Source organism: Anastrepha obliqua, chromosome 3 (assembly GCF_027943255.1).
Source record: "Anastrepha obliqua isolate idAnaObli1 chromosome 3, idAnaObli1_1.0, whole genome shotgun sequence".
In the NCBI taxonomy this organism is placed as follows: Eukaryota; Metazoa; Arthropoda; class Insecta; order Diptera; family Tephritidae; genus Anastrepha; species Anastrepha obliqua.
Window position 1 is genome coordinate 34,228,636 of NC_072894.1, and position 72,089 is coordinate 34,300,724.

Consider the following 72,089-nt stretch of genomic DNA (forward strand, 5'->3'; position numbering starts at 1 on the left):
ATTTTTGAATTTACTTCTTATTACATTCAGGCCTACAAATAGACCAATTTTCGGAAAAATGTACGGCAATGTTCAATATACTTGCAGCACTGGACATGAAATCTTTTTTGAAACTTCAGCAACCATAAAAAATATAAAAACATTTTTCCCCGTTTTTCAATTATTATACTTATACATGACCCTTTCGTTGATTACCCATATCACATTAAAAACGCCAACGAGTGTCAGTTGTTTAGCGTGAAGGCCTATCTTTAGAATGCATTGCCTCCCACTAACGTCAAAAATTCAGCACAGCGATAGTCTGCTTCGCAATCAAAGCATTTCACATTTACATTTGGGCAAAAACTGCCACAAATAGGTGACAACAGAGCAACGAATTTTCGTGAAATTTCCATAAAACCTGGAAAGCCCGCTACTGAAACTTTTAATTTATTGCAAGAATTATATGAGAATGATTTTTTATCCCATACGCGTGTTGTTGGTTGGTTTAGACGTTTCTTCGAGAAGGCGTTCCCATTCCGGTCGCCTTTCCACATTTTAACAGGAGGAAAATATTAAAAAAAGGAGTTACTTGACTTACTCTGACCGATCTGAAGGTCAATATTTCGACGTTAATATGCTTGCTTAACTTCGGCAAAGAATTAACGAACAATAACACGAAGTGTGAAAGTCAAGTTAAGGTTTTTTCACCAAGAAAATGCATCAGCTCACTGAACCTTGCCTTTTAAGAAGTTTCGAGGGGCAACTCCCGGTGTTAGAACATCCGCTTTATTTGTGGCATTTTATACCGTTCGCTTTCTAGCGGTTTCCTAATTGGAAATTCGTATCAAAAAAGGTCAGTTAAAGCTATGCAAGAGAAAGCAACATGCATCCGAGGATAGCTGACAGAATAGCTGACAGAAAAGCTGGCAGAAAAGCTACTACATCAATGAAACTATGTTGCAAAGAGAGAAGGTTAGGTTAGATTAGATTTTCGTGGTCGTCGGCTTAGAGTAGCCAAGTAACTACCACTGTGTAACACGGCAACCTTACCGCTTATTTTTCATGGATAGGTTTCAAGAATAGGTTTTATTCTAACACCGGATAGTTCCGTGAGAGAGTCAAAATGGTATTTTGCCAACCCCGGTGCTCTACTCCTAGCTAAGGCTGGAGAGATGTTCTCTCTTGAAAGGTTGAGCAATTCTCCCCATCTTTTCTTATTTATTTGCGGCCAAATTAGCCTGATTGTAACACAATATTTTCTTCTTCCCACGATCTATTAGCCTCCTGGAGAATATTATTCTTTATCCTTAAATGCGAGTTGCCATAGGAATCCCGATATTGCTTCTGTTTTCAAGCAGTGGAAGATTAGTACCCTTTCTGGCTAACTATCCGCCCTGCAATTTCCTTCAATATCGCTATGCCCCGGAACCCATATAAGGCTGATCTTGAAGGCGGTGCTAATATCATTTCCAGGCATTTCTGAAAAACCTTTGATTTATAATTGCCTCCGAAAATATATTTATCATAGTTTTTGTTACGGCCAGTGTACACAGTTACCTCCTTTATGGCTAAGACTTCTACTTGGTATATGCTTTAGTAGTCCGGTATCCGGGCAGATAATTGAAAATTCTTTTGAAAGAACTCCATAGCCTACTTTATTCTCTAGCTTAGATACATCCATGTAAAAATTGATTTGCCCTCTTTTCCATGGTCACTGAGCTTGCGATTTTCTTCTTTGAAGAGCCCGTCAAAGGTGGGTTTTGGGAAAAAGTAGTCAATTTTTTTAAATATAGAAGCGTGGCTAAATCGCCGGGTCTTTCAAAGAGAGGGAAGAGGTTTGTTTACAATATTTAAAAGGATTATTAAAAAAATAAACTAAATAATTGGCGCAAACACTTCTGTTAGGTGTTTGGTCCAGCTCCTCCTCGTCTTCATGTTGTCACACAAATGTGATAATACTTACGAAAAAAATAATTTTTCAACGTCAGTCCTGTAACATATTAACAACTCCTCGTATATACCAAGCTAATAAATGGTCTTTCAAAAGTGACGCCTCGATGTCGGTAGTGAATAATTCCTATACGGGACCTTTTTTATGTCATCCTTGACATTAGTCAAGTAGACCGATGTATTATACAATTTTAGTCGATAAAACAACGCGTTAGAATTTTTGAAATTTATTATAAAAATGACTGATCTGTAAGAACAACATATCGTGAAATGCGGGATTTTTTTGGTGGAAATAATTGACCGAATGAGTCGACAGTTCAAAGGTTGGTGAAAAAGTTTCAAGCAACTGGTTCGGTTGAGGATAAAAAAGATAGATCAAAAAACTGAACGTTCTATTGAGAATATCATCATTGATATCTCGACACTCTCAACAATTAGGCATTCATGAATTGACTGTTTGGTGAGTTTTACTTGTCGACCTGCTCGAGGTGGACATTCAAATGGTGTAATTTTTCACAAATATAATAATTATTGAGGTATTCTAGTGTAGAGACATGCATTTCGCCCGGTTATTGAAACGCTGTTTATCATCTATTTTTTATTATTATTAATTATTTCATTAAAACCTGACCCAATACAAAAAATTAAAATTGGCAGAATTATGCGCAGTCAAAGTAGGAGGTCCAAAAAAAAGCGGGTCTCCATAATTCCAACCCTCGGGGTGATCTGAAAAATAAAAACTAAACGGATTCTTAATTATTACAGATGTCACTATCGAATTAGCCTTAGAAAAGTTAAACACAATTCCGATTTTTTTTTAAATTACTAAATGAAAAGTTATAGTTTCGAGCTACGGGCATCCGATGAAGTAATATATAATATAAAGAACATCCTCCCTAAATTTTACGTAAATCGGCGCATTAGAACTCGAGATATCCTTACCGCCAGGTCGAAAAAAGTAGTTTTGAGAAAAACGCGTTCAAAGTTTTCAGGCATGAAAATGCTGATGCCATGTCACCAAAAAGGCTATAACTCATGAAATAGTAGGAATTTTAATAAATGCTCTTAATGGCATATCCTTAAATGTCTAAACTTTGAAAACAAAAAATGTTGATTTTTTTCAAAATTCTACACTAGAAGAGCCTTAAGAACCGTATTTTGATAAAAAATGGTGAAACCTGAAAGAATTGCAATTTTTACCAGTTTTATTTCAAAGCAACACTTTGGCACATCTTTTGAAGGACCCTTTATTTACACATACTACGCTCACGGCGATGATTGACTGCTTGGTTGGCTTTGATAAGTCCGGCATTTCTACCAGGCCTTTGCGTATTCATGCGTTGGGTATAGAGATTAGCCTGCTATAATATAAAATATCCGGTTGTAAGCGCCTCATTTGCCAAGGAATTTCTGCTCCAAAGCACACTTATATAAATATATTTTAAATTTATATTATTTTATCGCAAATAAAAATGTCATTTGTATTCAATGAAAGTGATTACAACACCTCAATAAAGAATATAAATTTGTCTCCACTTCAGATTCTATCTAGGCCTCACAGCCCACTGATAAAGATGCTTGCGATTAGATGTATCGGCAGTCATACAAATTTGTACAATTCGAAATCAAAGAATCAAATAGTCTGCGCCAATGAAGGTGTTGTGATTTTTATTGCACCGAAAAATATTAAAACATTGAAAGATAACAAACAAGAGGGTACAGTAAATATGACTATCGGAACATTCAAGCTTGTAAATTAGTGTGTCCGTGCGCATGTTTTTGAGTAGACGTGTATTTTCGCACAGAATGCCTCAACTCACTATAAAAGCTAACTGCAGCAGGTAGCAGTTTTCAATAGGTAGTTAGATTTCATTAACGAGTGTTAAAATGTTATTTAAACTGTTTGTGGCAGTAGCTTTGTGCTGCACCGCTGTGCTTGGCGAGCTCACCAGCTACGAAGGGTGAGTAGGATTGTGAATTGTGGATCGAATAAGGATAAACAAAAATATTTGCTTTTACAATAGCTATAAGATCTACGAAATTACTGCGCAAAATGCTGTTCAACAGGAACTTCTGCAGCAATTAGCCGAGAATGAGGCCTACGATTTCTTCACCCTACCACGCATGTTGGGACTTTCTGCACGTGTGATGATTTCACCGGAAGATCAGTTAGCGTTTGAGCAAACTCTGCAGTCATCTGAAGTGAAATATGAAGTCATTAATGAAAACTTCGGTGAAACTGTTGCTACAGAACGTATGCAAAACAACTTTTTCCGCAATCTACGCAGTTCCTCATCGCGCAGCATTTCATTCACTGCCTACCAGCGTTACGCTAGCATCGAAGCTTATCTCGATCAATTAGCTGAAGACTACCCAAGCAGAGTTTCACTTAAGACCATTGGTAAGTCGTATGAAGGACGCATCTTGCGCACCATAACAATCACCAATGGCGATGGGATTGTCAACAAGAAAGTAATTCTGCTCGACGCTGGTATTCATGCACGTGAATGGATCGCTCCCGCTGGAGCTTTGTATGTTATCCAACAGCTGGTGGAGAACTTTGCTGAAAATTCGCACTTATTACAAGACTACGATTGGGTTATTCTACCTGTTGTGAACCCCGATGGTTATGAATATACACACACCAATACACGCTTGTGGCGTAAAACACGCCAGCCAATAACTACATCATGTACGGGCACCGATGGCAATCGTAACTTTGACTACCATTGGGGTGAAGTGGGCGCTTCCAGTTTGTCCTGTGCCGATACCTATAAGGGCAAGACCGCCTTTTCCGAGCCCGAGACTAAAGCTCTGCGCGATCTTATGCTCACATTGACCGGACGCGCAAAATTCTACCTCACTCTACACTCGTACGGCAACTATTTGCTCTACCCATGGGGCTGGACATCGTAAGTATACAATGAAATACAGTTTTTTTATCTTTTACATTCAAAATCAATTTTAGTGATCTTCCCGACACCTGGGCTGACATTGATGCCATTGCTCAAGCCGGTGCAAATGCTATCAAGGCAGCTACTGGAACCGAGTACACAGTGGGCAGCTCCACGAATGTCCTGTATGCTGCTGCTGGTGGTAGTGATGATTATGCCTTTGCTGTGGCTGAAATTCCAATTTCAATAACCATGGAATTACCTTCTGCTGGTAATGCTTTCGATCCAGCACCAGCGAAGATCCTCGAATTGGTTTCCGAAACCTGGGTCGGTATTAAGGCTATGGCGGAAAAATTGGTGGAAACCTATTAAAATGCTGTATTATACAGATTTGTTCAACTGAATGGAATGGAAAAATGGTGCAGAGTAATTTGCTTGTAAATATATAATTTTATTCATTTATGTAGAACAAAGAGGTTGTGGTCGAAAATCTATTTTTAAAGGGAGCACTCCTTCATAAATGATAGAATAACATATAATTTCTGAAGAAGCTGTCTAGATGAGAATTTTCATAATTTTTGTTTAATATAGAAATTGAAGATTCGAGTTTTCTTTGAAGTAAAAAAAAATCAGCAAATTTTCATACTTTTTATTCAGAATTTTCAGAAAAGTTTCGGGTGTGCAATTTTATAGCAATTTTTTTTTTTTTTTGTTGGGACAACTAGCCCGTACAGCACTCAGAGAACATTCAGTCCATTGTACTGCACTCGGCTTCCCTTTTTAATTTTCTTTAAGTCTAACCAACCTCAGAAGAAATCTGAGTAGATCTTGTGGTACCAAGAAGCCAAGGTGGTCGCTTCTTAGCACATCAGTACCATAGACCTTAAGCGAAGGTCGTGCAGACGCAATGAAAGTGGTTGGCCGTCTCATTCTCCTTCCCAGATGCTGGGCAGATTTCACTGACTGAGATGCCTGCCTTTTCCATGTGCTTCGCCCATAGAAAGTGGCTCGTCATCAGTCCAACCAGCTACCTATAGTCCTTTCTTCAACAGTCCTAACATCAGTTGTGTCCATCTGCAGCCTCTCTCAACTTGCCAAGCTCGCCTGTGAGTTGAGGTAACTCATTTGCTAAGCGTGGCTTTGATGGCTGCAGAAGAGAGTGAAGTTTCAAGTAACTCAAAAATCGCGTTGTGTTTTATTATTATTATTTTTTTTTTTTTTTTGTTGCTGCCAGTCTTGTGAATTTTCTTCATATAACAATGATGAGCCAGTGCTCCATTCACAATCGCGCCCAACTTATTGGCGGTGTTTCACGCTTTTTACTGTCCATAGTAAGCGAGTTGAAGATCTTTTTCGTAATTCTGCCTAATTTGAGAAGTTTCTTGTGAGCAAAATAACTTTTATTAGCTGCTTCTAGTCTATCATTCATGCCGATTAGGGAGTCTGCAGCCTGCTAAGGTTTACACCCAGGTATTTAAAACTTTCCACCTTGTGAAAAATATATGGGCCGACCTACAGGTCGCCATAGCGTATGGCACTTAAAGACATAGAGAGGCATTTTTTATCATCGACATTTAACAGCTCCAGTGTACAGTCAGCAAGTGCGCATTGGTTTCTCACAACGATAGCAAGTTCATCAGCATAGCCGCAGATCTAAACGCTTTTCATGAAAATGGTAGCTCAAGGGCTGATTAGAAATGTGTCTCCTTGTTTCACACCTGTGACAACAGGAAATGAGTCTGAAGTTTTTCCCTGTCTCACCGCCTTAGATGTTGTTCCTGCCAGAGTCATTGATACCAAAGATTCGAGTTTCTTTAACACTGCTTGCCGACGAAGTATTAAAGGCATTTTGTTTCTATCGATGATATCAAAAGCTTTTTTAAAGTCCACAAATAGGTAGTAAATGTTAAGATCGTGTTCATATGGTACGCTAGACAGGGCTAGTCCCCACTACAACACCTGCACAACGAGGCACAGATGCTCCCTGTGAAGGAGCACAACAAACTTCTCAGCAAGCAGTTTTTGCTAGGGTGATACCGCAGGTCTCACGCGTGTAGACACCTGCTTCAACCTGAGCCTCCTCCCAGGCACGTCAGGAGGTGTCTCCCACGCCGATGAGATCCAAGACAAAACAAATCGACAATTAATGAACCGGACAGTATTTAGAGAGACACTAAATGACATTCATCAGAAAACACTTACCACCTTCTTAAGCTCCCAACCCCCGAGTAATGTTATCGGAGTTCAACCACCTTCCATTGCAGTTAAACAGCTCGAGGTACCCCGAGAGACCCGAGAGACCCGCGTTACCTTGGCACCCCCCTCGACACTAACAACTTTCTTACATTCCCCATTAAACCCACTCACCTAACACCCCTCTCCCTCTGGATGCAACCTTTCGAAACAGCAAGTTTCCTGGGCCGACCGTTAGATGAGCTAGACGAAGATGACCGATGATCTACATAATACAGGGTTAAGTATGCTACTACAACGACAACAACTGTGTTCACACGATTTTTCAAAAATTTAGCACATTACAAGGCAGTAGGATTACAAAATATTGCCACCGGATTATTTCTCTCGACGAATAAACTAGTGAATACTTTATAGGCCGAGTTTAAAAGAGAGATGCCTCTGAAATTGTTGCAATGGACATTTGATGGACATGGAAGGAAACAATCAACACCGCCAGAAATAATTTTCTAAAATCAATACAAATTTTGAATCAGTTGTACTTGGACTTTTATATGAAACACTGAGCGTTTTTTCATTAGTCTGTCATGTCTGTCACTGATAAATATTTTATTTACATTTTATTGAGAGCCGAGACAAATATAGTCAACTTGAATTGCGCTGAAATTTGATCGATTAAAATTTCCATTAAGAAGTGAAATTTTTTTAATTCATATTGAAGAAATTGTGAAGATCTGTTAGGTAAGTACTAGAATGAGGTGCTTGAGATCAATGAACTTTGGAAGAAAAAACGACACTATCTTCGAAACAAAAACATTGATTTTTCATGCCTTAAGATCCGATTGTACATGCCGAAGAATGTTAAATGATCAAACCTGCATTGGGCAATAATAAAATAGTCCTACTACTATAAAGGATGGTTAAATTTCAAGGGCCGATGTTGAATGTGAACCACACCTAAACGTCAACGACACCGTTGGACTTCTTTCTTTGGGGTTATTTGAAAGAAAAGGTGTACATCAGCAACAATTCAAGAGCTAAAGGATGAGATAATTCGGCACATTAACGGCATAGAACCTCAATTATGCCTCAGCGTCATCGAAACTTTGGACCATCGGATGGAGGTGTGCCGCCGAGGACGCGGCGGCCATTTGACCAATATTTTCTTCTATACGTAATTGAGCCATACTAATAGTATCATAATAAAGAGAAATGGCAATAATTTCTTAAAAAAATTGTATTTTATTCAAAACCAACACCGGCCCTTTAAATTTAACCACCCTTTACTAAAAAAAATTGCCGGTTAGTAAAAGTTTGGCGAGCTTGTATTACTGGTACTAGAGCGGGATGCTTGAGGCCAATGAGGATTGGAACAAGAAAACTTGTCTCCATATGACAAAAAAATATATATGCCGCACTTTATATATATACATATATACATAAGACTCACTTTAAGACTCGAAAATATCAAAAAAAAATTTAAAAAATCGACCCCACATAAAACAAAAAAAAACTTTTCTTTGAAAATTACCTAAATAATTACCCAAAATACATAAAGCTTAACGAAATTTTTTTATGTGCAGCCTCCATGAATTTTGATAATTTAGTAAGGCGTGTTTACAGTTGTCTATTCAGGCAGAAAATCTTCTTGACCGATTCGTCATCGTCTTAAACCCCTTCAGCTTCTGGTTACATTGGATACCTGACCACCAAGAGATCGAAAACAATGAAATCATTAACAATCTGAAAAGAAAAAGATCGGCAAATATATAATATTTATGGCACCATAACTATTATGTAGCCTTAACTGGCCTTAAGATAAACTCAGATCGGAAACGGGTTCACCCAGACTGGAGAAACTTCTTAGTTATCCATTCAGCAGAAAGATCATTAAATCTTTAGACAGAATTAGAGTTATCTACTGAGACAGACTGCCGATCTGGTTGATTGGATGTCAGAGCGTATTCTGCCCAAATGGTCAAACAGGCATTGACACGGTTTTACGCCTCTTTGGTTGAATCTTTAGAAACTAGAATATTTTATTGCTAACAAAGAAGTTCACTTGGCCAAACAAGTTTTCCGCGTGCTATAAGAATAAAAATAAATTTCAGGCCGCAAAATCTTCTTCGTTCACCCAAATTGCTGTGTATTTATCCGTATATGATAATACATAGTATACAGAGGTTGAGTAGAGGCTGTTGAGTCCTAGTAAAACAGTCCCAGAAGCTTGTCCAGGCATTACTTAATCCAACTTGCGTCTACTCCGATCAATGACACATGTCCTGGATGTGTAGCACTTCCGCCATTGTGAATAGGCCAAAAATACGCGAGCATTTCTATACAACGCAATTAATTCTATGCCAATGCATTTACCTTCAGCTAATCAACCCACATTATCAACCGCCGTTTACAACTATGAAGTTTAAGGCCATAAACTTCAACACGTCAACACTGAATATATTATTGGATTAGTATAAACAATAAGACGATTAAAATTCTAAAGTATTTCATACATGTTTCGAATTCGGAAAAACCCTATTTATTTTGACTGCCGCCCTCCATCGCTGCATAAATTATGAACGCGCATTCTTGCCGATTGGATATTTCACTGTCACTTTCTTTGCCAAGGCACGTATGCCCGCCCAGGCTTCCCTCACCAAACGATCAATGTCAGACGCTGGCGGCTCAAAACCACTACTGCCACCAGCCGGCAATTCCATGGTGTACGATAAAGCAAAACCATCATTGAAAGCGTAATCATCGCTGCCGCCCGCCCCTTCTCCGTACAACGCAGTCGTTTGACCCACAGCATATTCAGTGCCACTGTACTCGCGTATCGCTTCCGCACCAACTAAAGCCACTTCGTGTAAATCCTCCCAAGTGTCTGGTAATTCACTGAAATTCGCCAAAAATATAATCAGAAAAGTAAAGATAAAATAAATTTCAAACTTTTTGTACTCACGGTCCCCAACCCCAAGGATAGAAAAACGCGTTGCCATATGAATGCACGGTCAAATAAAGAATACCACGATCACGCAAAGTATGCATAATATCACGCACTACCATCGTCTCGGGCTCCGAGAATGCGCGTGGTCCAGCATAAATATTTGAAAAAGGATCCGAGGAGGCGCCCTTTCCCATCCAATGGAAGTCAAAATTACGATTCGGATCGGTTCCATAACAAACTGTGCCATTCACTTCAACAGGCTGACGTGTTTTACGCCAAAGCCTTGTCTCACTTGACAGTTGCGTGTATTCGTAACCATCCGGATTTACTACCGGTAATATGACAAAATCATAGTTGGTTAGAAGTTCGGCATGATCTGCGAAATTTTCAACCAACTCTCCAATTGAAAACAAAACTGTCGCCGGTGATAACCACTCACAAGCATGAAATCCACCATCAATGAAGATCACATTCTTGCCGGCACGTCCATCGCCATTCGTAATGGTAATTGACTTCAGCACTCGTCCTTCATATGATTTACCAACAACTTTGACAAATACACGTGATGGGTAACGACTTGCCAAATCATCCAAGTATGCATTAATTTCGTCATGGGAATAATAACGTTCGGTGCCAAGGCGACCAGTGCCGTTGTATGGTTTCAACTGGCGGAGTATGCGATGCTCCAACACTTCAGCGTCGATAGCGCGCCCGAAATTTAAGATTTGTAACTCAAATGGTATTTGTTGGTGTTGCAGTAGCGCTTTAAAGCTATTCTCGTGTTCGGATGAAACGAGGACTCTTGCTGGGTGGTTTAAGGTGCGGCTTAGGGAAAGAAATTCATATTTATCCCCATCCGTTTTGGCAAGTAGGCGAAGTGCCTCTAGTTGGTCAAACGTATTTGGTTTAACTTCATACACTTTATATCTGTAAAAATATTTATTTATGTATATGAATTAGTAGCTTCATACCCGAAACTGTGATTCCGATCTTACCCTTCATATCTGCCAGCTCTTGTGAGTGCAAATACTCCGCACAAAATCACTAACAGTTGCAAAGTTTTCTCCCACATTTCCATGGCCTAACTGGGCAAGCTCCAATAATTGTTTGAAGGTATGAATATATGGGCTAATACAATATAACGATCGTCTAGAAATATTTATTGCAACAGATACTACTTCAAGCTTATCAATGCAATCAGACAATGCAATTAATCATTTCCAGTTTATCTTGAGAACCAATTCGTCTATCAGACAAAAGTATGTCCTCTAGTATAATTAGTGCATAGATTATAGTTACAGGGCATACACATTTTTCTATAAGTTAATTTTTATAAACTTAGGATAAAATTAAGAACATTTGGACAAAACATGCCCGTTTTAGGTTTTACAAACACTTGCCATTCCTTTGACTTTCAATAACAAATGCGATGCATTTAAGAACTTGCAAAATTTTTAAGAAATCTCAGTTACATGTATGCTTATATAAAAACATACAATAGTATTCGTGTAGACTTAAAAAATTCTAAATAATATTCTGCATTTACTAAAAGTACGTCGCGAGCATTGCAATATTTTGCGTTTAACGTCAAAACAGGTAACAAAGGCGTAACAAACTTTGACTGTGGTTTTTTACATTAGAATTATGGGTTGGCGTAAATTTAAAATTGTCGTTCCTTCTTATGTGCTTGTACTTTTGTGCTTGTTGAGTACCAAATAAACGATCTTAAACATATCTAAGCTAAAAAATTATTTTGCGTTACGTCACTTTTGTAGAACTTCTTTGCCATTCTCAAAAGACTGAACGAATTGTTTGTGCTGTGGGCCAGTCAGCAAGTATTGTTACTGATAAACAGCGCCGGGGCCACATTTTTAGCAAAGTTAAAAATCCGTGAACATTGTAATTATCATGAACAGCATCTATCTTTAACTTAGTAATTTGTCATCGCTTAACCCTTAAATGTGCGTTGTTATTTATATGCAACGAACTGAAAACTCGCGTTTACGAACTATTCACCTTAGCCTGAATATACCTATTTTCAGTTTAATACATCTATTTTAACAGCTAAAACACTTATCCTCCTTATGTTGCCATTTTCACGCAGTTAAATGATAGCAGCAATAAAAAGTGAGTAAGTTTTAACCTCAATTTTCGCAAATGATGATAAAACCATATTTTTGCAGGTGCTTCGTAACAAAATAATAATTTATTGCAAATTTCAAATATAAACTAACCTTTTGAAGTATTTTCTTATTGTTTTTCATTGTTGTCCTTACCACTTTTTCGCCTAAATAATACTCGAAAAATGGTCAAATGTCCTTTCTATGTATTACTATTAGTGTACTAAATAGGTTCTTTAATAAAAAATATATTTTTCTTTCTTGCATTCAAAATATTTTTTTTTTTCATGCATAATCGATAATCGTGCATTAAATAAAGGGTGTTTTTTTAGAGGTTAGGTTTTCAAGATGAAATAAAACGTATATAATTTAATGTTATGGCCAAGAATTTAGCTTTATTATAAAGATAAGGGTTTGCCATTATGTTTTAAAAATGATTTCGGGCAAGTGGCCGCCGCGGCTGGCTCGAATAAATTCCAGCCGAGAGGCCCAATTTTCGACCACATTTTGGAGCAATTGGGGCCGTATGTCAGCAATAACGCGCCGAATATTCTCTTCCAAGACGTCAATCGTCTCGGGCTTATCTGCGTAGACAAGCGACGTCACATAGCCCCACAAGAAATAGTCCAGCGGTGTTATATCGCACGATCCTGGAGGCCACGCCACAGGTCCACGGCGCGAGATAATGTGCTCACCAAAAGTTTCCTTCAATAAATCGATTGTTGCGTTGGCTGTATGGCATGTAGCGCCGTCTTGTTGGAACCAAAGGTCGTCCACATCAACATCGTCCAATTCAGGCACGAAAAAGTTGTTGTTGTTGTTGTTAACAGCATAGGTAGCCCTGTCAGTGTAGGCATATCTTCGTTCGTCTTTGTCTAGCTCATCTAGGGGTAGGCCCAGGAAACATGCTGTTTCGGCAGGTTGGGTCCAGAGGGAGAGAGGGGTTAGATGAGTCGGTTTAAGGGGGCATGTGAAGAGGTGGTTAGTGTCGTGCAGGGTACCTTCGCATGCCGGACATGTGTTTGGTATGTCGGGGTCGATTCTGGATATGTAGGAGTTTAACCTGCTACAGTATCCAGAACGTAGTTGTGCCAGTGTTACACGGGTCTCACGGGGAAGCTGGAGCTCTTCATCTGCAATGGGTGGTGGTTGGACTCCGATTACGGCATTCACAGGACGAGAGTTCAAGAAGGTGGTAACGGTCTCCCGGTGAATGTCGTTTATAGACTGTCTAAATACTGTCCGGTCCAGTAGGTTACGGTCAGTCCTGTCCTGGATTTCGCCAGCGTAGTCTAGGAGGTGTCTCCTGACGTGCCTGGGAGGCGGCTCGGGCTCAAGCAGGTGTCTGCAGGGATGAGACCTACGGTAACATCCGAGCAAGAACTGCTTACTGAGCAGTTTGTTGTGCTCCACAACTGGGAGCATTTGTGCCTCGTTATGAAGGTGTTGGATGGGTGACATCAGGAGGCACCCGGTCGCTGTCCGAATGGCGGTATTTTGACAGGTCTGTAGCTTTGTCCACTGCGAATCACTAGTTCCAGGCGACCAGACAGGCACAGCATAGTTAAGAACCGGTCGGCCAATTGCCTTAAATGTCGAAAGCAACAGTTCTTTGTCTTTGCCCCAAGTGCTGCCGGCCAGCGATTTGAGGACCTTGTTGCGATTTTGGACTTTTGTGGTAATTGCGGTTGTATGCGCAGAGAAGGAGAGCAAGCTGTCAAAGGTTACACCCAAAATTTTGGAGTTATTTACCGTCGGAATTGGTGTATCATCGACTTTTACCTTATGGGACAGCTTGACCTCCTTTGTCCAGGTAGTAAAGAGGGTCGCCGTGGACTTGGTGGGGGAAAGTTGGAGATTCCTCGCAGTGAAAAAGCGAGAAAGGTCGGTGAGGTAGTTGTTCACTTTGGAACCCAGGCCATCGATGTCATTGCCCGACGCCATGATCGTGCAGTCGTCAGCGTATGAGATCAGGGAAACTCCCGCTGGTGGTTGGGGGAGCTTCGAGATGTAGAAATTGAACAGCAAGGGAGAAAGGACACCACCCTGCGGTACACCTTGCTTAATCTTTCTCTGCTTTGACGTTTGATCTCGAAATATCACTGACGAGTGCCGACCGCTCAGATAGTTCGCGGACCACCTCTTCAGCCCTGGCAGGAGTGTCGACTGATAAATGTCATCTAGTAGCGTGGAATGGCTAACTGTATCGAAAGCCTTTTTCAAGTCCAACGGTACTAGGACAGTCCTCTCGCAGGGGCGGTTTTGGTTAAGCCCGCGATTTATCTGGGCGTTTATGGCGGTGAGTGCAGTGGTGGTGCTGTGCACTCGTCGGAAACCGTGCTGATGTGGGGCTGGGGCCAGGTGTTTCGTGTAGAGTGGGAGTAGGAGGACTTCAAGTGTCTTCACTACTGGAGAAAGGAGAGTTATCGGCCGATAAGACTCCCCTTGGTTGGCACGAAAAAGTCATTAATCATGGCTCTATAGCGCTCTCCATTGACTGTAACATTATGGCCGGCTTCATTTTTAAAGAAATATGGACCAATGATTCCCTCTGCCCAAAGAGCACACCAAACAGTGACTTTTTGAGGATGTAACGGCGTCTCAGCAATGGCTTGTGGATTATGTTCACTCCAAATGCGACAATTTTGCTTATTGACATACCCATTCAACCAAAAGTGAGCTTCATCGCTGAACAAAATTTTCTTGTGAAAATCGGGATCGGTGGCCATCTCGTTTTGGCCCCAAATTTGCACGATGTGCAAACGTTGTTCAGGTGTAAGTCTATTCATTATGAAATAGCAAATCAAACTGAGCATAAATCAAGTGACAGCTGTCAAAAAGACCATCTACGAAAAAAGTAGTTCCAACTTGAAAACCTAACCTCTAAAAAAACACCCTTTATATGAGAGGGTAAATGTTTGAAGTGGTATTCAAGGGAGTTAAGTGCTCGGTTGTTCAATAAGTTTTGCAGTCCGGAAAGAAAAACACAATTTTATTGTTTGAAATGCAGTTTATTATTCAGTATAGTCTTCCAGAATATCAAAACACTTTTGAAGTCAACATTACTAAAGTTATTCACGAGATACCGACCGAGGTCCTCCAGCGAGTCATTCAAAATTGGTGTTTACGGATGGAAGAATTACGGCGCAGATGCGGCCAACATTTGAAAGGTATTCTATTTAAAAAGTAAATGTCTACACAAAAATTATAAAGATTGCCCAGTCAATTTGAACTTTCGTCGTTTTATTTCAATTTAAAATCCCATACCTCTAAATTCATCACTCTTTATAGTAGTTTCATGGAGAAATATATCTCTGTTTATAACACTGACCAACACTGGTTACTCAACACGAATAAACACTAATAGTTTTAAAAGAGAATGCATCCAGAATCAACATGGCTGCAAGACAGCATTAGTCCAAAGGTTCTAAATTTTTTGTACATAGATTTTTCGGGTAACATTGCAAATAGTTTATCAAAAATATGATAGACAAAATGACGTCGAATATAATTTCTGCCCTCAGATTTAACTAGATTTTTTTTTGATAGTACATTTTAATCCTCTGCCTCTTACTTTAATGGGTCCTTTTAACGCATTCTCAGAGTATGTGTCATGAAATTTCAATAAAAAAGGCTGTTAAAGAGTTAAACTTTTAAGCAGACACTTTTACTAGGTGTCACCGAAGACGAATAACTCGAACGGGTTAAGATGAATGAGCGAAAGCCAAAAACGGAGCATTTGAAGACAGTTCCCCAAATAGGCAATTGCCTTACAATAGATTTTCCAAAATACGGTGTAGTGTTAAAATTAGCTAGGATTGACTTCATAGACTTGGAAAAAAATTCAAAACCTATTTACATATCCATCAAGCACTCCAGTTAGACCTCACATTTTGCAATATAAAAACCACATACGAACTTAATTCTATGCCAATGCATTTACCTTCAATTAATCAACCCACATTATCAACTACCGTTTATAACTGTGAAGTTTAAGGCCATAAACTTCGGCCATAACAACTGAATAAATTTATTGCCGCTATATTCTGCGCTCAATAGTGCAACAAAATTAGGTCGCTACAATTAAAGTATTCTATATATATATAGTAGGTATATCATCGTTCTCGGTCGTTGTGTAATAACAAATCCGCTTTTCACTCTAATGGATATTTCACTGTCACTTTCTCAAACAAAGCGCGAATTCCCACCCAGGTTTCCCTCACCAAACGATCAATGTCAGACGCTGGCGGCTCAAAACCACTACTACCACCAGCCGGCAATTCCATGGTGTACGATAAAGTAAAACCATCATTGAAAGCGTAATCATCACTAGCACCAGCCGCTTCGCCGTAGAGTGCAGTCGATGCACCCACAACGTACTCAGTGCCACTGTACTCGCGTATCGCTTCCGCACCAACTAAAGCCACTTCGTGTAAATCCTCCCAAGTGTCTGGTAATTCACTGAAATACCCAAAAATGTCATGAAGAGACTACTGATTAAATAAATTTCAAAGTTTTTTTGTTCACTCACGGTCCCCAACCCCAAGGATAGAATAACGCGTTGCCATATGAATGCACAGTCAAATATAGAATACCACGATCACGCAACGTATGCATAATATCACGCACTACCATCGTCTCGGGCTCCGAAAATGCGCGTGGTCCAGCATAAATATCTGAGCAAGGGTTCGAAGAAGACCCTTTTTCCATCCAATGGAAATCAAAATTACGATTCGGATCGGTTCCATAACAAACTGTGCCATTCACTTCAACAGGTTGACGTGTTTTACGCCAAAGCCTTGTCTCACTGGACAGTTGCGTGTACTCATAACCATCCGGATTTACCACCGGTAATATGACACAATCGTAGTTGATTAGAAGTTCGGCATGATCTGCGAAATTTTCAACCAACTCTCCAATTGAAAACACAACTGTTGCCGGTGATATCCATTCGCGTGCATGAAATCCACCATCAATGAAGATCACATTCTTGCCCGCACGTCCATCGCCATTCGTAATGGTAATTGACTTCAGCACTCGTCCTTCATATGATTTACCAACAATTTTGACAAATACACGTGATGGGTAACGACTTGCCAAGTCATCCAAGTATGCATTAATTTCGTCATGGGAATAATAACGTTCGGTGCCAAGGCGACCAGTGCCGGTGTATGGTTTCAACTGGCGGAGTATGCGGTTCTCCAACACTTCAGCATCGATGGCGCGTCCGAAATTGAAGTTTTGTAACTCAAATGGTATTTGTTGGTGTTGCAGTAGCGCTTTAAAGCTATTCTCGTGTTCGGATGAAACGAGGACTCTGGCTGGGTGGTTTGAGGTGCGGCTTAGGGAAAGAAATTCATATTTGTCCCCATCCGTTTTGGCAAGTAGGCGAAGTGCCTCTAGTTGGTCAAACGTATTTGGTTTAACTTCATACACTTTATATCTGTAAAAATATTTATTTATGTATATGAATTAGTAGCTTCATACCCCAAACTGTGATTCCGATCTTACCCTTCATATCTGCCAGCTCTTGTGAGTGCAAATACTCCGCACAAAATCACTAACAGTTGCAAAGTTTTCTCCCACATTTTCATGGCCTAACTGGGCAAGCTCCACGAAGTGACTGAAGCCATGAATAAATGCACTGCTATAGGGAACGTCTCGTCACAGCTGATAATTTCACTTCCACTTGGAGTGTGAATATTTATCGTTCCTCGAATTGCTTGGTCTTTGGTGCAACAAAGCATTGTCGATTTATCTTCAGAACAAATCGTAAAAACTCCGTTGCTCTACCAGTAACACATATTTGATATCATAAATAGCTTTGCGGGTAATAAGGTCGTAAATATTTAATAGTTTTTCATCTAATCTCACTCTTCGATAAGGCGATAAGCAGTTGCTGTTTAATTGATATTACTAAGTAATTAATGGAGTAATTGACAAAACTAAGAAAAATGTGGTGTTAGTCAGTGTATTATGACAGTAATAGTTTCGTAACGTTTCATATTGCTGTATCTAATAAGACTACACAACTTATTCAGATTTTTGGAGCCGCCATATAATCCTAAACGTTGACTGTAAATAGATCTTATAATCCAGTACAACTAAGTTTATCTGTAAGGTGAAATAATTTTTGTGAAACATTTGAGTTCCCTAAAATCCCAATAAATGCTTTTTCAGGGATACGAGGGCGATTCAATTAGTACTTTCAGGAATACGAGGGCGATTCAATAAGTCGCTGATGACAAGCGTTCGTGAGGGAAGTTGGACGATGGTAAAACAAATTTCAGAGTTTGATAGGTTAGTTAGGATTTGGCTAAGATATAAAAGATATTTTCGCTAAGATGGAAAAAGAGCAGTATCGTTCGATAATTCGCTTTTTGGTTTTGGATGGGGAAAAAACGCGACGAGATAAAAGCAAAGTTGGATGCTGTCTATGGGGACGCTTCGCCCTATGTGACCACGTCCGTTTTTGATGAGGAGCGACAAGGACGCCCTACAGCCGTTATTACCGAGGAAATGGCCACGGATCAGTGCAAAGGCCATATTTGTTATTAGGCAACTGCAATATCAATGCGTCGACCGATTTGTGTACATGGGTAGTAAAATTACAAATAAGAGTGGCGCAGACGAAAACGTTACTAGCCGAATTGCTAAGGCCAAAGCCGTGTTTAGTATGCTCAGTCAAAAAACTAAGCTGTGCATATTCAACTCTAACATGAAGACAGTGTATAACATAAACTGGAAAACAGGAAATATGCATTATATCGCATCGACCTTCTCCAAATATACTTTGGCCCGCGACCTCTGCTCCTGGCGGGTTCCGGTCTTTCCCGTGCAGCTAAGGTAGCAGAATCTTTCGACAAATTTCACCGAGCACCCGTCAGTCATTATATGTCTTGCTGTATTGTTGTTGACTCCATAGCCTTCATCTTGACGATGTTGATCTCCAATCCGGCAGTGCCTGCCAGCGTTACTTGTCTGCTCGCCTTGGCTTGCATATCTGAGAGTTTTGTGAGAGAAGGGGCAGATATCAATAGCGAAGTCCAGGTGCCCAAAATATCTGGTTTACTCCATACGATGCCTTTTTTTCTACAGAGTCGATTAGCTCATGACGTCGTCTAGGGACAACAGGGGACAACTTTGCCTTACGCCTGCGTTATCGGTGAATGGGTCGCTGATGTTGTCGTTGTGAAGGACCGCCAGTTCGGAGCTCTCATAAAGCGTTCTGATGAAGCAGATTATCATATTAGCGGGAACTCCCTTTCTACTCAACGCCAACCATATTGGGTATCGTTTGATTGTGTCGATTGTCTTCTTAAAGTCAACGAATAGCATATAAAGCGGGGAGCGCCACCCAACTGATTGTTCTACTATGATGCGAAGCATATTCAGCTTGTTCGTCTCTTAAAGAGTGTTCGATACATTAGAGTCTGGTTTGTATAATCGTGGCTAACATTTTATAGATGGCATTGAGCAGGGTTATTCCTCGCCAGTTGTCGTAGGCACGCAAATCGCCAATGTTCCGTACGGCGAACATCGGAAAGAAAATCATATTAAATAATAAGAGTCAGTTCTAGGAGATATGTTAGATGCCTCTACACTCAGAAAAAGTCACTGATTAGAGTGCATTTATTATCGGCCTTTAATATTAGCGGTATCAGATGATGGTATCATCAAACTTTTTATAGCCTAGCGTGAATGGCATCTGACAAACATGCCAGTATGGAATGCTCGAGAAATATTGAATTTAAAGGAAACAAGTTTGCGAGATTCATTTTCAATTACTGCACTTACATTTTATTTTGAAATTTCCTTCAGTTTCATTATAAAACAACGATTTCCATATATTTTTAGATTAGTTTACATTTTTTTCTATTTCTATTTTTCTATTTTCATATTTTCTAACTAAACTGCAGCAACGTTTGTATCGAAATCAACAAGCAGTGCTAATGAAAGATACCAGCGCTGTAACAATAACACCTCTGTTAGTTGAACATTGTTGTGAGCTTAGCAGTGCCATAATAAACTAACTATAAAAATAATGTTGTGTAACAGCGCACTGAATGAGCTTTTAACAGTTAAAGGGCTTTTAATCCAACAGCTACCGAATCTAACTTGATGCTGGCACTGAAAATGAGACATTCCCGGTGCATACAGAATATATAGACGATTTTCCGACCCAAGTCCACACTTGCAAATTATCCCTGTGCTCTGTTAATAATCATGAATGTCTCCGCTATGTACTCCAGTTCTGGTGTATATGTAAACCTTTAAAATAACATTGCATTGCCGTTACTATCGGTGCATTATCTTTTCGTTTATTTAACAATTTTATTGTTATTTAAACTTTATGTAAATATATCTGTCTAATATGTAGATAAACTCGTGACAGGGATTTTTGTAGCTGTTAAAGTACATACATACAATTTTTCCATTTTAATTTTTCTACTTAATAGCCAATTTTTTTACAAGAAGGTGAATATAGGACTAAGTACTTCAACTATAATTCTGGCAAAACTGTCAAAATTACAAAAAAAATTATTTCTAACAGCAGTCAACCATCAAAAAAGCCAATAAGCACATCGGCAGGAATCATCGTTAGCACGAAACCGTCAGGCAGTATTTTCAATGTGATTTTGTCTAAACACTCCAGTTCTTTTGAGAGGTGGTCCCTTCAAAATCTGAAGAACTTTCGCAAAAGACATATTGAATGGTCTCTTCCTCATCTTTAAAGCTTCCACAGATATCGTTTCGAAGTTCATTTTCAGTAGTTTTGCTTATATGTCATTTACATAGACCTAGGTTTACAAGCCATCACAATGTTACCGGTGTTATACCAGCTCAATTTCTTCTTTATAGTCACAATTTCTGCAAAAGTCATTGTGAGGCACAGCTATTCTACTGGCTAGAGTGTCAATAGTGCAGTGACCCGTTATAACATTTGTGAGGACGCTGGGAGTGCATCTGTTGAGTCCCAGCATACATTTTGTTCTTTTAAGATTCAGTTTCGCCCAGAGCGCTTTGATCACCCTGCAGTTAGTAGTCACTTCTATTGGTACTACGCTCAAATCAATCGCAGTTCGTAATGCTTATATCCTCTACCACTTGCTGAAGATCAACCTCAGAGCCTTTCCTTGCACACTCATTCGCTCTTTCATTTTCCCTCCATTCCAGAGTGGCCGAATAACGAACAAAGTGTGGTGTTGTGTTGTTAAATGAGCGAGAGCAGCATTCTGCATTCTTAAACACATCTTGAATTGATTCTAGTTGAGACCACTGCCTTGATCGTTGCTGGACAAAAATTGTAAGGTTTGCTGGAAGTAAATCTATCAGTCTAATCGTTTTTGCCGCTCCGTCTATGCTTGGAAGACGCTACACCAGACTGGGAGTCTAAATGAGCAATTTAAAGGCAATTGTTCCGAGTAAACTCCTGATCCAGTGACATTGTCCATCTTTGTGGCGTCACTATAAATATGGTGACCACTATCATCTGATATGACTCTGGTTTGCGAATCATTTCTGTCGGGTATTCGTATTTTATAGTGTTTTGTTCAGATCTATCTTGTGAACCAGGTAGTCTGTTTTCAATGCGTCAAAATGGGTCTGATGATCGTTAGCACTAAAAAAATATCAGAAATTTGATATGCTCCAATGAAATTCTTCGCAAGTAGGGGTAGATTATGCAGAATTATGTAGAATCATAAGTTAGCGTTTGAAGCCGAGCCGCCTACGTGGCAAGTTAGAAATCATATTTATATATACGACTATATTTCTATCGTGTTTTAGAAATCCGATTACCACTGGGCATACAACGCGATCTCACCAGCTTTTGCCCTATGAATGGCGTAATCTTAGACTATTTATAGCACATTAAGCTTCTAATTATACGGAATTATCAGCTTTTAAGAGGATCCCATATGGCACTAGATGAACTCAGGCAATTTCTAAGAACACCACCTTTCCTGTAGTGTGGCACCATTAAACAAAAAAACTATTTCCTTGAGCCTACAGTTGAATGATACAATTCAACAGATGATAATATTCAACAGACTTTAGCCGCCGGATACGCTGTTACAATAACAAAAACAATAAAACAATGTTCCTTAATATTAAGAAGCGCTTACTGCTTTTCATTATGCAGTAAAAACAAACTCTTTTAAGTGCTTACTTTGCCTTAAGGGGCCCGGTGGTCTAGAGCTCGAAAATTTAGGGTATTTTCAAGAATTTCTTTTTACAATAAACAAAATTAAAAACGATTTTAAATTGTTTAGGCTTCTTATTAAATTCTTTTACAAACAAAAATGAAAAAAAAGATTTTTTTTAATTTTAATAATTCAAAAAATGGCGCTAAAGTCGACCCTCCCGAAAAATTGGACCTGGACGGCTCATTTTGGCTCTTCTAGTTATCTGAAACACAAAACCAAAAAAATTATTAATCAGTACGACCGTAGCTGTGTGCCGTTGGTTGGTTGGTTAAAGTGGTGATTCTTCCAGAATCCAACTAGCGCTTCCGCATCATTTTGTTGCCATATCCTATATCCAGTCTGTGCGGTGTATGAACCTTATTAGGTTGTTGACGTCTAAGCCAGACAGTTGTTCGAGATTCTCGAACAGCGGTTGGCCCAGGGTTAACATTCCGTCCTTCCATAAGGGAAGAGCATTCACATAGGAAATGGAAGATTGTTTCCTTTTTCTGCGTTTGTTTACAACTATGACAGTATGTATTATGAGGGATACCCATTTTCGCTGCTTGTTCTCCGATACCGTACTAGAATAAAAAAACTCAAAAAGTTGACAAAATCGAGCGGTTTTGAATTTGACATTCTAAAAATCGGTGGTTTTTCAGTTTTTTAATCAAAAAAATTACGAAATAATTGAAATAATAATATGACTCTAGTACGAGCGATAGCCATTGATATTGTGAACAACATATTAAAATTTCAGACGACCCGATTGAATAGTTTTTTTTTTTTTGTTTTGACAACTCCAGGCCGAAAAAAATAGTTTCAAGTTTTGAGAGTGGATATTTTCCATTGATGCCGCCGGCTGTAAAATCGAAAATACAGGGAATACCTTCCAAAAATTGGGCAGTACATTCTTAAAAGCCTATACTTTCGAAATATCAAAAAAAAAATTCTAGACCTCCCTTTTCTTGTTTGATTTAAACAAATACTGACTTTTCATATGTTTCTATTTCTTTACCTAACCAGAATCATCTAATCTAAAATTAAGGTTAAATTCTAAAGATTTTCAAAAAAGTAAGTATTTATGGGTCTAACTCATATTTTAGTCTTTTGCAGCTAATATGTACTTTGTTTCTTTAAGGAAACTTAAGCAATTGCTTTACTTAGATTACCATTTTTATTTATATTTACTTATTTCATCAAAAACTAACTAATCAATTTAAAATACATAAAGTTCTTCTTTCTTCACTCTCTTTTTTACATTTATTTTTTATTTAAATTTAATTGTACACGCAGTTGCTACTTAAATATAAAACTAATTAACACACACAAAAATAGTATTAGGTACTTAAGTACATAATTAACATTCGCCACAACAACACAATACTAGAATATTTGCACTAATACAAACTAACGTGTCGAATAAATTCGATGAAACCAGCGAATGTCTCTTTGCAGATGTGAATGATATCAGAAGTAGCCACTTGGAAATTCTCACCAGGCAACTCGACCGTAAAGGACATGGGGATGCCCAAATTGCCATACGCATAATCATCTAAGCCGCCAGAAGCCTCATAAAGAATACCAGCCGAAGTGCCAATGGTGTAGTGGGTGCCACGATACTTGGCTATTTGGTTGGCGGCGCGCTGGGCGACCGAATGTAGCAGATTGCGTGTGGGAGCAACAGCATTTCTAAAGAAAAAATTGGTAATTAACAAAATTAAATTTGTGTAGAATATTAATAATAAAAAGCTGTATGTTATTGTAAAAGTGATGGCAAGGGTGGAAAGACTTGAGCTTTTGCTTACTTCGAATAGCCAAAGGGATAAAACAAGAACTTTCCAAATGAGTGCACATCCAAGCTCAGTTTTATGCGATTTCGATTGTACTCCAAATAGCGTGCGATGGCAGCAGTTTCCGGTTCGGATGTGGGACCAGTACCTGAGTAAACCTCAGAGCAAAGCTGTAAAAATTAAACACAAAGTTAGCGAAAAATTTGGACGTCAATACAAATTTACGAGTGCGTATAAATAGGAAGGTAAAAATTAGAAATTAAAATTCAGTTAGGCAGCATTTTTTCATAAGAATGCACCCATTCAAAACAAATGTCAAAATTAAAAGGAGCGAATCAGATTTTGCAAGTAAAGTCAAACGTTTGAAGAATTTCAGGAGCTTTATTTACCGAGTGGTGTAGAGAAGCCTAAAGAATGGCAGTGTCAACCGTATAGGTAGGAACTGTTAAGCTTTTATTCTGTAGTATTGGCATGTCAGCAATGAAGATTGTGTACAGCGTTGGCCCGAGTGCACTGACTTGCGGAGCTTTATTTCGTAAATATCGGAAGTTTCCCCTGTATATTAACAAAAAAATGCTTCTGGGTTGGGGAATAAGTTCCCGTAGCAGCCCGGGACAAGGTTTCATAGGCGAGTCTACAGCACAGGAATGATTTTCAAAGTTCACAAGGGCGACTTTGACGTCGGCGACACGTCATGCAGTGGAAGGTCTTCGGAATTCGATGAAGAACCTCTGAAATCACTTTTGAAGAAGAATGGTCGCCAAACCAGTCGTGAATTGGCGGAACAAATGAACTGTGATCATAAAACGATTCTCAATCACCTTCTCTCAATGGGATTTACTGAGTGCCTCACGAGCTCAACGAAAAAATCAAAGATAGTCGCCTTCAAATTGCTTCTCAGCATCTCGCCCGCCATCAAGCAGCACGCGGTCATAAACAGAGCTTTTTGTACCAATTCGTCACGGGAGATGAGAAATGGTGTCTATACATCCATATGAAGCAAAGAAAGAAGGGGGTGGCTCCATGAGATACACCAAAGCCGAGAGTCAAACCAGATCTTCATCAAGAAGATCATGACGTGTGTTTGGTAGAACTGGAAGCGCATGGTGCACTGGGAAATGCTCGAAAAGAATGCTCTGGTCAACAAAGAGCTTTATATTATCCAGCTACACTGCGTGAATGAGACTATTCGACTGAAAACACCTGATCGATATGGTCAAGTCTTACTCTTCGACGACAACGCCAGGCCAGAGGTTCTTAAAAACTGGCTCTTTCACACCAGACCAGGCTACTTTTGGCGGAACAGTATCAGCAAATTGGTTGAGAGGTGGGAAGAGGTTGTAAACAGCAACGGCGAATTTTTACTTGTTGATATAATTTTTGTTTTTTGTTTAAATAGAAGTCTTCGGTAAGAACACTACGAACTAATTCCCCAACCTCATATGATCTCAGAAAGAGGTAAAGAGGAGTGAGTAGTATCTTTTTAGTTTGTATATCAGTCCTGAGTGCCAAACTGTGTCAAAAGCTTGTTGTAATATACATATGCGAAACAACTTTTTTCTCCTCAAAACATTCAATTATGGTTTTAGCAACCTGATGACATTACTCCGGCATACCATGCATATACCAGAAAGCTAATTGATTATCAGTAATGAATATTTTCAGCAGGCTAGTCGACTTATGTATATGAGGATAACTCATTTTCAGGCTTTTTTGGTTAGGTATCATTATTATTTCAGCACATTTCCACTGAACTGGGAAATGGCTCTGGCTGAACAGCTTTTGAAAAGCAAAACTAAAAATAAGAAGTATTTCTTGGGAAGTTTTTTAATTATCCAGCCGTCAATGTTGTCGTGATCAGGGGGCTTTAGGTTTTTTATCAGTGTAATTTCAGTCTGGACTTCGAATAGTTTTACCCAACACATCGGTTCGTTCATAGGGCAAGGACAGTCAAGATATGATTCGATAATGTGATGGTCTTGGCTAAGCTGGAATGGCTCAAAAGTTTCTTTTAGATTGTCGGGAAAGCGAATATTCGTCTTCTTAATTGGCGCGATGACTGCTTAAGCGATTTTGGCCAAGTTTAATAAAGCGCGCCAGCCAAGTCTTTCTCCACCTAACTTTTCCAACGCAGAGGAGGCCTTCCTCTTCTTCTGCTTCCACCAGCTGGTACTGCATCGAATACTTTCAGAGACGGAGCGTAGCCGCTGGGTCTTTATTCGCTGCACTATGCCTATGTCGTCGTAAAGCTCATACAGCTCAACGTTCCATCGCTTGCGACATTCGCCGTCGCCAACGTGCAATGGGCGAAATATTTTCCGCAAAATTTTTCTCACAAACATTCCAAGTGACGCTTCATCGGATATCGTCATCGTCCACACTTCCGCGGCATCCGTTAGGACGGACATGATGAGATCCTTGTAGAGTGTTAGTTTTGTTCGAGAGAGGGCTTTACTACTCAATTGCCTACTTAGTCCAAGTAGCACTTGTTGGCAAGTGAGATTCTACGTTGGATTTTCAGGTTGACATTGTTATTGGTGTTAATGCTGGTTCCTAAATAAACAAAGTGAATACTTTGCATTTATTTACATAATCTGCACTATGAATTGTAGATATCTTTTACAGGAACCTATCGTATTGAAGGTTGCTTAAACATCTAGTATCCCTTCCAGAGATTATACTCATCATCTCTATTTGGATCGGCCTTTTTGAGATAGTCCCAAATGCCTTCTTCTTTCATCTCAGATAATTTGTAATTAAGTTCCTTGATAGCTTTGTTAAGTGCTGTTTTATCAGTCGGATTTCTGCTATTATGCCAAATCCTTCTCAAACGTTTTATGTGTTGCACTAACCTAGAAACTTCGTCTGAAAAAAATAGTCGGTTCTGCGCTACCGGAACGACCCGAATTTAAATCAACCTAAAGACTGGTAACAGAGTTCCATAAAAATGTGTCGATAATGTTTCATACTGTTACAACAAAAACGGGACTAAGGTGGGTACTGTTAGCCAATAAAATTATAGCGAAAGTTCTTTGAGAGCGCGATGTTTCACAACAGTTATCTCCACAAGTGTAAAATGATCACCAGCGCATACGAGCGCCGATTTGCAGCAAGAATGTACAGTAGATTTTGTTTTTATGCGGTAGATACGTTCCGCAAGAAGCAGCATAAAAAAACAGCATAAAAAAAGCTACCAGTTCTATAGTAAAATTATAGATACGTTTCAAAAGTTCTAAGAACCGCATAAATCTGAAATAATGTAATAAAATCGCATAAAAAAGAGTACTAGTCCCATATTATAACTATAGATACGTTCCATAGACCGCATGAATCTGAAATAATTAAATAAAATCGCATAAACAAAATATTGAATTTTTGAAAATTATATCTTTATTTAAGAAACGTCAGAATCGAAAAATAAATTTACGTCAGAAATAGAATCGGACAATACCCACATGCTGCGCATTCGTTTAGGATTTGGCATAAAATCACTTTCGTCACTTGAGGAAATGTACACGTCTGATCTAGATGGTTATGCAGGCGGTTCCATACTTGTGGGTTAGCATTTCTGATGTAATCTGTGATGAGTTTTTGCTTAGCTGGTTTAGAATCTTGTTTATATGTACAATTCCCGATAGGTCCACATGCATTTTTTAATTAAAAAAAAACCGCACTGTTTCAAAACCGCATAAAAAAAAGTCGCATAAAAACAGAACCTACTGTATTGATTTGGAGAGGAAAAAGTTCGCTACCAAGATAATTGCGAGAATTAGGTTATGAATTGCACCTAAATCCAGTTCACATTCCAGAATTAGCTACCTGCAACTATTTTATGTTCACCACTACCAGAAGAGGACTTACGGTAAGAGACTTCAATCAAATAAGGCGATCATCGATAAAGCAAGCGCCTATTTTGAGGGTCTACGAGTAGAATGTAGGGAGGGTATACAAAATTTGAAAATTGGTGGTTGAATTGTATCATATTGAAAACCGACTAAACTGACAAATAATTTTTTTTTTGCCGAATGGGATGTTTCTTATTTCAAATTTTAGGGACTTAGGCGCCCACCATTGCACTAGTGCTACTTACATTTTGACTTGCACCAAGATAATTCCAGTTGTTTGGGAAATTACGATTGATGTCCACACCAGAGCAGGAACGGCCGGCGTAGCGATGACGATTTTTGCGCCAAAAGCGATCCTGATAATGAACGAAAAGTAAAAAGAGTGAATCCCTTCATTACAAAAATCTTAACTTATGAAATAATATTTATACATAACGCCATGTATTTAAGTGATTTCTAATAAATTACTATATTTTTCGGTTACTCACATGCGTGAATGAGTACTCGTAACCATCGGGATTGACCAACGGCACCAGGTACACCTCAACATCCTGCAGTACGCGTTGGAAGGCGCGTATATTATTCAACAGCTCATTGGCCAAATAGAGCACAGTTTGTGGTGTGATCCACTCGCGTCCATGCGCTGCTGCCTGTATGTAGGCAACGCGACGATCACGCACACGGCTGTTTAGCGAGATGGAGAGCGCAGCAATATGGCGACCCTCAAAGGAGCGGCCCAACGATTCATAGCGACAATATTGCGGATGACGCGCGGCCAAAGTACTCATGAAATTTAAAATCTGTCAAATTGAAATAAAATTTTAAATGAAGTAGTTGAAAGCAAAAAATATGCATATGAATTAGGGGTGCCACTTTTTTCGATTTTTACGATCCCTCGATTTCGGGGTATCGTTAATACAATCCCGGAGTTTCCGGAATTTTTTGTTTGTAGTGAATTATTATTATAATTAGGTGGCAGTTCTAAGCCGCTAAAACGTCTCATTGATGATTTTTTTCCTTATAATGTTGCGCTTTTTTTCAAAAAACCATCGAAAAGGGCGAAAAAGTTTGTGTAATTTTCTAAATTTTGTACAAGGTTTAAGACCTGGATTTATATGACTTTTATTTGACAATGAGCTACACTTGTATATGTAGAAAAAATAATGAGCATTCAAGAAAACAAAACGAAGGAAAAAAGCCTAAAGTGAGCAAAAGTTAAGGAGCTTTCATAATTCAAGTTTTTTTGAAAAAAGCTTGATGCAAAAAACCTTAAAAATTAAAAAAAAATATTTTGTGGTTGAAAGAAGTTCATATATTTTTTTATCCCGAACAATCTAAGCGGATAGTAGTAGACTTTAATACATATTGATTTATGTAAAAATAAAAATAAAAATCAAGCAAGGCAAATTAACTTTTTGCAACAAAGGCACAGAAACATTTTTTAAGAAGAAAGCAAAAAACGAAAGCGTTTTCATATTTGCTAAACAGTTAAAGTCAAGTTTGATTTCTTTACTACAAAAGTGAATTTTACTGTCACCATTTCATAGTTGCGTAAGAAATTCAAACCCCGAAAATCCCGCAATTTTTGGAACTTATATTAAAAAATTTGGAAATCGCAAAATTGACATCCCTAATACTTTTTGTTATGTATTACGTCTTGGTACCTCTGAGTAGCGCGGAAAATGTGAGAAAAAACCGCGTGCCTGACGTCGTGGCCGATTCAGCTCACATTCGGAACCCTCACAATTTTCCAGTGTATCATTGAAAGCGTGCCTGCCAAATATGTAATGAGAAATTTGTGTTTTAAATAATATTTTTTTTTGTTCTAATATATTTGTCATAAAATCGTCATCTATTCTAAGCGTAACTATTTAATAAATAAAAAAAAAATATGCCATTCACTTACATTTCCTCCATCAATGGCTTAACCACAAATTGGGCATTCAGATCGTTGAGACGTGCCTCGAAAATTGGTTGTTCTGTGGGTGAAACTGTCACGACCGACATATTGCGTGTGAGCAACCAAAAGTCCAGTTCAGCGGATTCTGTTTGCAAATCAACGAGATAATTGAAAGCATCCTCCCCGTCATGAAATACAGTGTATTTGTTGTATCTGCGAGAAATATAAAGAGAAATAAAATAAGAAAACTGTATTATGGAATCCGTTAAACTTAGTTTTTAAAATTATTATTTTAGTGTATTTAATTTTTAGTATTTGCATACATAGTATGAACGATTTTCCCCCACAAAATCATAAAGCGGAAAGTTTATTTTTATGTACCTCATTCTTAGTTATATTACGGAAACAAACAGGGTGATCTTATAGCAATCATAGTAACCTGCTCATGTATCTACGTATTTTTGAGCATATGCCAAAGTTGCCAATGACATTTAGCTGTCACAATATTCAGTAATGTTGCCATTTCATCATGCATCATGCCACGTAACCGCTAAAAAACATATCTTCCTGGAAAATACCCATTTTTGGCCCAGCAACTACGACAACAACCAAAATAGCAATCGTTAAAGCGAACGTATGGTAAACCACGTTTTATCGACTAAGAATTGGACCGCATATAACTAAGCTATCTACTTTAAGCTTGACTCCCAATCCGAAATTAAAAAATGCGTACACCCTTAATGGGTGTTTGACCGAGCTCCTCCTCCTATTTGTGGTGTGTGTCTTGATGTTGTTCCACAAATGGAGGGACCTACAGTTTCAAGCCGACTCTGAACAGATATTTTTTATGAGGAGCTTTTCATGGCAGAAATACACTCGGAGATTTGCCATTGCCTGCCGAGGGGCGACCGCTATTAGAAAACGCTTTTTCTTATTTTTAGTGTTTCACCGAGATTCGAACCTACGATCCCTCTGAACTCCGAATGATAGTCACGCACCAACCCATTCGGCTAAGGCGGCCGAGCGAGATTACCCATACAAAATTTCTCTCTCTAAAATAATCTCAGATTGTAAATATACTTTTGGTTGTATAACCCTGCGTCATCGATAATTTTTAATACGAATAAATACGAATAATGTAAAAACTAAGTAAAATGGATGCTGGCAAAGAAAAGAGGTTTGTTGACATAATTCTAGTAAAATTTTTATTAGAAATTATTAATTATGCATTCATTTCATATTATAGAAAAAAACGCATTTCCATAGATGCTTTGGCCTTTTATTGTTTATTATAAAACGTATATTGAATTTCGCATGCGAATGCTGCCATGATTTTTTGCAAATGTCTAGCAAATTGCGCATTTAAATTTACTATAGTTTCTCTTGGACTTTTCTTCAATTCGTTAATACTAATTAAGCAAACAAAAAAATATTCCACCAAACCCATTTCTATGAAGAAAAATCTTTCAAAGCAATCTTGGCAGCTGATTGTCAATTATGCAGCTAATCTGTCATATGTAAACGGGTAGATTAAATTTGTAGATTTAATGCTAATCTCCACATATATAACGTACTTTAAGCGTGAATGTATCCACAAAGATTGGCTATTTGGTGTGGCTTATGGCACTCTGGCATCATCAAATCTTAAGCATTTCTTTTGGAGTGAGGCATGAGACACTATTACCGTCAATGGTTTTCGGTAGAGAGTGATCGTAACCTAGCTGTGCTTCGAACAAAACTGCGCACAGTGGGTAGTTTAGGTTAAGTTTGGCAGCCGCATCGCATATAGGGACCCCGATGTCACTTAGACCACGAAATGGGTAAATGAACAGCGAGTAATGAATGAAAATACATCTGTCATGGTCACATTTTCTCTTTTTATATATTTATTAACTAATATATATTAGACCGTTCGGGTTACCTTATCTGATTTGGTATTAAATTTAATTTCAAGTTTGACTACGAAGCCAATAAAAGTCCTCCTCCAAGTGGTAGCGAATAGATAAAGCAACTTGTATAAATAAACATATCTTGGCAGTGTTGGAATAGAGCTGCCTAAAATTACTTTGTTGTTGCGTTCATATGCAAATTTTGCGTGAAATTAGAGCAGAGAAGTGACGAACAGAAAATGCCTAAAGTAACGAGACTGAATGCCTATATAAAAAAATTCAGAAATATATATTTGTTTCAAATGATAGAATGTAACGAACATCACTCTTGCTGTACATTTAATTTTTACTTTGGGAGACATACATATGTCTAATTATTGGAAATGTCATTTCATTACTTGATTGTCCGCCCAGTAAAAGACAAATCTATTAAAGGTGGTAGCAGTAGATCAGCTGATTGGTTTTTTTTTGCCGTGTGCACTCAGCTGTCAGTACAAAATTGAATTACAAAACGTATTATATGTATGTATATAATTGGCGCTTATACCCATTTTGGGTGTTTGGCCGAGCTCATCCTTCTATTTGTGGGGAGCGTCTTGATGTTGTTCCACAAATGGAAACAAAATGAAACAAAACACAAAACACAGTTTTTAGCCGACTCCGAACGGCAGAAATTTTTATTTTTATGAGGAACTTTTTTATGGCAGAAATACACTCGGAATTTTGCCATTGTTATAGAAAGGATACAAGGACGACTGAGTCATCTCACGGTGAGTGCTTAACAATTTGAATTTATCTTAAACCTGCCGAACAGTGCTAGTGTTTTTCAGGCAGAAGCCTTTGAGATACAGCAAACATACAAAGGAACGTGGGAGTGAGAGATATATTAACATTTTTTCCGATGGTCGAACCACGATCAAGGCTCTGATGAGGCCACTCTGCAGATCCAAACTGGTCGACTCCAGTAGGGAGGAGATCAAATCTCTTGGGTGGGCAGGTAACATTTCTCTGATCTGGGCTGCAACATCTGAACATAAAGTTAAATGAAATTACTGATGAGCTTACCCGGAAGATGTCGACTGAATTGGTCTCAAAAGATCTTCTGCCCGGTCATCGGTATCCTGCTGATTATTGTTAAAGGGGAATCGCACAACTTATTTATCAGAAAAGCGCAATAAAGATGTAGTTCCATTTCTTCATGTAATCGGAAAGCCTGTGGCACCAGTACAATGTATGGAGGACTAAGAAAGTCCTGGGGGCTCCACGCCATTCAATTTCCAAACTCGTAGCTGTGTTTACCAGTCATTAGACGATCCGCACAAATGCGAAAAAAAAGGTTTACCATTTAATTCTCATTGCAGAAGCTGAGGAACCTTTCAAAGAAAAATACTGTTCTTCAGTTTCTCTGTAAATGTCCGGGTGGGGCAGCTACACGATTAAGGTCACTGGGTGCTCCTTTCTTCGACAGCCTGGGCAGTGTGCCAACCTAAATCATATCAATCTTATCTATTATATGTATCAACTGCTCTGCTTGACTGTAGATATCTGCCCGTTGGAGGTCCCATAATGGCATCAGCATGGCGCTTTAATGCTACTTGAGGAGTACGAGACTGGTACTTCAACCATTTCACCTATATACCTACCCAAAAGGACATTTTACTAGCAATCTTTGCCAAATTTCTGCAAAATGTAGCGATTTGACGGTTTCGTCCAAATTTACCAAAATTTCTGGACTGAAAACGTCAATATAGAGATTAAATTTGAAGTGAAAGTAATTTGTTGAGCATTAGTGATTCAGAAGAGGAATCTAGAGAGGAAATATGTTACGCCATAATATCGTATATTTTGCAAAAAATTACTTTGTCGTTTTTCAGTATATCAAAATTATGGAAAGGCATTTTGAAAATGAACATTTAAATTTAAAACAATCAAGATTTAAACAATCAACTACATTTACATACTTTCTTGAACTAAAGTAGTATTATACTGGGTCCGTCACTCGAATGGCAGTCCAGAGTATCGTCTACAAACACGTGGAAGCATTTTGCCGAGAGTAAACGCGAAAATAGAAAATCAGTAATGGATTTCAAACGTAATAGTGTGATTGCAATATATTTGGCTGGAAAATAACAACCTGCGATTGATCGTCAGCTCGTTCACCTTAAAGTAAATAAAGCTTTTGTTTATCGCACCATTACTTGTTACAATGATACTGGTAGCATTGCGAAGCGTCATGGAGGTGGTCATCAAAAGACGGCAACGTCACGTGAAATGGTTCACAAAGTTAAGAAGCGACTTGAGCGAAATTCCGACGAAGTGCCAATCAAAAGGCGAAAGAACTGAAAATATCTGACCATAGCATCCGCCGCATACTGAAAAATCATCTCAAAGTCAAGCCTTACAAGATCCAAAAGGCGCATGATCACACACCAAATCAGCAACAAGTCAGACTTGAGAGAGCGAAGGAGTTGCTTGGCTTGGCCGAAAGTGGCAAATTTCCGAATACTGTGTTTTCTAACGAGAAAATGTTTCAAATTCAGCAATTCGTAAACTCCCGAAACGATAGGGTTTATTTAACCGAGAATTTGACCACCAGGAGGCAGCACTCTTAACAGTTAATGGTTTTGGCCACTGTAATCGCAAATGTGCACTCTCCAATCGTTTTCATCGAGCCTGGTGTTAAGGTAAATGCGAAATATTATCGGGAAAGTATTCTAGAGGTTGCATTGAAGCCGTGGGCCGTCAAACATTTCAGCGACAGACCATGGACGTTTCAACAGGACTCGGCACCGTCTCACAATGCTCGAGTGAACCAAAAATGGGTAAAAAACAAGGTTCCGAACTTCATAATGTTCACACAACGGCTTTCAAGTTCACCAGACGCAAATCCGCGACGAATGGATTATTCTCTTTGGTTTATTTCGGAGAGCAAAGTCCGAACTAAAGCATTCACCAGTCTCGATGCACTGAAGAATGTCATTGTCCGCGAGTGGGCCAAAATACCTGCAAGTCACATTCGGGCAGCTTGCGATTCATTTCTGGACTGACTCACACATTTTTTACTTTGAATTGAATAAAAGTAATTTTCCAAACTAAATTTATGACCTTTTTAATTGATTGCACTTCGATTGCCGGGCCCTGTATTTACTATGTACGCTATCTATATACGCAATAATAATATGTTTATTCCCATATTTAATAATCATTATTCATTATTAAATATTCATAAACTCGTGCAACATATTAAATACGACAATTTCCCGCATCAGGAATTTCATTGTATACTTACAGGTATATAGGCCGGGAAGAAAAATTATATGTGCAGTACTAAATGGTTATGTTCATATTAAGACTGCGTTTTAGTTATGCACCACAGTGTTTCAATCGAAAAATTTTAATTTTTACTCACCGATATAAAATATACCCTTTTACAGTATAATAATTATCTCCACTTGTAATCCAAAAGCGAAAACTTAAAAAAAAGAATAACCCTACGAAGCAATCAAAACAATTAAGCTTGCACTTTTCGTCAAACTCACACTAAGCCTAAAGCGCTTACGAACTCAAAAACCTATTGCAGTGAGACATATGTATTCATATGTACAAAATTATTTATATGTATGTGCATATAAATATATTCACAAAAATTCGAAGCGCTAAGCTGCTAATGTCATTAGAGTAAATTATCATTTTTCGTCAACGTCTTTGCACAGTGGTAGGATTATATGGGAAAAAACCGATGAAGTGTGAAAAATTTTTAAAACACAATAAAAACAAAAATGTTGATGACATTCGTCAAATAATACACAGGCAATATAATAAAAAAGATAACAGTTATTGCAGCAGCAACGAAAAGAATTTCGAAATACTTCCATTATTAACAGAATACGCGTGTATCGGGTGTTTTTTCAAGATATTGAACTTAAAGTGCTAATACAAAACAGAAATATTGTTGGAATCATTTTTGTCATTGAAAATAATGCGCTGGAAAACATGCAAAAGCGACTCGACACAAAAATCGTCATGTAAGTAAAATATGTAGGCCTATCAAACATCGCCGTAGCCAAATGGGTTGGTGCGTGCCTACCATTAGGAAGTGCGTAGCTTCGATTGTGCGTGCATGAAACAGCAAAGTGATAGTAAGCACTTTTTCTAATAGCCTCCGAGTGCATTTCTGTCATGAAAAACTCATAAAAACCCATTTGCCGTTCGGTGTTGGCTTAAAATTGCAGGTGCCTCCATTTGTAGAACAACATCAAGAGGCACCCCACAAATAGGAGGAGGAGCTCAACCAAATACCCAACAGAAGTATACGCACCAATTATTTATTTATTTTCTATTAAACATTAAAACCTGATAAATATATAAATTGTATGCTTTGTTTGGCCATGTAGAATTTTAGAAAGCGGAATTTTCAAAATGCGTAGAATTTGAATGTTAGAACGCGCGGTACAGAAATTAAGCCTTCGAATGCAGAATGTATTTCAGATGTAATTTTCAGATCTGCAGATTTTGCATTATTTTCATTTAGTATTTTACAGTTTGGATAATTAAGCGTGTCAGAAAATTCTATTGCAGTATTATAAAATTAATTGGTATGGAAGCATGAGTACCGCTGAGCGTGCCAAAAAATATAGAGAAAGAAAGAAAGCAATTAATAACAATAAAAGGGAAAAATTATCAAATGCCGAGCGATATAAAAAATATCGTGAAACTTTAAAGAAGAACATAAAGATGTGTAGCCATTAAAAAATAATGCGTGCATTTATTTTTCAGTCGCAGGTTTGACACATAGAAGAACGCAGTGGCTAAGAGAGACATCAGTGCGAGTTTTGAAAAAGCCGTCGATGGTTATTCGGAAAGTGAAGATGGAGAACCCAATGAAGTTACTAGCAACAATAAATACGCAATAAAGCCAGAAAGTGAAGATTTTTATTTTCATATTGGAAATGGTTTTTTGAGATATGTGAAAAATGAAATGATCCAAGTCTTGCTATGGATACAGCTAATTTTGTACAGGGTGCGCCATCTTTTATGTCGGTATGTAAACGTTGAATAACTTTGTCATTTATCAACCGATCGACTTCAACATACATGTTTTCGATACGTCAATTTAGTATAATTTCAACCATAGATCGCTTTACACCGAAACAACGCGCTGAAATAGTGACGCTATACATCGAAAAACAACATCAAGACGCACACCACAAATAGGAGGAGGAGCTCGGCCAAACACCCAAAAAGGGTGTACGCGCCAATTATACATATATATATATATATATATAATATAAATACATCGAAAATAATCGTTCTATTGTTCTAACTCAACGCGCCTATCGCAAAACGTATCACGGCAAACAGGCACCGTCTGACAACACTATTTATCGTTTGGTGTCGTTTTTGAACACGGGCAGTAGAAGATCGTCAACATGCCGTTCATCAACGACCAAGACGTTCCAATGAACTTGTTGAAGCAGTGAGGGAGAACGTTGCCTAGGAGTCAACAGTGTCGTATCGTCTTCGCGCTCAGCATTTTGGCGTCAGTGAAACCACAATGAGGCGCATTTTAAAGGATGATTTAAATTTGTTTCCGTATAAAGTGCAATTGAGACCAAGAATATTGCCATTCTCGTCACTTGGAATACGGCCAAACAATCGCTCGAATGGTTGACACTGAACCCAATTTTTGGAAGCAAATTTTAATGACTGACGAGGCACATTATAACCTCTCTGGCAGCGTGAATAAACAAAATTGCCGCATTTGGGGAATTGAGAATCCACACGAGATCCATGAAACGCCATTGCATGACCGAAAAGTAATTGTTTGGGTCGGCATTTGCGCCAAAACCATCATTGGGCCATATTTTTTACCGAGAAGACGAAACGGTCGATGGAAATCGATATCCATGATGTTCGCTCATTATGTCTGCCCGCAAACGCGTGAGAAAGGTTTAGACGGTAACTGGTTTCAGCAAGATGGTGCGCCATGACACACTGCGAATGCAACAATTGAATTTCTGCAACGGAAATTCCCGGGACGTCTAGTGTCAAAAAGAGGCGACATCGACTGGCCACCCAGATCACCTGACTTAAGCCCCCCGGACTTCTTTTTGTGGGGTTATCTGAAAAGTAAGGTTTACGCTATTGCTGTGATTGCTATTAAAGGTGCCCACTTTATTGATTGTATTGTATTCAAAAAATAGTTTTAGTAAATTGTAAATAACCAAACCAAATACAAATACAGTAGGTTCTGTTTTTATGCGGCTTTTTTTTATGCGGTTTTGAAATAGTGCGGTTTTTTTTTTAAATTACAAAATGCATGTCGACCTATCGGGAATTGTACATATAAACAAGATTCTAAACCAGCTAAGCAAAAATTCATCACAGATTACATCAGAAATGCTAACCCTACAAGTATGGAAGATATATAAAGATATAATTTTCAAAGATACAATATTTTGTTTAAGCGATTTTATTTAATTTTTTCAGATTCATGCGGTCTATGGAACGTATCTATAGTAATAATATGGGACTAGTGCCCTTTTTTATGCGATTATTTCAGATTTATGCGGTTTTAGCATTTGAAACGTATCTATAGTTTTACTATAGAACTAGTAGCTTTTTTTATGCTGTTTCTTTTTTATGCTGTTTCTTGCGGAACGTATCTACCGCATAAAAACAGAACCTACTGTACCTGACTTATACAAATCAGTTGTTTTTTTTTTTCAAAGTTATTCAATGTTTTCACGCCGACATAAAACATGGCTTACCAATAAAAGCAGAAAATTAAAAGGAATGTTATCAATAGATTCGTTTTATTCAATATAATTAAACAAAACACCAATTAAATTTGTATGCATTGGAAACATTTTCTTATTTGTGTGAGTAATTCGGAAGGCTTTGCCATAAAAACAATTATGCATAAAATCTACGCTTTAGAGGGCTAACATCAGGTTTTGGTGCCAACTATTCATTATAATAGGCACCTGGAAAGTGCTGAGGCAATGCAAAGCAATATTAGAAGATTTTATCGAATTGAAGAGTAACCTGGCATCGCAAAACTTTCAAATGAGTCAAGTTAAGTTTTGAAAAAACTGCGTAAAAAGCACATCACATCCTCGATTGTCCAAAACCAAATGTATTCGGTATAAAACTTTTCACGACTCAAGTCCAGCCGGTCAAAATTACGCTTAAAAATAACAAAGAATGGCATTTATTTGGATTTATCTCTTGACTTCTTAGGGCTTCATGCCGCTTAAAGACATTGACACGGGAATACCTGGAGGAGTCAATTTATAATTCTGACATCTGAGTATGTTCGCCTTTCCAAAAAATTCAAAACATATAATGACGATGAAAGCGATAACGAAAATACCAAATATTAATTTAAAACATTCAAAAATATTGTAAAGCCTTGCAAATTTTAAAATAAAACAAGTTAAGGGGGCAGCTCCTCCAGACAACGAGTTTTTCAATCATTTTTTGGGAAAAACTGAGAGTAATTGGTATCTTGAAAAAAATTTCACATTGATATTCCTGCTTAAATGAATATATAAATTTTTTTTTAAATAAAAAAATAAAAAAACAAAATTACGGTGTTACAGCTGCTCAAACGTGGCTCCTTTAATTTGCGCCGTGGAATACAGCCGCTTGTAATTCAAAATTCAAAAAATTCATCATTAAACTAATTTATTCCGCTTTGCACTTACCTACTTTTAACCGAAAAAACGAAAATTGAAGTGAAAAAGAAAAAAATTACACTTATTTTTTAAATTACACTTTTTTTAAATTTTATTTATAATAATATTGTATATAAAATTAAAGGTTCATGCAAAGGCTAATATGTTGAAGAATATCACTGTGAAATTTTAATTTAATATTTTGATTACTTTTTGAGTTATATTCGGCAGCGCGGAAACAAACGTATTTCGAGAAAAACGCGATTAAAATTTTCGTTCTTACTCGTCTTTCATTCAACGCTCATCACTTCACTGGCTTTATAGAAACTTTCTATTAAGCTTAAAACATTTAAAAGATATTCTTTAGATTGTAAATGAATTTTTAAAGCGAAAACAAAAATTTGAAAGTGCTAGAGGAGCTGCCCCCTTTAAATTTGTTTTGCCTTTTCAATTTTATGGACTAATAGCATTCAAAGTCATTTTCAATGATAACGCCTTTTGCGTGTTGGCAAAGACTGCGTTTTTTTATTTTAATCTGGTAGACAATTTCACAACATTTGTTTTTTGAATATCATATCCAGTACATGTTCGGCGCGGCTCTGAGTTAGGTACACGGTCCATTCGATCAGTCAAAGTTTTGACTACTTTTTCAAATATCTCTGGCCGTACGGTGCTAATGGTGGCTTAAATAGTGACTTTTAAAGTTTCAAGAATTTCTGGCTTGTTGGCATATGTAAGTCAGTGACTTAACATCGTAGCCTTATACAAAATTATACAGATTCGTTAAATCGCGTGAATGAGGAGCGCACCACCACTTCTGGAAAGAAAGTTCTCACCAAACTGAATTGCGCGATTCATAATGACTTGGCAAACCTTACCGAACAAAAATACAAACACAGTTCGCCACTCTCAATTCTCAAACCATAATTATCGATATCGATATTTCTCATGAAATTAACAAAACACCCGGTACGTCTAATTAAATGCACGAGTATAAGCAGATCTCTCAAACAAAACAAAAGAAATATACATACATATATTATAATTAATTAACCAGTAGCAAATGCAGAAAATACTGCAACTCTGCCGGTAGTGTCAAGTGCAATGCGGACATGGCTGGCACGAACAGCTGTATAACAACTTAGCATACTTATACTTTACCGCTTGTAATACATACATACAGATATATGTATTGTATGTGAATATGTACCATGTAGTGCTTCACCAAAACAAGTTTCCATCTTCGCAAGCAAATCAAAATATTTGTTATATTTTACGACATTAACGAAAATATTTTAACTTCTTTCATTTATTTCTAACCCTTTCGACAGTGATTCACTGATGGATCAAAAATGGAAGAGAGGGTTGGCGCTGACGCATATTGAGCGGAACTAAGCATCAAACATTTAAACTCCCTAACTATTCAGGCATTTAAACTCCCTATATATATATATAAAATATCCATGAATGTAAGGAAGCAATTAACAAGCTCAGTCGTAACCGCAGGCTTTGTGTGTATTTGGTTCCGTGGCATAAAGTAGAGGGAAGTGAGATCGTAGATAGAATAGCTAAAAAGGAGCGGGACTTGCAGGGGATCAAACAAGTCAAATACTTAAACTCCTGCGCACAATTCAAAAAAAAAAAAAACTAGAGGAAAAAGAACTAGAGGCTTAGCTTAACCAATTGGAAAGTTGACAGGATCATGTGTAAACACATATATGATGACAGGTATGCTAAGTCGGTTATATCGTTCGGAGTTAGAAGGAATTGCAGAACTTTAGTTGGTATACTAACAGGGTACTGCCTAGTTGCAGCATACGCTTACAAGCGAATTTAACCCTTAACACCGTCTTCTATGCCACTGTCCGACTCTCTGTAAAACTAGACTATGCTACCCGAGTGCTCTCAGCTTTGATAGGCAAGAAGCTATCCCTAAACTAGAGCTTGAGCGACTCTTAAAATTCGCGAACAATACGCGCATCTTGAGTGATGCCTATTTTCGCTAAATAGGACTCTGATCTTGTATCGCTATGGACCAAAATGGTCTCTGTGTGGCTTCGGCCAGCCAGAACCTAAAACTCTTTCGACGCGGATGATACACACATGCATGCATCACTTAAAGTTGAAGCAACAATAAAAGTTTCTAATTTAATTTAGATTTTACTTAAAAAAACTCCTTCAATCAAACATTTTATTTCAGCATTGCTATTCGAAAGTCAGGTCGAAAGAATGAAGCGGTACCGTTCATATCTCTACAAATCTCAACAGATTTTTCAAGACTTAGATTTTTTAAGTTTTTCTTTTTGTATAATATCAACTCAGACAATTTACTCGGAAAAACTTTTGCTTTATGCATAAATTTTTTTCAACAAAAACTCGATTCTCAACCTCCCACAGGGTGATCCATGTGGTGTTTAAAATTTGATCTATCGACGTTATTTACTTTGTCAGCATTTACGAATGATTCGTTGAACAAATTTCCCTTAAGGTAGTCTGGTCAAATACTAATTTTTTGTAGATATTTTTTAGGATTTTTTTTAAGAAAATGCTATGGTTTTGATATTATAGTATGTCATTATTGGCATCAAATAGTTTACAAAAAAAATTTTTTGTTTACATATTTTTTTTAGTAGTGTGGCACCAAAGTAAGCGTCTTAAAAAAAACAGGATTTTGGCTTTTCAAGACATCTGAAACGAAAAAGTAAACGATAATTTTTCTGTAGGATTGTCATTCTGGCAGGTACTACCTTCGTTTCTTTTCAGCCCTAACTTTTCATAGTACAGTCTGATTTCCACCCGAAAAACATACCTTTTTTTCAAAATTCCGCCGTTTTCTTATCATCTCTGCTATTTTGTTCACGCATTTTCGAGCATAAACTGTTTGGTGGCATCATTTTTTTCGAAGAGGAGCAAGAAGTCTCCATTAACCGATTTTTTGTTTTATCAAACTAGAGAGACATAGAAGACGTAACTAGAAGACATATGATTTGAACAGAGCGGCTGTACTTATTTGAATGCAACTCAAAAAATTACGAGAATCTAATCATTGAAACTTTCAGGAATTACTGAGCATAGTCTAAGCTATAAATAAAAAAAAACTATGAGCAAAACTCGGACAAAACATAGTAAATTTTTTCCCAACAGTTTTGAACACAAGAACTAAAATTTTTGTTTATGAAAACTTTTTCTAAAGAGGATATTTTAACCTAAAAGCAAATTTTTTAATGTTGAAAATAACCAAAGGTAGACATTTCACTGTGCTGTTCTATTAGCCGCATGAGAACTACCGATATTGCTAACTAACGTTTGACAGCTGAAAATGGCAAACTCTATTGACGCATCTGTTCAGTAAGGCTTGGCAAGTCATCATGAATATCAGTTTAATGCCTGCATAGTGCTTTCAACTTGTGGGAATTTACTTAAAAAAAATAAATCTCTGCTCAAAATGTTGAAGAAAGCGTCGAAATGTCAATTCGCCGTCGTTCTCAAATTGTTGGTCTTTGTCCTTCGGCTACGTAGAAAATTTTACGTACGAATCTTGGCTTATGTGCCTAAATTACAGCTCGTTCGAGAATTTAAGCCAAATTACTATCGTTTAAGTCGCATTTTTGCTGATTGGGCTCATTTAGATTTATAATTCAGATTTATTGAAAAAAGCGTCAAAAATAGGACTGATCAAATGGATTATGTAACTGTTAGCCACGGCGGTCATATTTATTTATTTATTCATTTCTTTATTTATTTATTTAATTTTTTATTTATTTATTTATTTATTTATTTATTTATTTATTTATGTATTTATTTATCTATTTATTCATTTATTTAATTATTTATTTATTTATTTATTTATTTATTTATTTATTTATTTATTTATTTATTTATTCATTCATTTATTTATTTAATTTTGTTTTTCATATTCATATTCAAAAAATAAGTACCATGAAATTATGAACCGGATTATAATAAAAAAATGTATTTATTTCAACAATGTTTCTGTCTTCTATTATCATTTTAATTTCCCTAAAAACGCCCTTTATATACCAAAATTTTCAATATTAAATAACTCTGAAAATTATTATTATAGTTTTTTTATTTTAATTTTTTTAGTTTATTTCTTATTACACTTAAGCCTACAAATAAACCAATTTGCAGAAAAATACCTGGGTCACTTTATGGCATTTGAGTGAACATTTCTTTACCGATCGGCATTGGAAATGTTACTCTAACTATTCAAGGACTACGCACTATAAAATTCGATTGACGGAAGATGCAACTGTAAAGGTAACTGTGGAAGTAATTTTTGTTTGAAAATGTGTTTCAGGTTTAGTGGCAAGGTAATAAAAAATAATCATTGGAAAATAATAGTGTTCCTTTTATTTATAACCAAATGAACAATAAATTAATATACCTACTCAAACTTAAATTTCTAATTAGCATTCGGTTTAACTAAATTCGAGTTTTAGTTTATTGCTTTATAAAAATGTTGCATTATTTCTGATTAATACGCATGTGTATGTGTGTAGGTATAAAATACCTAAGCTTCATACTCAAATATTTATTTAAAAATGCAGACAGTTTTAATTGCATTGTCCTCTATATATTTCCGTCTGGTAAAATTTAGAGCCAGCAACATTGGCGCCAAGTTGTTTACTTTGTGCAAGAAAATTAATGTATTTAAAAAAAAATACAAAATTAATTTAGCTATTATTGTTTTTGGTTTTTTTTTATATTCAATAATCACTTCATTATTATTTTTTAATAGCTTTTTTTACTTAAATAAGTTTAATATAAAAACAAATTTTTTCTGAATACTTTGAAGTAAGGCAACATTAAAAACTAATATAAAAGTTAAATAACAAAAACAATGAAAATAAAAATTATTCAGAGTCTGAACTTCACCCAGAACGGGAAATTCACATTTTAAAATTAAGAGAAAACTGTTCGACCTATATCGAACTGTATGTTCTTTTCAAAAAAATGGAAAGAAATAATTGTGTGATCCAGTAATAGTTGCCAAAATACCTCTGGTATGGGGGGTAAATTTTTTTCTGATGTATACAGACTAGAAATTTGTGGATCTTATGCTAATTTCTGTAGATTAATTCGGATCACTGTCTAGCATTGTGTAATTTGTATTATTCGCGCTTACAGCCTTTACTTGATGTTTGACCGAACTCCTCCTCCTATTTCTGGCGATATTTTAACACAAATATAGGGGCGCTTCAGAATAGCAGATCGTTTTTTATGAGGCGCTTTTCCATGACAGAAATACTATCGGAAATTTATCAATTCTTGCCGAGGGGCGACCGCTATTTTATCGTTTTTTTTACCTTACAACGCGGCCTTTTAACGGGCGTTTTAAATAATCAATTCTATGTACTTTTTTTACAGAGGCTAAGCTCATAATTTGCAATAAAAGTTTTAGTTTTTCCTATAAGAAAATGTATCTAAGTATTTTCGATAATAATTTTAATTATATAGAGTCATCACTTCGCAATCATCGCTACGTATGAATATGAATACAAATAATGCCTCATTATGATTACAATACCGGTCCCACTGATGGTCCCACTTACTGCTCCTTCTTCAAATTCTTCATAATCAAGGTGCTCCAACATATACTTGCTCTAGAGCAATTTTTTATATTATTAAATAAATACATTTTCGCAACACTTGCAACAGATAATTTTTTTTCTAGCAGCTCATTAGTGTTTTAGTGGCTAATGAGTCACTCACAGATAAGAGTCGCTGTCAACAATTTGTCCACGCTGATCGGCTGCTCGTCTTGGCATTATGCAAATATTTAATTGGTCCAACAGTTTATTATAGCTTACAGCTGGTTTGCTATCATTATTATTTTTATTTTTCCAAAATATCTGACAATTATGTCATTGTTTACTGATGGGCGATAGATATCAAAATAAAAACATTATTTTTTCATCTTTTTGATATTTTATGCACGCCGGTATGTAACGCATAAAAATGATCGGTTGCAACAGTGAATATATATTTTATTTTTAGCAATGGAATTTTTATTTAATTACTACATATTTATGCAAATGAAATGTTGGCTGAGTATTTCATTTCTGGCGCCATGAAAAATTTTAAGTGAAGCATGAAATAAATATTTAAAAACTTAACTCTAAATTAACTCAGTGATTGAAATGTTTACATAACTGCATTTAAATGAACTATCCACGGAAGCCATCTAAAAAAATATTTTGTCAACTAATCTCTACACATTTATACAATATCCACACATACATATATAATATAAAGTGTCATTTCAAAAGCCAGTTAACCAAAAACAATTTATATTTGTGAACAACATTCAGTGATTAGAATAGCCTGACCTTGACTAGACGATTAACCCAGTGTATAACAAACTTTAAAAGCGGAAGCAAATGCACATTGGTCACATGTTGTGTTCGCATAAATTATTTATCATTTATGTGCCTTTTATTTGTCTAACATATTTTTCAAAAGTAGATTGCGTTTCATATATTAAGCCCCTTCGATTCGCTGCTTATCTGCTCGCTATGTTTAGGCTATGCACGCTTGACGACAAATTTGCATGTGAAAGCAACAACAAAGTAAAATTCACCACTGGCGAGTATGCAAGGAGATTTACCAAGTTTGCTCATTAACTATGATGAAAAAGAAAATTGTGAGGAGAACTTCAGCTCCCATGTCACTTGGGAGAATCGGCTCGATAATTTCAAATGCATTCACACACTCGCCAATCAGTCGTTGTTCAGATAATAACGAAGCAGGGAAATAGAAGGGTGGAGACTGCGTGGATTTTTTTTTCGTATATCACTTACACAATCGTATATCATTTCACATGTTTTCAATAAAATTACTTGTATTGTATTTATGGTATATATGTATACACTACGATTTAAAAGAAGCCGAATAGAATTCAAGAGGCTTCGGAGATTTCTAAAAATTCTCTTTAATTTAAATTATTACATTTTTATTTTAAAATAAATATGTAATTAAAAATATTTAAATCGCCACAATTTTCCACCAACGTAAAAACGAACTGTTTTCGTCAGTTGTTTTTTCCTCGTTTTTATGTGGTAGCTTATAAAGTGTGAATGCTGCCCAGTTTTGAAACTTGCTCATTGGCGCGCTCTCACTCAAAATGAAAGAGTTTTGCATCTTGTTATCTATGGTTCAGAAGAGAAACAAAAAGGTTTTCCACACTCAGTTTCGCCTTTCTTGGTATTCACAAATAGGGGTTGGTTCAGAGAAGACTCAGGAGTGTAAAAGATGAGCTCCAATGGCATCAAAATTAAACTATTTAGGCCTAAGTCGGCACACAGCCACTCAATCTAACCTAGCGGAATGTGGCATAGATTAGCGTAGAATATCATTTTGGTATACCCAAAAAAATTGCATCATTGTTTCATAGCCGTCCTTCAATATTTGTGCCTGAGGGTAGTACTTCCTACGGGCTACTCCGGATGGAAATGGAAAAAAATTAGCTCATAAAATTATAGAAGGGATACTAAACGAAATTTGGAAACGTTTACTTATATACTTTTCGTGGGTTTTTGTTTCGCTTTATCAGATATTTTCTACCCCCACAGGGCTTTTTCATTGGTCTATACTAATTTTTTACACAATTTAAAGTAAAGTGTGGTTGGTTAAGTTAAGGTTAATAAAGCGCACCAAACAGTGGGTGCATTGGTTTTTCGGCAATCAGTCTTGGATTATCATTCGCCCAAATGCGGCAATTCTGCTTATTGACGAATCCACTGAAGTGAAAATGTGCCTCATCACTGAAGATGATTTTCTTCACGAAGTGCTATCGCGCCTTTTGATTTGAACGCCCGTTTTCATAACAAGCCTGAACAATTTTAACGCGTTTCTTGACTGTGTATCTTTCCATAGTTCAAATTGAGTTAGTCTGTAATTGAAAAATGTCAAATAAAATATAAAAAAAAAACTTGACGTTTAGGTGTGGTTCACATTCAACAGCGGCCTTCAACCACCCTTTATAATATTGTACATTATTTATCCTTTGTACTTTAAGAAAATATTGCAGCCGAGCATTGGACACCTTTTCCGAACTGGTGTTTGTTGCGCCCCAACCGCGCTACATCAAATGACGCATTCAAATAAATCAAGCATTTTCCGTTTTAATTTCCCCTTTTTTCAGTTCGATGATCGCATCATTTTACTTTAACTCTACAGATGGTATATTATTCAGTAATATTTACAAGCCCTTGAGACGAAAATAGTATTTTTCCCCTTCTACACTCACTCGTTTTCAAAAGAAGGCTTTCGTACTAAAGCAATGATTAAACAGATTTTTACTGACCACGACCTAAACACTTAAGAAATTCTTAGGAATTATAATCGAAATTGTTTCCTTGTAAACAAATTCTTATGACTCGCAACGCCACTCAATAGACCCACATGAAAAATTTATACTTAGCTACTTAAGAGATACACTTTGCTATATTTGAATAATTGTACAAATCATTGAATCTGGTATGTTGTTGAGTGGTTGAATGGCTGCATCTGCCTTCATATACGAGCATAGGTACATCAGCTGTTACTATAAATAAGTTAGACAAAAACAATGCAAACAATTAACGTGTGCGAGTACTTCCACTAGTGTAAAGCATATTTTGCACATACATATTACATATGTTTCTATTTACCAGTATTTGGTATCTTAATAAAACCAAAACAGTTATCAGAAGCATGGGTAGAGCAAAACAAAGTGTACTTGTGCATTGGCATTCAGTAAAATAACTGACCACTTAACCAAAAAATTTAAAATTCATGAAAAGCAAAAAATGCCAATAACAGAAAAGCTAATAATGAATTTGTATAAAAACATTAAACTACAGCTGATTTCATATTTGTTATACATATACCATTCGCAAAAAACTACTAGTACATACGCAACATTCGAACTAATTGATAAATATTTTGTTTGCCAAAAAGTTTAATTTGTGCCACATTTTAAAATATTAATAATTTGCGTGCAAATTTGTGAGCAAACTAAAATAGAATTTTAAAAGCATTCGCTTTTTTTATTATTATTATATTTTATTTGACTGCATTCGGTTAATTCGGCCAAAGGTATGTGAAATATGGGATTTTTCAACAGCGAGTTTGTGTCTTAAGTCTTTTGTTTTTCGCACAATCAACAGGCGTTTGGCGCTGCATTGCGTAAGGTCAACAATTTTATATGGCTTACACAAGGAATTGAAGTGCGTTTAAAAAGTGAATTGAATGCTTAAAACTAATTGACTAAATCAATTTGGTATTGCATTGTTTAAGGTCGATTTAAGTAAAGAAATAAAATAGCAATTAAACTGCAGAGTTCATGGAAAATTTGTAAATTTTGAAATCATGCATAGAAGGAACGAAGATATTAATTTTAGTATTTATTAGTCCAAGATTAAAAACTAAATTTCATGTACAAAAGCAACATTAAACAATGTATTGGAGTTACCGCTAAAGGTTGCTTTTGCATTTTGCAAGTACAGTACAAATGACTGTAGCACTGGGGCTTATTGGCATATTTTCAAACTTTATTTATTTCTTATTTAATTTTAATATTTTTTATAAAAATGTAGTTGATTTTCAAACCAAAGCCATAACAATCCAAGTACCAAACTTTGTGCAAATTTAGGAAAGAAAAATTTTGGGTACGCTGCTTTATCGGTCATGAAATTTTGATTTAATAAAGTACAAGTTTGAAGTTGCTCAAAAACTCATTACTTTTTGAAAAATATTTTGCGGGTGTTGCGTGTTTTCTTTCATAGCAAAAAAATACTTTCCATTCACTCGTTATGTGGAAGAAACCATCCTACAACATTAGCAAAATTTCTTTAGCTATAAAATGCATCCCCGAATTTTCTTTTTTAAATTCTGTTTAAAAGGGTGAAATTTTGTTAACTTTTTTTATCTGCGTAAAGTTTGAAACTTGAAAAAGTTTTTGTAGGAAAATAAACTATATAATGATATAATAAAATATTAATATACAATATAAAAAAATTATTAAAACTAAATGAGAGACGAATAAATTATCAAAACTTGCCGACAAGTCCCTGTGCTAAAGTAATTTACGGCAGTGAATATTCTTTCAACAGGGTGAAGAAAATTTCTTTAAAAAAGAAAACTGATTATGCACGCCTCTAGTATAAAATATGCCTGTATATTTTTCCCGATAAAAGATAAGTTAAAAATGTCTGGTTTGATTTAGGAAGCAAAGAGCGTTTTGCTATTCTCCCAGCCACATGCCAGCTATAAAGTATGTATAGGCAAGCTTTATTTATAGAATACTATTATAGTACACCAAAATTTTTCCTCAGCTGTTCTACTCTTGCAAGATTTAAAGCAAAAATATTTTGATTCCTTAGCTTTTTAACTAGTTAAAAATTGTCAAACTGCAAGAAATATTATAAAACATCTGAACGATCAAACCGACTATTTGAAATCAGTTTAGGTTACGGCAGCTACCGCCCTGCATTGGGAGAGGCATACTTAGGATAAGTGGCCCATTGTGGAGCCACAGCCATGTTTTGAAAGATGAAAACTTTTTGAACGAACCTTGTATGGCCAAACAAAAATTTTTATTTTTTAAGAATAGATCAGAAAATAAAATGTTTTAGACAAAAATAAAAAATCTTCTTTCATTTTTGTTTTACATGCTTTTAAAAAAACACCCAAAGCGCACAATTTCAAATGAGGGGAGGGCCTTACTAACTGATATATTTGGCAATAAAAAAAATGTAACTAAAAAAAAATGTTAGGCATTCACACATTTATTTATTAACGATGTTACATTATCAATTCCGATTGAATATAATTTTCCACCAATTTTAGTAATTCGTTTCTTTATTTGTTTCATATGAAATTCTTCCGTCTAAACTTTTCTTCAAACTATCTCTACTTACCCCTCATACCGATCCAAATTCGATGCACTTGTCCCAGCACTTAGCGCCAAGAAGGTTATGCTAAATATATGAAGCCACATTTTTAGAAAACTAAATTTTTATACACCAGAAAATGTGGAAATTAATTTAAGTATATGGCACTTGAAGCTGTCGATTTAAAAGGCACTTTAATTTGATGAATTATTTTTTCGTAATTTTTATTAGCACTTTCGAGTTCTCATAATCGTGGATTTATTTTCTAAAAAAGTAAAAAGTTAATTTATTAACATATTTCCAACTCAAACAATCGCTGTTTAATAGTAATATTTGCAAGCACCGACTTGCATTTTCAGCGAATTGGCACGACCAAAGCACAGGCAGCATAAAAGCGGTGGCGACCCCGCCAACAGCAAGATTATTAAGTACAGTGGTGTGACGATGGGCATTTCGTGAGCATGCGCGACTTAAGTACAGCACAGCAAGTGTAAAGTTACTTATGTATATGCATATGTCTATCAGCTAAGGAAGAGTGGCTGTGATGTCGTATTTATTTTGCAATAATGAAATAATTAAATAAAAGAACGGATTTTTTTAACCATTTTTAGATAAACACAACTAACTGCGATTTTATTCAAGCATCCACTCGTATTTTGTTTTTTAAGCCGGTTTATTTACATGTGCATATTTTACGTAAGGAATTCCTATGATTTTGTTTTCTGTCATTTAGCTTTGATCCCAATTTAGTTTCGTATATTTCAATACGAAAAGTAAACGAAATTTACCTATTAACGAGTGTATCGAAACGACCAAGTCTATTAAATAATTAGGCTTACTCATCTACATCTTGTGTGAATATAAATATGTGTATGTGTGTATTTGAACATTTCCTAGCTACTCACACTTAACATATTTAGCTCTTATTGGATCTATTGATGAAATCACGGCTCTTTGATACGAAAATGCCGAGTCATTCAGATATGTGAAAAAAATGTGTCACCCTCGCAGGCACGGCAATTTGTCGTGAAGCTGTCACAAAAAACTAAAATTAAAAAAACCGTGATAACAAAACAGTATATCGAAATATGATCGAAAAATATTTAAAAAAATTTTTTAATTAAAAAAAAAACAATTTAATTAAATTTAAAAAAATGGATCGAACTGCTGATAGTATCTTTTCCGTGGCAGGCAAGCTCTTCGAGGTTAGCCATTAGCTGGTGAGCTGTAATTTCTGTAACTTTTAGATACGAATATTTTTAGTGTCGCAAAGATTTTTGTTGAACTTTGATTATAACAAATGTTTGGGTATCAATTTTTTAACCTACGGGGCCGAATCTTCGATAGCTAATGACATTTACTCGCTGCACATCTTCAAGTTATAGAATTAATTTAGCTTTACTTATGGAGTTTATTTTAGCTTAAATATTTCATGGTCGACACAAACTTTGCTGCGGTTGTTGTGTAATTTGAGTCCAATGTTTATGCATCTGTACTTGGTAGTTAGAAAAGTGAAACAGCTGTAAAGTTTTGTTACTAATTTGTGATGAATCCGCTTCTTCTATGAAATAATTCAGTACAACCCTATTTGCCTATCGCACGGCTGTCGGTACTACGTTACCGAAACAACCCGGAGCTATATTCCGAAGACTGTCACTCCAGCAACACTTCTCAACATGTATGAGTAATGTTAATGCTCTCCCAACCACAACAACAAAAACTCTTTTTGTTTAGTTAACGAAATTTTGCAACCTGTTTTCAATTCATCTAGTTATTGGATTAATTTAAGCCATTTTTTGTTTTAATTCTCACTAAATAATTTCTGCTAATAGCTGTTATTTGTACTATTTGTACCATACTATATTTAGGTACATATACACTTACATATGTATGTACATGAAATAGATTTCAATTGGCCAAGAACAATGAATTTTCAAATATTGGGTATGGAAATACATAAGTTTCGGCCCTCGTAAAAGAGGTGTCGCTGCTGATACTATTTTTGAGTTCGCTCTAGTATATACTGGTGACTTGAAGGTGTATATTTGAGGTCTCGATCGTAGTAGTTGGCATTCGTTTGAAGCGTAAAGATCTTTTTTTATCTGGTGTCAAAAATGTCTACGTTCCTTCCGAAAAAACAGCAACAAATGATGATGTGTCTAAAGAGTTGGAGGTTGACAGATCAACCGTCGGTAAATGTTTTCACTCGATGGGAATAGTCCAGAAAGCAGGTAACTGGGTACCACATCAATTGAAGGAGAGGGACATCGATACAGATGATAAACTATTTTGCGACCATACGTTCATAAATCGGACAAGAAATATTTAGAGGGTCTAAATTGGAAAATCTTGTCCCACCCGCCGTGTTCCCCAGACATTGCACATTCGGTCAGAGTCAGCACTTCTTGGAGAGCGATTCACTTCTTACGAGAGCATCGCAAATTGGCTCAATGAATGGATCAAGTCAAAAGAACTCGAATGTGTCGTCAGAGGAATCCGTATGCTGCCTGAAGGATGGAGTAAAGTTGTAGCTTCCAATTGATATAATACTATTATTATTTAATTGTTTACATAATTCGTAACTTTGGCTAAGAAAGGACGGAACCTTACTTCCATTCCCATACATTGAAATATGTATTAATTTTAAATTATTGTATGTTTTGACCCATTTGCAGTTTGTTTCCGTTTAAGTAAACAAGTAATTTTTTGCTACCATTATCATCAAAAAGGAGTTAATTTTTCCCCCTTCTCTCCACCCTTCTTAAATGCAACCTTTTGGTAGGGAGTGGCTAAATTTTAATATCACTAGTGAGCAAAATCTTTATTATTGAATCATAGTATGAATCATACTTTACAAAAAAAGAAAAAAAAAAAAAGTATGCAAAGTATTAATAAACAGTCAAAACTTCTTAAAATGTCGGGCTATTGTAAAAAATGTGTATGGGCTAATATTGCTTTTAAAGGACCTTATTTTGAAGGCATAAACCTGGTTACTCCACAGCATTTTTTTTTTTTTTTTTTTTGGTTTTGTACTCACTAACACTGGCAGTAAGTGGATATCTATAAATACCAAATAAAATCAAGTCCTCACTTCACTGGCCTGTATCTACGAGTATATCCATAAAATTTCATTTTAACCACCATAAAAAGCCGTTATATATTCAGTATTGAAATGCCATTAGAGTGTAATTAAATACGAAAAATTGTTTGAAAAATAAAGAACACTCCCAAAATTGTTTCTAGAAATTCAAATTTTGTGTCAAATTTTTCTTTTTTCTCTTTTTAAGCACACAAGTTTTCAATAAGACAGACTTTTGATCGCTAGAACTCGGGCTTAAACGGAACTACATTAGATGCACTTTATTAAAAAAATAATCTTTTTTAATCAAGTTCAGAAGCACAATATCCTTGAATGTCCTTTTGGCAGCCACCATATTTTATTAGTAATTTATAAAATACATTTTTATAAAATGTTTGCTTTTATAATTTTTCCATTCATTTTAGAACGCTTGATTTTCACTGCTTTAAAGTACTAAAAATAAAGGGATATTTGCTTTTTGATTTTTGCCACATATCACTCTTATTATTCGAGTTTAGAAATTTTTAATACTTCGCTACTCGTACACTATCAGCAACAATAATCAAACGCACCGCCGAGAGCCGTTTAGAGCTATCACGTCCGTACCGCTTTCGATTGTACCGCAGACTGATGTTCACCTTCCGCCTTGGCTTCGGAAGAAGACCAGCGCACGATTAGAAGTAGAAAAAATGTTCACAAAAAATACAAAAAAAAAGTATAGATTTGAATAAGAAATTAAAATAATGAAGTGGAAGCTGAAGCTGAAGCTGAAACCGAAAACGCGTTAATAGCAGCGGCAGCGCAATCAAATCTCGCCAAAATGTTGTGTCGATGCTTTAGGTGCCACAACAACAACAACAACAACCAAAACGAAACAGATCAGGCGCTATTTGATATTGGTTGTTGTTTTTTATTGTTTATAGGCAGCTAAGGCAGTGGTTGAGAAAGAGTGAGTGTCAAGGTTAAATAATCCGAAAGTCAGCGACTATATGGCTTGTTATTTAATTCATTTTATTTTATAACTATTTTATTATTGTTGTTGATGCTGCTAGCAGCGTAAGTACATACATACACATATGAGGTTTATCTTTCTTCTACATACATATAAAGTATATTACTCGCTCATAATGGACCATTGAACCGCGTCGATTTAACAGGTTGTTTAATTGAATTGGCCTTTGATGATGCCCATCATGCGCACGCACTTAGAATGATATTTATAAGTACATACATACATAGGTGTTCCGCCTAGCATACCCATGCTGATGGATATGTGCTTATAATGGCGGAGGATCCATGTAAATTTTTGAACACAACCACGAATTTAAGCTGTAAAATTGTATGTTTGCCACTGGTGGCTTTTGACCTAACGTGACATGGTATCTTTAAGACAAAGTTCAGCACGTCTGATCCCGTTTGTCCAGTTCGAGGTTCCAATTCGCATGAAAAAAATGCTCAAATTACGCTCGAGAATGTTACAATATGAATATTTCATTCGGCTTTAATATGCACATCTTCTGTTCCAAATGTACCCGGAATTCAAAAATAAACGAAAACGGTTCACTTATTTAATTATATTTAACTACTTTATTCCCTCCAAAGAAATCCTCAAGGTAAGCAATACTTAAATTCCTTAGTTTCTTCCACTCTTCGAAATACTTTTCGTAGACCCACTTGCTGCGCATACTTCTTTATAGTCTCAAAACGGTTTCCACGAACTGATAACTTGTGTCGATGGCAGGGAGGAAGGTCGCACATCAAGTGATGCTATGGAGCTTTTGGTCCGGTATTAACGTGTTTTCTGCTGTCAAATAGTCGCGTACATCTTCTATGCATTTGTCCGGCATTATTAAAAACGCGTTTAAAATACCTGGGAGCCCCATTGTTTGAGGATCTGAAGGACGCGTCAAAAGCGGACTCCCAGCTCTGCTTAGATTCACCAAAAGCGCTGACATTCTACATGATTTCTTCTTTCAGTATTCATAGACGTCGGTCTCCATCTGGTATCGCTAGGGATCAAAAGGTTTATGCGTGGCTTATTGCCAACCAAACAAACCTAACCTGACCTTAATATGCATATATAGTTACTGAAGGAACTAATTTAATAAATAATTTTCTTATATTTTTTGTTAACCGTAAATAGTCAGTTAAGAAATTTTTATATTTTTTAAATTATATTTTATATAAAAAAAATTAATAAATATTTATATGTATGATAAGAAGATTGAGGATATTTCCATACCAAAATTTTTAACCTTAAATAAGTTTCAAACTTATTAAATTTGTTTTAAACTCTTTCCAGTTTGCTTGACGTGGAATGCTCATTATATTTAATGTAAGACATAAAATTTAAGATCTCTTTACTCAAACCTTAAGTTAATTCTAAGCTTAAAATAAAAAGTAGGTTACATTAAAGCAATGATTGAAACAAATGCCGAGCTTGGGGCTAGAATAACAACGTAGCAGTGTTATTGATAAATTTCTCTCATGACAATGGGTGTATATGTACTCGTACTTATATCTTTAATCGTCGGCAACAGCCACTGCAACATAAATTAAACGAAAAAAGTGAAATATTCATCACTGGGATATTACTATTACCAACCTGAATTGACAAATTTTATTTTATTTTTTTACATATCAAACGAAGTTCGCGCTTTGAATATCCGGCAGAAAAATCCCAATCAAAACAAACCAGAACCACCAAAAATCGATATGTAGAAATAGATATTAATAGCTCTAAAATTCGCATAAGTGGCAGCTGAAAAAATAAACACATAAACAAAATAATAAAAAGAAAGGAACCGTTTCTAAAAACAAATAACAGCAACAAATTGTCGCAGTCATTGACACTCGTACCGCTTTATAATGATTTTTTGTGTGGTTTTGCATTCAATTGTTCTCATAGATGTGATTTTATTCTTATTCGTTTATTGTTCAACCGTATAATATTTATACATAATAGTTTTACCTGTTTCGCTCGACTTCTTTTACAAATTGACACCTTGCAAGTGACGGCTAGATTTAAAATCACTCTACCGAGGCTTGTTTGCGTCACAGCCAGCTGAAACTTCGTCCAGTTTATAAAGGGGGCTCCAAATAAAGAGTACCTTTTTTAATATATTGTATTTTTTGACACGCACAGCGTCCAAAGTCTTGATCTTCAACAAGTATTACGATTAAGTGATTAAATCAATCTGTAGTGGCATTAATCCATTCCCAGAGAATTTGCCTGAATAAGTTGATGAGATGAGAAACTTTTAAAGTTTGTTTCCATTATGTTTCTTATAAACAATTCAATTGTCCTATATGTATATTTACTTCAACCTAAGCTATCCTCGGCGGCCGCGCGTAGCCGAATGGATTGGTGCGTGATTACCATTCGGAATTCACATAGAGGTCGTTGGTTCGAGTCTCGGTGAAAGCAAAATTAATAAAAATATTTTTCTAATAGCGGTCGCCCCTTGGCAGGCAATGGCAAACTTCCGAATGTATTTCTGTGACGCCATAAAAAACCATTTGCCGCTCGGAGTCAGCTTGAAACTGTAGGGCCCTCCATTTGTGGAACAACATCAAGACGCACACCACAAATAGGAGGAGGAGCTCGGCTAAACATCTAACAGAAGTATACGCGCCAATAATTTATTTTTATTTTTAACCTAGCCTCTCTTTTTTGTTTAAAAAATCTCGACCATTAAGACCTTCTATTCCGTTTTCGCCCACAACTCAACTAAAATGATGTCACTACAAAATTACTCTCAAAATTCGACTTGGATATGTGTAATCTTGTATTCTATCATTTTTAAGTCTTTGTCTTAGTCCCCAAATAGAATATTGAAAACTTCAAAATGAATATGTCGCTCAGACTGAAGGTTCTTGTTTTTTTTTTTTAAACAGGTTTAGGATGATGCCCATTTTCCCCTTGTCGACTATTATGGTAAACAATATTCACACTTGTGATGATCATAAAACATCATCTGCAGAGTGTGACAGTTAGTTGCGAAATTTAGAATGACTGCTGAAAATGCAATTTCGATCAGTCGTGAGTTTAGATGATATTTGGTTTCGGTGCAAGGGCAAAGAAGTTCACACAGTCTATTAAAGAACGAACTAAACGTGGTAATCGAAGTATTGCCGATATTGGCACCATCGGTATTAACAACCACGCTGTTCTGCATTTTCCAAACTGGATAAAGGAGCAAAGTGAATGGGTCTGGTGGTAGGCGAGGACAAAACGAAGTACCTCCGGTCATCAAACCAACCGTTGGCGTACTCGCGCATCGCCACCAACGTCACTGTTGACAGTTATGATTTCGAGGTTGTAAAAGACTTCGTTTATCTAGGAACCAGCATTAACATCGATAACAATGCCAGAATTGAAATCCAACGTAGAATCTCTTGCTACTTTGGACCCATTGGCAATTGAGTAATGCAATGCACAAAACTCTTACTCTGCAAGGCTCTCATCATGCCCGTTCTATCGTATGTCGCAGAGGCTTGAATGATGGCAACATCCGATGAGACGTCTCTTGGAATGTTTGAGACAAAGATTCTGCGAAAGATTTTTGGACCATTGCACGTTAGCGACGGTGAGTATAGTAGGCGATGGAACAATGAGTTGTGTGAGCTTTACGACGACATAGACATAATGCAGCGATGCAGCAGATAAGATCCAGCGGCTGCATTGGTTGAGTCATGGCGTCCGAATGAATGCAAACGCCCCGGCTCTAAAAGCATTCAAGATTAGGTAGAGAAGGAATTGGCTTCACTTGGTGTATCCAACTGGTACGAGAAAGAAACGACTGGTGCGCTCTGTCAAACTCGGTCACAATCGCTTAAGCGGTTATCGCATCAATCAAAGAGAAATACTGCTTCGAAGCTGCGGTTTTTGATGGATGTGGTAATTGCTTATTAATATGTGAGTAATCTGTGTAGAAAAGTTCAATGTTCCTAAAGCAGATAACACTCAAGCCATTTGTGGAATAGAACCAGAAGAAAATGTGCCTCTAATAAAACTTAATGCAACCAAAACAAATTGAATTTTGCTTATTCATTTTTATTTCTAAAAAGATATCACTATTCTGTCCACTCTGTATTTCAAGTATGCCTCTGTTCTCAAAATGTTTTTGTATATATAATATATATACATACATACAAGTACATTTATGCTTTAAACGATTGAGTTTTGGTTTCACTCTTAAAAAATATTCATTGAGTCAAAGGAATCGAATATCGGCTGTGAATTGTTCTCTAGTAATTTCATTATAAAGGGTGTTTTTTAGAGGCTAGGTTTTTTCAAGATGAAATAAAACGTATATAATTTAATGTTATGGCCAAGAATTTAGCTTTATTATAAAGATAAGGGTTTGCCATTATGTTTTAAAAATGATTATGGGCAAGTGGCCGCCGCGGCTGGCTCTAATAAATTCCAGCCGGGAGGCCCAATTTTCGACCACTTTTTGCGGCAATTGGGGCCGTATGTCAGCAATAACGCGCCGAATATTCTCTTCCAAGACGTCAATCGTCTCGGGCTTATCTGCGTAGACAAGCGACTTCACATAGCCCCACAAGAAATAGTCCACCGGTGTTATATCGCATGATCTTGGAGGCCACTCCACAGGTCCACGGCGCGAGATAATGAGCCGTCTTGTTGGAACCAAAGGTCGTCCACATCAACATCGTCCAATTCAGGCACGAAAAAGTCATTAATCATGGCTCTATAGCGCTCTCCATTGACTGTAACATTATGGCCGGCTTCATTTTTAAAGAAATATGGACCAATGATTCCCTCTGCCCATAGAGCACACCAAACAGTGACTTTTTGAGGATGTAACGGCGTCTCAGCAATGGCTTGTGGATTATGTTCACTCCAAATGCGACAATTTTGCTTATTGGCATACCCATTCAACCAAAAGTGAGCTTCATCGCTGAACAAAATTTTCTTGTGATGCGTCGCGCGAACCGAATCATTATTTTCGTAATAAAGCACGATGTGCAAACGTTGTTCAGGTGTACGTCTATTCATTATGAAATGGCAAACCAAACTGAGCATAAATCAAGTGACAGCTGTCAAAAAGACCATCTACGAAAAAAGTAGTGCCAACTTGAAAACCTAACCTCTAAAAAAACACCCTTTACTGTATATTAATAGAATATAATTTCAGTTCTAACCAGATTTGAACAGTTAGAACTAAAGTTTATGGATATTTTATGTTTTCTTGTTTAGTTTTAGAATATTGAGGAAATCGTAATTTTGTCCATGCAAGTTTCTGTTCCACAAACCACAGTTTCAAACTTACTCCGAACGGCAGATATTTTTTATGACGAGCTTTTTCGTGACAGAAATACACTCGGAGGTTTGCTATTGTCTGCCAAGAGGCGACTACTATTAGAAAAATATTTTCTTTCATTTTGGTGTTTCACAGAGGTCGTTCCTGAGAGGAGTTGCTATTAGCACCGCGTGCTCTCATCTATCAAATAACAGCAAAACAAATTTCAGACTGATTGATTGGTTAGTTAAGATTTAGCAGCTATTCGAGTAAGATGGAAAAAGAGCGGTATTGTTCGGTAATTCGCTTTTCTATGACTTCTTCTTCTTCTTTTTAATTGGCGCGATCACCGCTTACGCGATTTTGGCCGAGTTTAACAAAGCGCGCCAGTCGTAGAAGTCCACGCAAGTTGGGAAAGGTACTGCTCGCCATTCACTTGGGAGTGGCCAGTACGATTCTTCTGCATATGTTTTAAGTAGCTCACAACAACCGGGGTTAGCCCACGTATCCTCTGGGTAGCTTCCGAACACCCGTTCGGGAGTGAGCTAACGTGGGGAGGCGAAGCATTCCAGGATAGCTGGTTGGGCGCTGGGTTTGGGACCCGCCACTTAAAAATCCCCCCCGATGAAAAGAATTACAAAGCTTTTCTATGACTACAGTTAGATATTGGTTCAACGAATTTAAACGCGGACGAACATTCGATTTTGATAAGGAGCGACCAGGAAGCCTGACAGACGTGGTTACCGAGGAAAACATTCAAAAAGTCCACGACGCGATTCTCGCTGATCGACGAACGAAAGTGCGCGAAGCCATTGGGGCCATATGTGTGTCGACCGGAACGGCAATTAATAGTTTGCATGATAAATTGGCGATGAAAAAATTGTCGGCCCGATAGGTGCCGCGATTGCTCACATGCAACAATGTTTGAAGGTATTTTTACATCGAGTTATCGCTGTTGATGAAACCTGGATCCATCATTACACACCAGAGGCAAAGCAACAATCAAAACAATGGATTTCTCCCAGTGAATGATTTTTTGAGATGCGAAGAGCGTCATGTTCATGGATTTTTTAGAAAAAGGAAGATCGATCACTGCGCAATACTACAGTGAGTTATTAGATCGCCTTCATTTCTAATGCCGGTACTTATTGGACCCCCCTCGTATGTGTATGTATAAATATTTATACCGTGAATGTATTTATTTCGCATGGTTCTAAAAATATATAATTATTTCCGTCACAAATGCGAAAGACATATTCAAATGGATTTAACCATTTTTTTTATTTACTTAAATTTTTTTATTCTAATAGAGCTTTAATCAAACGCATGAATTTAGATTTGGCTTCTTACGATTTTTATACACTCGGCATCTTCCGGTTTTCAAAAATCTATGTATATGTGCGCGTGCTTAATATGTTATGAATTACCAATAGAATTTGGTCACTAAACCAAAAAAATTTGTTATACTCGTACCATCAGATACGCACACATATAAAAGTACACACATTAATATTGAAGCTGCAATTAAGATCGATCACAATTACTCAATTGAGGATATTCACCTAAAGTAAGACCTTCGAATGGCAAATGCTGCATACTACCATTTGAAAATCTTCTTCAAATTTACGGTAGTGCGCAAATTTGGAAGTTAAACGTCAAATGTTATTGATTTGAGTTAACATTTCAAGCGCTAATTTCAGTTGAATATTTAAAACACTAAAAAGAAAAAAAGACAAGCATAATTATTTTTTTTTTTTTGCTTTTTTTTTGGAAGCATAATTATTATTATTTTTTTTTTGAAGCATTTGAATCATAATTATAGCAAACGCAAATTGATACAAAATTCATGCATAAGTAGTTACTTGAGCGGAGCTGAATGATTTGAAGAAGCTAACTTAAGATGAAAAATACACCACGTTTTTATGTTCAAGAATGTGCGGTTGAATACTCTGTACCATGGAACTTTGTTCGGCTTTGTTCGAGTGAAAGGAAGGTTAGGGGAACATTATTTTGAAAATAATTTTAGGTAAATGACTATATATGTGTGTTTGGCTTTATAATTAATTAATTAATTATAATCATTTTTCATATGTAGTAACAGACGACTTTGCGAGAACTCTAAAGCGAATATTATTTCTCCATGAGATGTAACTATAGGAGATTTGTGAAGGAAGTAAATATAATTTTACCTATATATTGCGTGCTGACCCGTGTATCAAGGTGCCCGGATACCTCATGCACTATACAGTAAGTATATGAAGTGAATGCATTTCTAAGGACTTTTTGTGCAAATTAACTTTGCAAATAAAATAAATCGATTCAGTTATTAATTTAACGATTGAAATAAGGAAAATAATTTAAATAAAAAGAGTTGTGGTACTATTTACAAATAGAAAAGCTAAACAAAGTATTTATTGATACCCTCGTAAGCAGGTTGTGCATAAGAGTCTGTTATCTGAGTGTTGTATCACTTCGTGGAAGATTTTCAAATTTTTTTGCTTATTCCAAAACACCTAACAAAAGTGTACACGCCAATTATTTATTTTTATTTTTTTATTCCCACTCACCACCAAACGAAGCGACTTCCCCTTCCACGACAGTCAGTTCTACGGCCAAGGACTGTTACTCCAACAGCATTCACCGTACGTAAGTGTGGGGAATGTTTATGCTGCTACAACAACAACAACAACAACTTCCCCTTACAGCTCTACCCATTACGACTTGAGTCTCGAGGACTGCCGGCCAACTTTGGTATACGAGGACTGCCTGTTATACATATTTTGCGCTCACAATAAAATAATAATGAAAATAGCTCGCTTTGCTGTTTTTCAAAATATTCCCCTTGGAAGTCAATACACTTTCGCATTCGCCTTAACAAATTTTCGCCGCACTTTTGCCACTCAGATGTTGATACCTTCAAAACGAGCTGTTTAAAGTCTTCAACAGTTTCTTCAGGCGTTGAAAAACGTTGGCCTCGCAATTTATTTCTGATTTTCGGGAGCAAAAAGAAATCATTAAGTGTCAAATCAGGGTTGTAAAACCGGATGACCCGTTAATTCGATCTTTTGAGTGGTAAGATAAAATTGAGTACCTTGTATCTAGTCTAAAAAATCATGAGTTCTGCTTTACGTGGGTTCAATCTTAAGCTTAAGCCCGTAGCTCAAGAACTGAGGAGTTCCCCTAATAACCCTCTTAGTTATGTTTATATTTTCCATATTAGATTTGATTACCCTGATTTCTGGCGCAAATATGACCCAACTACTAAAGCAGTTTCCCATCCCTAAGTCTATCAACGCCCGATGGATGGCATCCATGCTAACGTTATTAAAGGCACCATCTATTATCCCCCTATATGTCGTTCGAATTGCCTCTTGAAGCGCTGTCTCCATAGATTTCCCTTCAAGGTACGTATATATGTTATTATACCAGAACTCTCCGCAGAGCTTCTAAAGTGTACCAATATATCCGAAAATCTTTCAAAATTTTTTATTAGGAAAGACTATTGGTCTAAACTAATTTGCTGATTCATGTATCCTCCTATCTACTTTTGGTATGAAGACGACCTTTACTAGTATCCAACTATCTGGGATATGACCTAAGTTTAAACATGCTTTGAAAATTGCTATCAGCTATAGTAGGATACAATCCAAGGTTCCCTCTAACATCTTTGGGATGATCCCATCAAAGTCCGGAGATGTAAAAGGTGAAACAGATTTGATTGCCCATGCAATCTTATTGCATCTGCAAGACGCTGTGGACCATATTGACTACACCTAATGCTTCTACTCCCACATTTATATGAGAAGCATGCCAGAAAATTACTGTTTAACAGAAGTTGTTCAAGTACCATCTAGTTTCTTAACCCAAGATGCCATTGAATGATCTTTGAAAATTATACATCTAAGTCTTGCAGAATCCCTGCTAGATTTAATAGACGAACAAAACTCAAAACTTATCACCACGTAGGAACTTATGATAGGTGTGGTGTGGCACTATTGAAAATGCTAAATAATGATATACTTATCTATATATTTGACTGCATGACTTAAGACAGATACTTTTCCTTCCCGTCCCAACAGTGTAATATTCATTACACGCAGTCAAAAAATATAAAACTTAAATGCAATTGGTACTGAGATATCTGGGTGGCTTGCCCCATAGGCAAGGGTGTTTAATTTGGTACACACACTAGGGTTACATGGCGAAATTTCTATCACCCAGGTGGGGATTTATATACATATTTTGCTCGAAATTTATTATACAAGTACATATGTATCTGGAAGTAGTTCTGCAGGAATATACGAGGGCGCTCAATAAGTACCCGTGTTTGATCACAGAGGGCGTTACAGAGGGAAGTTGGTATTAGCATCGCGTGCCGTCATCTGTCAAACGACGGCAAAACAAATTTCAGACTGCTTGATAGGTTAGTTTGGATTTGGCAGCTATTCGAGTAACACGTGTTTCGTGATTTTCGCTAAGATGGAAAAAAAGCAGTAGCGTTCGGTAATTTGGTTTTTGATTTTGGATGGGAAGAAATGCGAGGAGATAAAAGCAATGTTGAATGCTGTCTATGGTCACAGTTAGGTATTGGTTCAACGAATTTGGGAGCGACCAAGACGCTCGGCAGAAGTGGTTACCGAGGAAATCATTCAAAAAGTCCACGACATGATTCTCGCTGATTGACAAACGGAAGTGCGCGAAGTAACAGAGGCTATAGGTGTGTCGACCGGAATGGCAAATAATAGTTTATATGATAAGTTGGCGATGAAAAAATTATCGGCCCAATAGGTGCTGCGTTTGCTCACAAGCAACAGCGGCTGTTAACCTCGAAGCAGTGTTTGGAGCAATTTAAGCGAGATCCGAAGGAATTTTTGCATCGAGTTGTCACCGTTGACGAAACTTGGATTCATTATTACACACCAGAAACTAAGCAAAAATCAAAACAATGGATTTCTTGCAGTGAGTCTGCAAAAACAGTCCCATCGGAATCTGAAAGCAAAGACACAGTCGAAAAGCTCATGGCGACGATTTTTTGGGATGGGAACGAACGATCACTGTACAATACTACAGTGAGTTATTGGACCGCTTTCACCTCGATGACGCACAAGCACATTAATCCGGAATTTTCGCCGCCGGCCTGCATGAATCGCGCTATGAACTGCTGCCAACTGTGGCCGACTCTAAATGCTAAACGCACAGAATCTCTGCTAAGCCAAAATAAACACAGTCTTAGCACACTGATCTCAGTTATAACGGGCCACTGCCTAATAGGTAGACACGCCCAAAGGATGGGTGTGCAAACACATGACTTCTGTAGAAGCTATCTAGATGAGGACGAGGAAGAGACAATTTCGCACCTACTGTGCCACTGTACTGCTCTATCTATCTATTGTGGGTAGACAATTTTTTAATGAGTTGGAAGATCTCAGTTCAACAGAAATCAGAGATATTTTAAAATTTTTGAAAAGCACACACTGGTTTTAGGAGTGACAAGATCCGCACGTGGCATCCCAATGGGCTGTGAGCCTGAGTGTGTCCCACAGGACAACCGCTTCAACCTAGCCTAACCTAAGGTGGAAAACATAAGGATAAAAAAGTTCACTAACGGAATGGAGTTAGTTACGAATTTGGTTTAAAAATGTCGTGGTATGAATTTGCGCTAAGGGGTTAGGGGTAGTCAGAATTTTCAAAAAAATAATTTTTTTTTTGCATTTTCTTAAAGTATAACATCTTAAAAATATTGTGTGAAAATTTAAAGTGATTCCGACAAATACTTTTCGAGTCATTCAATAATTAGCAAAGGGCGCTCGGGCGTTCCGGTAATCGAGAGCAAAACTTTAAATTCGTTTTTCTCAAAACTCTGTTTTTTGAATTGGTGATCACTGAAACTTAAAAACGACTTGGTAGATTTAAAAAAAATGTATACTGCTTTTGAAAAACATAAAAAACTCGGCCGAACTCCGCTGATTGAAGGCAAACGACAATTACTTGTAGTTTTTTTCTCCAAAATCTGAAAAATATTTCCTGAGGCCGCCATATTGTTAATTTTGAAAAAAAGCTTCAATCAGGCAGAAGATTATCTATTAATAAAACTAATTTCTCTTGTCCGATTGATTTTAGATGAATCTCCAAGGACTTGTGATGATTACCGCAAGGGACTTCTGGAAAAACGGGCTCCACGCAAACAGCAATAATTTACAATTATTAACTTTTTTTTGAAATTTTGCTTAAGTCAAGTCGAAATATAATTTATTAATGCTATGTTTTTATATTTGTAAAATAAAGCAATTAACTAATTAGCAAAAAAAAAGTTATTGAAAATTATCAATTTTTCGGGCCTCTGACTACCCCTAACCTCTAAATCGTGCGACTTTTATTTCTGTATTCTTGGAGTCATTGATGAAATTAAGCCAAATAGTCAATGAAATTTCTAAAACCACGAGACGTAAACTTATAGTACATGCTGTTCTGGTATGTATATATAATATGTAGGTATAACCTAAATGTCTCCTTTCTTTAATATCATAATTAAAATTACTCAAATTTCAAAACTGATAGTCTTAATTGAATACTTTGCAAAGTTTTTCTGACAAAAACGGATAAGGTACCTATGATAACCTTATTTAGGCAACGGGGACTATTTCAAATGCATTATAGCTCAGCTTTATATGGAAGCTACTTCATATAAATAATTTTATGCCTTGCCCCCACGCCAATATATCAAAATTACTTTTACATTTTCCATCACTTTGATTGAATGCTAATCAAATATGACAGCGGTGGACAACAAACACTTTTAAAACTGCAAACCAAAAAAAAATTAATCATATACCAAATGATGATACACAAAATTTGGAGACTCTTCAACAAATGGTTTCATGCTTCATAGTTTAGCAGAAATAAGCTTGTTTTGTTTTTGCTTGCAATTGAGATCAGAGCACCACATGAGTTACTGCAGTAGGAAGATACCATCAAAATACGGTTTTAGTTTTTAAATTTCATATTTGTCTTTTACTAGATTGTTGTCAAATTTAATTAATTCATTAGTGTTGACCGTTTTATAACCTTGGCCATGATTTCGTTAAAAAAAACCAATATTTGCATAAAACTAAAAATTCATGAAATTCACTATTGCTTTCAGTTAAAATACATGTGACGCTGGCAATAAAAGCTGCTTTTGGCGTAAGCTGTAAATCAACATAATTAGTTCGCTTTATTTAAGATAATTGGCAAATTTGAAAGCTGATTTTTAATACTCATACTAGCTGTATGTATATTTTTCTATGGAAGGTAGCAGCCGAAATTTTCTACCGGATTACTCAAATGTAAATAAATTTTATCAAAAAACAAGTTTTTTGTGTAAATTAACTAAATTACAGAATAGATGTAACACTTTCGAAGTAGAGTAAAAAGAGTTTTCACAGCGTTTTTCAATATTATTAGAAATTTTGAGTACAGTAGATTCTGTTTTTATGCAAGAAACAGCATAAAAAAAAACAGCATAAAAAAAGCTACCAGTTCTATAGTAAAATTATAGATACGTTTCAAAAGTGCTAAGAACCGCATAAATCTGAAATAATGTAATAAAATCGCATAAAAAAGGGTACTAGTACCATATTATAACTATAGATATGTTCCATAGACCGCATGAATCTGAAATAATTAAATAAAACCGCATAAACAAAAAATTGTATTTTTGAAAATTATATCTTTATTTAAGAAACGTCAGAATCGAAAAATAAATTTACATCGTCAGAAATAGAATCAGACAATACCCGCATGTTGCGCATTCGTTTAGGATTTGGCGTAAAATCACTTCCGTCCCTTGAGGAAATGTACACGTCTGATCTAGATGGTGATGCAGGCGGTTCCGTACTTGTAGGGTTAGCATTTTTGATATAATCTGTGATGAGTTTTTGCTTAGCTGGTTTAGAATCTTGGTTACATGTACAAATCCCGATAGGTCGACATGCATTTTTTAATTTCAAAAAAACTACAGGAGACTGTAAGCCTTAATGTATTAACCCTTAGTGGTCCGGAAGATTTTGAAGTTTATTTTCCGCCAGGTCTAAGGCCCTAGAAAAGGAACTTCTTCTCTCTTATTGAGGAAGTAGAGGAAGGACAAATACTAGGGCAATCTACCGGTTTTATCGCAATCAAAAGCAGTGATAGGTACCAGGTGACGCTTAAACCGATTTAAATATTGTATGGAATTAATTAAGAAGAATTTTATTATAGAATAATCACTGAAACTCTAACAGGATATTGTAGGTTGAATTATGATCTTACTAACCTGTGGATATACTCCAATGTAACTTAAAGATTTTGTAGGAGAGAAGATAAAACCGCCAATCATGCGCTGACACATAAGCGACACAAGCACCTGGATAGACATATTTTACCAAAGGAGGAAATGGAACTCAATTAAAAGGGATAAGTACTTTCATTTATTGAGAAAGTTGGCCTCACAGATACTCTAAATCCATAAAAGTAGCGGAATAGTTATTTCAAGTTGCAGTGCTAAATCTCCCTCTAATAATAATAATAATAACAATAACATTAACAAGCATAATAATAAGTGAAGGCAAGCAGCCGCTTCAACAATATTTTCGCACCAAAAACTGTAATCATAAATACCTAATAAACTAATATGACATTTTATGCACTTGCACTAACATATAGAAAACTGAAAGTCCTGGAATGAAATATTGAATTTAATGCATTATGGAAAGCACCTTGCCAACAGCCAACAGATAGTAACAACATCCCTGGAATTGCTGCGGGAGCGTCAACGGCTACCAGCAGCATAGAAGCAGTTAAAAATTGAAGTACACCAAACTCTCTATTTACACGATCTTTTTTTAAATGATTTGAAATTATGAGGGAGGTCCAATAAGTACCGGTGTTAGAAATGAAGACACCATTTTTTCAAAAAGTTTTTATTTTTATTTTTACACATAGTCCCCTTTTAGAAAGATACACTTCCCCCAACGCTCCGGCCGGGGGTACGACCGCAATTCATGCAGTTTGGCCGCGACAACTCCGGATGAATGTGCTGGTGCGTTTTTGTGGTGAAACAGTACCTTCTTTTTCGCCAAATGCGGCCGTGTCTCCTTCAATTTTGTAGTGAAAGCGGGCCAATAACTCACTTTAGTATTGTCCAGTGATCGTTCTTCCTTTTCCTAAAGAATCCAAGAGGATGAAGCTGAATCTTTAAATAAAAAATGTTTTTCTAAACAAAACAAGATTCCTAAAAAAATGCCTTAATAAGTAAAATGTTTTGTATAAGATTAAGTAAAGCACTACCCAAGTTTGACTGTGCATTAAAATTTCATCATAATCTCTAGGCTACATTTAGCTGGATAAAGAGCATTGTACAAGGTGGCGCAAAGTTAAACATGCAATCATTTTTGACGCCAGACTTTGTTACAACGAAAAAAAAACAACAGAAACAGTTAATAATCTGAATAAAAACCGACATATGGGCTGGACATATCTGATATATCTACATACTGATGACAGCATTTTTGGCCTAGCCTGTAATAAACGGACTTACCAAGGAGCGGTAAAATTTGGAATTTTTTTTTTTTTTTCAATTTGAATTTTTATGTATTGTATAAGTTTTGTACTTAAGGCTTGAATTTTCACTGTACATTAACAATTTTTTTTTTGTGTTAAAAATTAATTGTTTTTGTTTTATACAAAAAATAATTATGTAATACTGAGTTAATTTTTACCTGTTTTGCACGGTTTTATGGGGAAATATTTAGTGTTCTTTCTTAGCCAATTTTTTAAGTTATGGTACATTACCATATAGCGCATGTATTTTTTTATATGATTTTTTTTGCACGCTTTTCTAAGGAACATATCTGTCGTGTAAAAAGGGAGTTGGGTGATTGAAAAAAGTCTGACTCAATTTGGAGCTCAAGTATCAGGTCAGTCCATAAGTTCGTGTGTATTATACTCATAATTTCACTTTTGTACCATTTTTGCATACAATACTATTTATATTTTCTTTGATATATTGTGCATTCAACAAATAATGTTAATCGCGGATAGAAGCACGTGTTGTTAAAAAATAAAATGGAATCTTCGAACGCATATAAGGGGCATATTTTGTATTTTTTTATAACACTGGTAAAAATGCAACAACTGTTGCTGCAAATGTTGCTGGTAACTGCGGCGTGGAGGATGCCCGCGCGCTGGTCGTCCTGATTTGACAGTCGATATGATAACTCAAAGGTTAAATTCATCGCATGGAACAGTTCACAGACACCTGGTTCAGTTGGGAAAGGTTTCAAAGCTGGAAAAATGGATTCCGGATAGACTTTCCGTCGCCAACCTTCAGCAGAGAGTGAATGTGTGTTCTCAGCTGCGGCAATGGCTTGAAAATACAAGTTTTTTGAACCGTATCGTTACTGGTGATGAAAAATGGGTATTTTACAATAATCTTGTTCGCAAACACCAATGGTTAGATAAAGATGAAACACCAGAACCGACCCCTAGAGATGGCCTTCACCCCAAGAAGATTCACCTGTCTATTTGGTGGGATATGGCCGGTATTGTTTATTGTGAACTTCTAGAACCAAACCAGATGATAACTGCTGATTATTATTCCCATCAGCTATCAAACCTGAATGAGGCACTTAACAAAAATTGACCGTCTTTAGTGAATAGATGCAAAGTTTTGTTTCACCACGACAACGCAAAACCTCATACCGCAAGGCAAACATTAGGCAAGCTGAACGAGCTCGGATGGGAGCTAATGCCGCATCCACCATACTCTCCGGATATTGCACCTTGTGATTATCACCTTTTCCGTGAACTTCAATCCCATATGAGTAACAAGAACTACTCCTCAAAAGAAGCTATAAAAAGGGATATCGAAGCGTATTTTGGCTCCAAGGACAAAAAATTTGTTGAGCAGGGAACTAAAAATTTGCCTTAACGTTTGACATTTAACGAAGACATTGTAAATAATGGAGGAAAATATATTAATGATTAATAAATACTTTAAACATCTTTTTTATTAATTTTAAAACCACCTTTCAAAAACGCACGAACTTATGGACTGACCTGATATAATATGTACTAAATACGGAAAATAAAATAAAAATCGTTTGGATTTATCGAAATTCTTCTTTATTTCGTTCATCAATGGCATTCATGCAAAGCGTTGGCTAGACTGTTGGGGGACTCCGGTCAAACTTCAAACGTAGTCGTACAGACCAGTGGGCGTCCAAATGAGACGGTAACACCAGAAAACCTCAGAAAAATCCACAAAATCGTTTTGAATGATCGAAAAGTGAAATTGTGTGAGTTAGCTGACATCGTAAAGATAACAAAAGAATATTTTGGATTTATATTGCATGAGCATTTGACTATGAGAAAGCTCTATTCAAAATAAGTGCCGTGTTTGCTCACTATTGATCGAAAACAAGAAGATATTGATGATTCTGAGCAGTGACAAAACTATCATACATGAATTGAACTTCGAATTGCTCTCACATCCACCGTATTCGTCAGATTTTTCTCCCAGCGATTATGGACTGTTCCTAAACAACTGCTCGCAGGTAAGAAATTTCGCTTGATTGAAGAGGTTATCACTAGAACTGAGGTATATTTTGTTTGCTTGTGTTTTCTTTGTTACGCCGGGGACTTTTCAGCCCAGGTATTATGTATGTATTAGGCCGGGTCGATTTGTGGGGAGGTAAAAAAATCGCCCATTGCTCTGTGGAAACCATATTCTAGGGATCAAAATAAGAAACTTTCCCGCAATTTGGGTCGAACTTTTTAGTTTCTTTTCTATAACTCACTTAAATTAATTTTTTCATTTACATATGTTCTGACTAAATAAATCTCTTAAGAGAAAAAATAGATATTATTATAAATAAATAATAAATATTATTATAAATAAATAAAAATAAAGAAAAAACATAGCCATTTAGCTGATTTTTTCATGTAAAGGCAAAAAATGGTGATATTTTGAAATTGGGGGACATCAGAATTCGTTTTAGAGGTATGGTTCCTTCGGCAAAGTTTCTTATTTTGATCCCTAGAATACGATTTTCACAGAGCAATGAGCGATTTTTAAATCGACCCGCCCTAGTATGTATATAACCAAAATTTTAATTTTCAGTTCTTGCATCAAGGTTGCACCTACCCTCTATACCATCTGCAATAATATGGCGCGCGAGCAACTTAGCATAATGAAGCTACAAACAAAGCCTACAGGGCGGATGAGCAATTCTGTAAATAGTATCAATATAACATTTGTTCATTTAGCACTGCCAGACAGCATGCAAATTTAGATTTTATTTGTTGCTTGCTTACATATGAATGCATAACTTTTATTTTATTACTTTATAAGTTGCCAAAAGCATGTAAGCAATTAAACCTAAAACAAAAGAAAAACACAAAAAAATTAGTCAAGAAAATATTGCTTGGCATGCAATTGGTTAAGT

At 36.6% G+C, this 72,089-nt stretch overlaps 4 protein-coding genes across 4 annotated transcripts; 1 reads left to right on the plus strand and 3 right to left on the minus strand.

The window, feature by feature from the left end:
• Positions 1-3,747: 3,747 nt before the first annotated feature.
• On the plus strand, positions 3,748-5,401 carry LOC129241062 (carboxypeptidase B). The gene is made up of 3 exons (XM_054877208.1): positions 3,748-3,893; positions 3,957-4,844; positions 4,901-5,401. The coding sequence occupies exons 1-3, from the start codon at positions 3,820-3,822 to the stop codon at positions 5,196-5,198; spliced, it is 1,260 nt and encodes a 419-aa protein (XP_054733183.1). The 5' UTR covers positions 3,748-3,819; the 3' UTR covers positions 5,199-5,401.
• A 4,021-nt stretch (positions 5,402-9,422) lies between these two features.
• LOC129241515 (carboxypeptidase B-like) lies at positions 9,423-11,076 on the minus strand. The gene is made up of 3 exons (XM_054877897.1): positions 10,962-11,076; positions 9,982-10,893; positions 9,423-9,914 (listed from the first exon to the last, which is right to left on the minus strand). The coding sequence occupies exons 1-3, from the start codon at positions 11,042-11,044 to the stop codon at positions 9,593-9,595; spliced, it is 1,317 nt and encodes a 438-aa protein (XP_054733872.1). The 5' UTR covers positions 11,045-11,076; the 3' UTR covers positions 9,423-9,592.
• A 5,022-nt stretch (positions 11,077-16,098) lies between these two features.
• On the minus strand, positions 16,099-17,692 carry LOC129242800 (carboxypeptidase B-like). The gene is made up of 3 exons (XM_054879649.1): positions 17,598-17,692; positions 16,618-17,529; positions 16,099-16,547 (listed from the first exon to the last, which is right to left on the minus strand). Exons 1-3 carry the CDS (start codon positions 17,678-17,680, stop codon positions 16,241-16,243), a joined length of 1,302 nt encoding a protein of 433 aa, XP_054735624.1. The 5' UTR covers positions 17,681-17,692; the 3' UTR covers positions 16,099-16,240.
• Positions 17,693-23,562: 5,870 nt separating this feature from the next.
• LOC129242801 (carboxypeptidase B) lies at positions 23,563-53,974 on the minus strand. The gene is made up of 8 exons (XM_054879651.1): positions 53,902-53,974; positions 50,305-50,542; positions 29,818-30,024; positions 29,576-29,684; positions 28,400-28,711; positions 28,157-28,267; positions 24,082-24,236; positions 23,563-23,965 (listed from the first exon to the last, which is right to left on the minus strand). The coding sequence occupies exons 2-8, from the start codon at positions 50,382-50,384 to the stop codon at positions 23,674-23,676; spliced, it is 1,266 nt and encodes a 421-aa protein (XP_054735626.1). The 5' UTR covers positions 50,385-50,542; positions 53,902-53,974; the 3' UTR covers positions 23,563-23,673.
• Positions 53,975-72,089: the final 18,115 nt, after the last annotated feature.

Bases quoted from the DNA above. Each gene is read 5' to 3' on its own strand.
- LOC129241062 (XM_054877208.1), top strand. From the start codon at position 3,820: ATGTTATTTAAACTGTTTGTGGCAGTAGCTTTGTGCTGCACCGCTGTG. The intron at 3,894-3,956 runs GTGAGTAGGATT...CTTTTACAATAG, and splicing joins GAGCTCACCAGCTACGAAGG to CTATAAGATCTACGAAATTA. The intron at 4,845-4,900 runs GTAAGTATACAA...AATCAATTTTAG, and splicing joins TACCCATGGGGCTGGACATC to TGATCTTCCCGACACCTGGG.
- LOC129241515 (XM_054877897.1), bottom strand. From the start codon at position 11,044: ATGGAAATGTGGGAGAAAACTTTGCAACTGTTAGTGATTTTGTGCGGA. The intron at 10,894-10,961 runs GTAAGATCGGAA...ATATTTTTACAG, and splicing joins AGAGCTGGCAGATATGAAGG to ATATAAAGTGTATGAAGTTA. The intron at 9,915-9,981 runs GTGAGTACAAAA...GGCGAATTTCAG, and splicing joins TATCCTTGGGGTTGGGGACC to TGAATTACCAGACACTTGGG.
- LOC129242800 (XM_054879649.1), bottom strand. From the start codon at position 17,680: ATGAAAATGTGGGAGAAAACTTTGCAACTGTTAGTGATTTTGTGCGGA. The intron at 17,530-17,597 runs GTAAGATCGGAA...ATATTTTTACAG, and splicing joins AGAGCTGGCAGATATGAAGG to ATATAAAGTGTATGAAGTTA. The intron at 16,548-16,617 runs GTGAGTGAACAA...TGGGTATTTCAG, and splicing joins TATCCTTGGGGTTGGGGACC to TGAATTACCAGACACTTGGG.
- LOC129242801 (XM_054879651.1), bottom strand. From the start codon at position 50,384: ATGTGGCTTCATATATTTAGCATAACCTTCTTGGCGCTAAGTGCTGGG. The intron at 28,712-29,575 runs GTACCAAGACGT...TCAATTTGACAG, and splicing joins ATTTTCCGCGCTACTCAGAG to ATTTTAAATTTCATGAGTAC. The intron at 23,966-24,081 runs GTAAGCAAAAGC...TTTTTTCTTTAG, and splicing joins TATCCCTTTGGCTATTCGAA to AAATGCTGTTGCTCCCACAC.